General features: G+C 37.7%; 1 protein-coding gene across 8 annotated transcripts; it reads right to left on the bottom strand.

Annotated features, from left to right (window-relative positions):
• Positions 28,318-55,788, bottom strand: SLC5A7 (solute carrier family 5 member 7). 8 transcript variants are annotated; one of them, XM_047445369.1, is made up of 9 exons: positions 55,549-55,788; positions 53,979-54,325; positions 50,093-50,206; positions 49,185-49,340; positions 44,326-44,474; positions 40,272-40,415; positions 36,110-36,263; positions 33,630-33,847; positions 28,318-32,080 (listed from the first exon to the last, which is right to left on the bottom strand). In XM_047445369.1, exons 2-9 carry the CDS (start codon positions 54,154-54,156, stop codon positions 31,451-31,453), a joined length of 1,743 nt encoding a protein of 580 aa, XP_047301325.1. In that variant the 5' UTR covers positions 54,157-54,325; positions 55,549-55,788; the 3' UTR covers positions 28,318-31,450. The 8 variants fall into 8 exon arrangements, with proteins under 8 accessions (XP_047301325.1, NP_068587.1, NP_001291936.1 ...); NM_021815.5 differs by having other exon boundaries at positions 53,979-54,207; NM_001305007.3 differs by having other exon boundaries at positions 40,272-40,378; positions 53,979-54,207.

Below are 72,089 nucleotides of genomic sequence, written 5' to 3'. Positions count from 1 at the left end.
AGAAAGTTCTCTGTGAGGGTCCTGCCCCTGCAGAAAACTTCTGCCTGAACATCCAGGCATTTCCCTACATTCTGGGAAATCTAGGAGGATGTTCCAAAACCCCAATTCTTGACTTCTGTGCATTTGCAGGCTCAACACCAGGTGGAAGCTGCCAAGGATCAGGGCTTGCACCCTCTGAAGACATGGCCTGAGCTCTACATTGGTCCCTTTCTGCCACAGCTGGAGTGTCTGGGGCGCAGGACACCAAGACTCCAGGCTGCACACAGCATGGTGACCCTGGGCCTGGTATATGAAACCACTTTTTTGTCCTAAGCCTCCGACCTTGTGATGAGAGCAGGGGCTGCAGTGAAGACCTCAGACTTGCCCTGGAGACATTTTCCCCATTGTTTTGGGGATTAACATCTGGCTTCTTGTTACTTATGCAAATTTCTGCAGCCGGCTTGAATTTCTCCTTAGAAAATGGGATTTTCTTTTCTATCGCATTGTCAGGCTGCAAATTTTCCAAGCTTTTATGCTCTGCTTCCTTTTTGAAACTGAATGATTTTAACAGCACCTAAGTCACATCTTGAATGCTTTGCTGCTTAGAAATTTCTTCCTCCAGATACCCTAAATCATCTGGTACCATTTTACTGTATTACTCCATTTTCACACTGCTGATAAAGACATACCTGAGACTGGGCAATTTACAAAAGAAAGAGGTTTATTGGACCTACAGTTCCATATGGCTGCGGAGGCCTCACAATCATGATGGATGGCAAAGAGGAGCACTCGGTCACATCTTACGTGGATGGCAGCAGGCAAAGAGAGAGCTTGTGCAGATAAATTCCCATTTTTAAAACCATCAGATCTTGTGAGACCCATTCACTATCATGAGAACAGCATAGGAAAGACCCACCACCATGATTCAATCATCACTCACCAGATACCTTACACAACATGTGGGAATTATGGGAGCTACAAGATGAGATTTGGGTTGGGACACAGAGCCAAACCATATCATATTATTTTCCTATTCCCTGAAGAGTTTCCTTTATCATTTTTCTCTTTTCTAAAGAGATGAGGTCTATGTTGCTCTGGCTGGTCTCAAAGTCTTGAACTCAAGCCATCCTCAGCTTCCCAAGATGTGGAACTACAAGTGCACATCACCATACCTGGCTAGCATTTCTTTTAGTGCAATCACTCACAACACATCTTCTTAATTTGCTTTCATTGAAATTGTCTTTATTTTGCATACATTGTTGAAGAGTATTTTTATTGGACATAGAATTCTAGGTTGACAGGTCTTTTCTTTCAGAGCATTTATTATTTTTTATTTTACTGTTTTCTGACCTCCCTGATATCTTATGAGAAATATATATTCATTCATTTTATTTTTCCCCATATTTAATGTGTCACTTTTAGTGAGCTCTTTTCAAGAATTTTTATTCAACTTTGTTTTTTTTTCAGTAGTTTGATTATGATGTTATAGCGCATGAAACATTTTTAGTGAAAAAAACTTAAATCAGTGGTGAATTCTTTTTCCTTGTCAACCATGTCTTCTTGTAGACTCTTCAGTGTTTCTTCATGGCATCTCAATTTACTACGTAGTAGACTAGATATGTGAGTATCATTTCTGATGCCTTTCTTTTTCTCCCATTCTCATTTAGTTTTTTTCTCAAGCCTGCCTGTATTTTCATCACAATTTCTGTCTATTAAATCCCTTCCACCTATTCATTCTATAGGTACATGAACATTTTTTGAGCTCTCATAATGTGCCTGGCATTGGGTTAGGTATTAGTGCTACAAAGTTGAGTATGGCATTACATAAGTCAAAATTCAAACAGGAAAACAGAGCTACTCTGAGTATTAAAAATTAAGGGACTTTCATGCAGGAGCTGATTAAAGAGATGATGGAAGAACTGAATATTTAAACAGAAGACAGTGAATTGAACAGAGATTAGCAAATGCCAGATGCTACTGCAACCTATAGGTAGGAGATAATGTCATCAGATCTTTGAGGTGGGATCATCAATGGAACCTGACCACCTGTTCAAGAGAAAAGGAGCCATGAAGGAAGAACAGGTGTGACTGAAGATTCTACTAGAGGAAGAAAGTCATGGTAAGTACTCCTCCTACCAGGGAAAGGTGGTAAATGGATCTACAAGAAAGAAGCCTGGAACTTACAAGACATTGACCTTGTTCATGAGAAACTTTCAGAGCAGTATAGGATGTAGACAGCTAAACAGGTAAGGTGTGATTCAGACCCCAAAATACACTGAAAAAAAATTGTACATATAACTGAGGAGCTGATTCTGCAAGGGAGGTTCAGGGTAATGTTTTAGCAATATTTAAAGTATGAATATGTTTGATGTCAAAGAAAGAGACAAGCCATCCCTAGAAATGGGGATAGTGTATGAAATGCACAGAAGCCTAAAACCGCAGGCTGTGTTTGGGGATCTGCCAAGCTTTAGGACTGCTGTCTGGTGAAGTTTGAGGTCATCAGTGATGCGGAGGGGTGTTGGCTGGGGGCAGAAAATGGTGGATTTTCTAAAACGTAAAAAACTACTTGGGTGTTTATAATCAGGAGATTTGGAGCTTTCAGGCAATTTGAAGCAGATGAATGACATCACTGGATCTAAATTTTGGAAAGCTCTTTTTGATAAGAATCTAGTGTATAGATCCGAAAAGTTAAGACTTAAGAAAATGGCCCAGATGTATAATGATGAGACATGGAATTAAGTCAATGGCATTGGGAATGGAGAGAAAGAACAGCTGAGGAGAGAGGACAGAAATAACAGAAGGGCCTGGTGGCCATGCACATGTGAGATAGTTTTGGTGCCTGCAGGGACATTGGTGCCACAAATGAAGAAAGAATATCCAGGAAGAAGTGTATGCTTGAGTAGGAGGAGTAACACATGAGTTCTGTTTCAAATGGGCAGTAATTAAAATATCTGCAAAAAGTTCACTGAAGCTGGAACAATCAATGATAAATCTGGCTTAAAAATAAGGATTTGAACCAACCTTGCATCCTGGGAATGAAGCCTACTTGATCATGGTGGATAAGCTTTTTGATGTGCTGTTGGATTCAGTTTGCCAGTATTTTGTTGAGGATATTTGCATTGATTTACATCAAAGATATTGGCCTGAAGTTTTTTTTTTTGTTTGCTTTTGTTTTGTTTTGTGTGTGTGTGTGTGTGTGTGTGTGTGTGTGTGTGTGTGTGTGTGCGTGTGTATTTCTGCCAGGTTTGGGTATCAGGATCATGCTGGCCTCATAGAATGAGTTAAGGAGGAGTCCTTCTTTTTCACTTTTTTTTTGAAATAGTTTTAGTAGGAATGATACTAGCTATTCTTTGTACACCTGGTAGAATTCAGCTGTGAATCCATCTGATCCTGAGATTTTTTGGTTGGTAGGCTATTTATTACTGCCTCAATTTTAGAACTCATTATTGGTCAGTTCAGGGATTCAATGTCTTCCTGGTTCAGTCTTGGGAGGGTGTGTGTGTCCAGAAATTTATATAATTTCTTCTAGCTTTTCTAGTTTATATGCATAGAGATGTTAATAATATTCTTTGATGGTTGTTTATATTTCTACAGGGTCAGTGTTAATATCCCCATTACCATTTCTGATTGTGTTAATTTGACTCTCTTCTCTTTTCTTCTTTATTAGTCTAGCTAGAGGTAAATCTATATTATTAACTTTTTTTTCAAAAAACCAGCTCCTGGATTCTTTGATCTTTTCAATGTTTTTTTATGTGTCTCTGTCTCCTTCAGTTCAGCTCTGATTCTGGTTCTTTCTTCCGATATCTTTGGGGTTTGGCTGCTCTTGGTTCTTTAGTTTTGATGTTAGGTTGTTGCCTTGAGATCTTTCTAGCTTTTTGATGAGGGCATTTAGTGCTATACATTTCCCTCTTAACAGTACCTGAGATGTGTCCCAGAGATTCTGATACATTGTATGTTTGCTCTCATTAATTTCAAAGAACCTCTTGATTTCTGTCTTGATATCATTATTTACCCAAAAGTCATTCAGGAGCAGGTCATTCAATTTCCATGTAATTGTATGGTTATGAGTGAATTTTGTAGCCATGATTTCTAATTTGATTGCACTGTGGTCCAAGAGACTATTTGCAGATTGGCTTAACATATATAAATCAATAAATGTGATTCATCACATAAACATAACTAAAGACAAAAACTACATGATTATCTCAATAGACATAGAAAAGGCCTTTGACAAAATTCAACATCTTTTCATGTTAAAAACTCTCAATAAACTAGATATTGAAAGAACAAAACTCAAAATAATAAGAGCTATATATGACAAACCTATAGCCAATATTGTTCTGAATGAGCTAAAGCTAGAAGCATTCCCCTTGAAAACCAGCACAAGACAAGGATGCCCACTCTCACCACTTCTATTCAACATAGTATTAGAAGTTCTGGCCAGGGCAATCAGGCAAGAGAAGGAAATAAAGGGTATTCAAATAGGAAAAGAGGGAGTCAAATTATCTTTATTTGCAGAAGACATGATCCTATATCTGGAAAACCCCATTGTCTCAGCCCAAAAGCTTCTTAAGCTGATAAGCAACTTCAGCAAAATATCGGATTATAAAATAAATGTGCAAAAAGTGCTAGCATGCCTGCACACCAAAAGCAGTCAAGCTGAGAGCCATATCACAAATAAACTCATATTCACAATTGTCACAAAAAGAATAAAATACCTAGGAATACAGCTAAAAAGGGAAGTGAAGAAATTCTACAAGGACAACTACAAACCGCTGCTCAAATAAATAAAAGATGACACAGACCAGTGGAAAAACATGCCATGCTCACGAATAGTAAGAATCAATATTGTGAAATGGCCATACTGCCCAAAGGAATTCATAGATTCAATGCTAGTCCCATTAAACTACCATTGACATTCTTCACAGAACTAGACAAAACTATTTTAAAATTTATATGGGACCAAAAAAGAGCCCAATAGCCAAGGAAATCCTAAGCAAAAAGAACAAAGCTAGAGGCATCATGCTACCTGACTTCAAACTGTACTACAAGACTACAGTAACCAAAATAACATGGCACTGGTATAAGAACAGAAACATAAACCAATGGAACAGAATAGAGAACCCGACATAAGGCCACACATCTACAACTATCAGATCTTTTACAAGCCTGACAAAAACAAGCAATAGGGAAAGGATTCTCCGTTTAATAAATAAATGGTACTGGGATAACTGGCTAGCTCTATGAAGAAAATTGAAACTGGACCCCTTCCTTACACCATATACAAAAATCAACTCAAAATGGATTCAAGATCTAAATGTAAAACTCAAAACTATAAAAATCCTGGAAGGCATACTAGGCAATACTATTCAGCATATAGGCATAGGCAAATATTTCATAATGAAGACGCCAGAAGCAATTGCAACAAAAGCAAAAATTGGCAAATGGGATCTAATTAAATTAAAAAGCTTCTGCACAGCAAAAGAAACTATCAACAGAGTAATCAGACAACCTACAGAATAGGAGAAAATTTTTGCAAACTATGCATCTGACAAAGGTCTTATATCCAGCATCTTTAAGAGTCAAACCTATGGAAACAAAAAAACTCAACATCACGGATCATTAGAGAAATGCAGATAAAAACCATATCATATCACACCAGTCAGAATGGCAATTATTAAAATAAAAAAATAACCTGCTGGTGATGCTGTGGAGAAAAAGGAACACATTTGTACTGTTGGTGGGAGGACAAATTATTTCAACCACTGTGGAAGAAAGTGTGGTTGTTTCTCAGAGACCTAAAGACAGAAATACCATTCAACACAGCAATCCCATTATTTGGTATATACCCAAAGGAATATAAATCAGTCTATTATAAAGACACATGCACGTTTACATTCATTGCAGCACTATTCACAATAGCAAAGACATGGAACCAACCTAAATGTCCATCAATGATAGACTGGATAAAGAAAATGTGGTACATAAACAGAACGAAATACTATGCAGTTACAAAAAAGAATGAGATAATGTCCTTTGCAGGTACATGGATGGAGCTCGAGGTCATTATCCTCAGCAGACTAACACAGGAGCAGAAAACTAAATACTGCATGTTCTCACTTATAAATGGGACCTGAATGATGATAACACGTGGACACTTTGGAGGCAAGAACACACACTGGCCCTACCAGAGGGCCAAGAGTGGGAGGAGGGAGAGAATCAGGAATAGTATCTAATGGATACTAGGCTTAACACCTGGGTGATGAAATAATCTGTACAACAAATCCCCATGACACATGTTTACCCATGTAACAAGCCTGCACATCCAGCTCATGCACCCTTGAATTTAGAATAAATGTTAAAAAAAAAAAAAAAGGATTTGAAGAATATGGGGCGTAGGTCATTGTAAACTCCCAAAAGGTGGATGGAATCACACAGTGAGGATATTTATGAGGAAAAGGGCCAATGGCAAAATTTTGTGATCAAGAAGTAGTGAGAGGAAGGGACTCTAGCAAAAAAGGGGCCCACAGCACAGAGTATGGGGTGTTCAGAAAACCTGGAAGATGGAGTTTAAGGTCAGTTTCATTTTAAAAGCTCCTCTAGAGAGTCTAATATGCAGTTACATTTGAGAACAACTGGACTAAAATGGTAGAGCTCAAACTTTGGTGTTTGTGAGGACTATCCAGGGATCTGAATAAAATGCAGGTTGTGTTTCATTAGGTCTAGGAAAGGCTCAAGATTCTTCACTTGGACCAAGTTCTGTAAAGCTCCTGGTTTAAGGATCACATTTTGAAACACAAGAGTTTACTAGACAATCATGTAATGTCTTCCACCATACCCTTAGGTTGTGGTATTTTATCTACCTTAAAGAATGTCTTCCTTGGTACCTGTCCCAGTAGATGGGTGTGACTTGTCACCAGGACCTAACATCTCCTGATGTGGCCTCAAGACAAGGTTATGCTTTGTCCCTAAATGCTGCCCTCATTTGGTCTCTAGCGTAGGCATCATGCTTCTCTGGTTCTCAGAAACACTGCCCATAAAGATGAACTTATTCTTGAGAAGCCAGTGGGAGAAAAAGTTCTGGAATATCCTTTTATTTTTTCTATGATTGAGTTTCTTCCCCATTACTGGTCCTTTTGCCCTAAGTATTATAGGCATGAAGGTCATGATAGAATTTTCTTCTGCAGGTAAAACTACTTTGGTCTTTCCTCTGGTTCTAGACAATAACCAAAAATGAGTTTTGTCTCTGCCTTGGACAAAATGCAGAATTGAGCCCTGCTGCCAGGGGGCATCCTTGTACAGCACATCTAACTGGATCCAAGACCTCTCTTCATCTGACTCTCACCCACCTCTACCTATGGTACTATCAAAAACAAAACAAAACAAAACATAACAAAACAAAAAACAAAAAAAATAAAAACAGAAGAAAAACCAAAAACACCTTTCCCATTAACTGTCCATGGCATAAGTCAGGGTATAGGCACACACTCGCAAGGCCTGCCTCAAGGAGCTAAAGGCAGCAAACTTCATGCTTTCCACTTCGTTGCAGAGTCTGCCCTTGAATTTTGATATACATGATACTCAGGATAGGGAAGCTGCTGTCCTGTGCTTCTGGAGTCCAAAGCAAAGACTCTGGAGGCATGCAAGTTTCAATTTTCCTGTGTTTGTTCCTGGAAAACATGTAGCATCCAGCTCACTGAGACCTTTTAGCCACACAATGCATACATAGCACATGTGCCCCTTGAGGACTGGAATTCCTGAGGGTTGGCTCTGCATGGGCTAGAATTGATGCTGTTTGGCACCTCCAGGCAGGAAGGTGAAGATCCATGTAACCTGCCTCGTAGAACCCCAGGGCCCCAGTTCATGCTATCAATTGTTAACCAAGAGCAGGAGAGACAAACTGTATTATTGATTACCTGTGTACTGGTTGAGATGGGTTTTAGCCAAGTTGGAACGTATCAGGATGGTGAGATTTTGACTCAGAAAGGATTTTCTACAGGCATTGGCTATATGCTAGTAAGGTAGTGAGTAGGCACTTAAAATTTCAGAGAAGACTCTAAGTAATGCCGCCAGGAACTCAGCAGTGTGGCTGTGGATGTTCTTGGAGTCACAGCCATGGGTGAGAACAGTCAGAGGTAGTCCTGGTCTGTGTGCTAAAGAGAAAAAGGGATCCGAAGTCTGTCTGAGACTTGGCCAGCTGCAGCTCTAAAGAGCCCAAGTATGAAAACTCAGGGCGTTTATCCAAGTGCCAGGGTGGACCCAAGAAAAATGAGATGGGGCACGAGACTGCAGAAGAACAGGGAGATTTCTTGGGGTCATGGAAAGAGGTGGGGATGCACCTCCTGAGAGGTCATAGTTTAGAAACTACAGGAATCTTATGGGCTGCTGCCCACGGCCTATTTGTACAGCGACCTCACCATGCACTGGGTGCCTACTTCTGAGGCTCCATCCTGGTGCCCTCATTTCCCAGCTGTGTGGCCTCGGGGTATTCCTTTAAGCTCACTGCCCTCCAGTGTCTCATCTGGAACATGGGATACAGGGGAGTGTTTAAGAAGTTAGGGATATGTGAAGGATGGAGCAGTGTCCCGCATAGTGTGATTGCTTAATAGATACTGCTTGTTTCTATTATCGTGGGTTGTTATTCCTTACAAAAGATAAATAATAGCTATGATTGGCTATAATAGTGAATTTTTATCTTGCTTCTTAAAATAAAATTCCATACCCCTCAGTGTACCAGTGGAAGTGGTACACTTCCTACTGGCAGGAATGGGCAGTTGGATGATAGAACTGTCCCCAACATCTCTTACCCCTGAGCTCACCTCTTCTATCACTCAGACCCCAGGCAGACGTAGTATAGGGACGTTTCCTGTACCATCTGCCTCTGAGCCAAGAGTGGATCCAAAGTTCTCCGATCTTTCAGCAGAAACAGTAGAACCTACGAAACTTCACCTATAGGATAATAAAGGGGAGATAGATCATGAATGTAAAAAAACACAAATACCTTAAAAATATAATTTTCTTTCTGAAACTTACGGGTCTCCATTTCAAGTAAAGTTTCCACCATGTTAAGTGAGATCTCAGAACAAACAGAGATCTTTGTGCCCACTCCTTATGGCTGCCCTGCCTCCAATGTCTTCTTGATTGCTCATCTCTCAAAAGTCCCTTCAAAGATATCTCTAGGAAGTGCTCCACCCACTTCCAGCCTTCTCTCCTGATTTCCCCTTTTTATTCTGAGCTATTTTTCGTGCAAGTGACCTCTACTAAAATATAATGAGGGCATTCTACTGTGCACTCCAAAACAACTGTGTCAGAATGTGTCTGATAGGTGAGTTCTTGGTCTGACTTCAAGAATGAAGCCACAGACCCTCGCGGTGAGTGTTACAGTTCTTAAAGATGGTGTGTCCGGAGTTTGCTCCTTCTGATTTTCAGATGTGTTCGGAGTTTCTTCCTTCTGGTGGGTTCGTGGTCTCACTGGCTTCAGGAGTGAAGTTGCAGACCTTCACAGTGAATGTTACAGCTCTTAAGGAGGCACATCTGGAGTTTTTTGTTTCTCCCATCCACAGTTGTTCATTCCTCCCAGTGGGTTTGTGGTCTCGCTCGCCTCAGGAGTGAAGCTGCAGACCTTCGTGGTGAGTGTTACAGCTCATAAAGGCAGTGCGGACCCAAAGAGTGATCAAGAGCAAAATTTATTGCAAAGAGCAAAAAAACAAAGCTCCCACACCATGGAAGAGAACCCCTGCAGGTTGCTGCTGCTGGCTGGGCAGCCTGCTTTTATTCCCTTATCTGACTCCCACCCACATCCTGCTGATTGGCCCATTTTATAGAGAGCTGATTGGTCCATTTTACAGAGAACTGATTGGTCCGTTTTACAGAGAGCTGATTGGTCTGTCTCGACAGGGTGCTGATTGGTGCATTTACAATGCCTGAGCTAGACACAGAGTGCTGATTGGTGTATTTACAATCCTCTAGCTAGACGTAAAAGTTCTCCAAGTCCCCACTAGATTAGCTAGATGCACAGCACTGATTGGTGTGTTTACAAACCTTGAGCTAGACACAGGGTGCTGATTGGTGCGTTTACAAAACTTGAGCTAGACATAGAGTGCTGATTGGTGTGTTTACAAACCTTGAGCTAGATACAGAGTGCTGATTGTTGTATTTACAATCCTTTAGCTAGACATAAAAGTTCTCCAAGTCCTCACCAGATTAGCTAGATACAGAGTGCTGATTGGTGCATCCACGAACCCCGAACTAGACACAGAGTGCTGATTGGTGCATATACAATCCTCCAGCTGGACATAAAAGTTCACCAAGTCCCCACGGAGTCAGGAGCCCAGCTGGCTTAGCCTAGTGGATCCTGCACCAGGGCCACGGGCGGAGCTGCCCACCAGTCCCGCGCCGTGCACCTGCACTCCTCCTCAGCCCTTGGGCAGTCGATGGGACTGGGCGCCACTGGGGAGGCTTGGGCCATGTGGGAGCCCACCACGGGGGGGCTCAGGCACGGTGGGCTGCAGGTCCCAAGCCCTGCCCCACAGGGAGGCGGCTGAGGCCTGGTGAGAATTCTAGCGTGGCACAGCGTGGGTGGGCCAGCAGTGCTGGGGGCCTGGTGCCCCCTCCACAGCTGCTGGCCCAGCTGCTAAGCCCCTCACTGCCTGGGCCAGCGGCGCCAGCCAGCCACTCCGAGTGCGGGGCCTGCCGAGCCTGCGCCCACCTGGAACTTGCGCTGGCCCACAAGCGCCCGTGAGCAGCCCTGGTTCCCGCCCGTGCCTCTCCCTCTACACCTCCCTGCAAGCAGAGGAAGCCAGCTCTGGCCTCGGCCAGCCCAGAGAGGGGCTCCCACAGTGGGGCGGTGGGCTGAAGGGCTCCTCAAGCATGGCCAAAGTGGACGCCGAGGCTGAGGAGGCGCTGAGAGCGAGCAAGGGTGGCTAGCACGTTGTCACCTCTCAAGAGCACCACAGCAAAGGCATAGTGGCTCCACAGTCAGAATTGTGTATACAGCACAACCAAGTTTTGTCACAGGAGCCAAATGACTTTCTTTAATTTGCTTAAGTATTCACTGAGAAAATATGGTTATAATGTATATTTTCATTGACATTTACAAGTTCAGAGTCTAGTGATGAGAACTAAATTTATTATTCCAAAAATACGTACCATTTTAATCTAGATTTATGCTATTGTCCAGATTCACTTTCTTCCTGGCCCGTTGGCTATGACACACAGGTGTGTGGGTGGTAGCTCAGGTTCCCTGGGTGGCAGACATTGGCATGAAGGGGTTTCTTGTTGACGTTGTGCATGTTAATACTCAATTCAGTAGTTAGAGATCATCTACTTTGTGCCAGGCATTGTGTGAGAAAGTGGGTAATGGAGAGGACATCAGTCAGACCTTTGTGGCTGTCCCACATCTTTTGCAAATTACCTGTCCATTTGACAGTCTCTCCACCTCACCCTATGGAAATCCAACCCATAATACAGAAAATATGTTTTCTAGCCTTCTTGTGAGCACACACCTCCTTTTAGACTTTCCTGGGAGAATCGGGGGCTTGTCCTCTTCACACACATGGAGTATTTCCCATTTCCTTCTTCCAGGGGTGCTGACACAAAGCCTGACAGGCCTCTTGGAACTGGGATCAGGGGACCCTTGAGCCCCTTAGGCTTCTCATACCTAAAATATCATTCCCCTGGGGTTTTGTGCTTCCTCCACCAAATTCCTTCTTCTATTCTATGCAGTTTAAGTATATTTCATTTATCTTGTAATCTGTTGTAATCCTTTACATTTTCAGAAAATTAACCCTGGTTGTTATTTAAAGACCCTATATTCTTTTTGGTTTTCTAGATTGGAAGCTCCCTGTTCACCCACACCTCATGTTGTAAGGCCTAGAGAATCCATTAGGATTATCCCACTCTGCATCTCCATTTTAAAACATTATTCTTCCTCTTCAAAGCATTCTTTCTCTTTGAAGATCAAAGCCTTCCTCTTATCATCATTCTTGTTGCAAAAACTGACAAAAACTTCCTCTGACTCGCCCTCATTCATTAAGGATTTTGGCAATAGGCTTTCAATCTTTCTCCAGTGAACCAATGTGTAACTTCATTTTAACTTTACATAATTTTAGCTTCCTGCTTTCATGGCTACATTCTGGATTTATAATGGCCCAGAACTTTGGCACAACTTTTTAGCCTAGACATTTACACTGAAATGTTGCAGGACCATATTGTTTTTTCTAAATGTCAACCGTTTTGGCCATCTGTCTGGGAACTATTAGTCTACAATCACTGTGCAAACTTACATGAACCAAGATAACATCTCCAAAATATAATTAGCCTCAATGTTTTATTTAAAAATAAAAGTAATATGTTTTTCATAAACAAAGTGGGCTTATTTTTACGGCTAGTTTCCAAAGAAAGTCATACTTTAAGGCTTACTGCCAATATTTATGTATCATAATTTTGCTTTCTATTTTATATACTGATATTATAGCCTGTAGTGTAGAAAATAAAACAACAACACATCTGTTGTTTTCTTTCTTTCTGCCTCTTACCTTTGGGATTAATATACATGCTGAAAGGTAACAGTCAGCACATGCAGAGCGTGAGAGCAATTTGAATGTGTTTGCACAGGCATACATCTTCATGCCTAACAAAAGATTCCCTCTGGAGTGTGTGCGTGTGTGTGTGTGCATGTGTGCATGCATGTGTGTAGACAGTCTTATAAAATATATTCTGCAGAAGAAATTACATTTTGAAGAGAACCATTCTTTTCACTGCCCTGGAGGATCAGGGTTCAAAATGTATCCAGATAAAGAAGGCTGACTTCTTCCCTTGAGCCATTTGCCATCTCTATGCTAAGCAACCTTAGTATTTGAAGATGTTTTGGGCAAATGCAGCCTTAGCCTCACTCAGCGCTGCTCTGTTGCCCCTACCTCCTGGGGAGCAGTCATCCATGATTTTGGCCTTCATCCTGGGAAGTTATACGAGAAAAGAAATGTGTCCATGTGACAGCTCTGCCATTTATTTGTCTGTCCCTAGGCCGGTGTTTAGCCTCTGTAAGAGATGAGCCTATTAAGAATATACTCTTTCAATGTCCCCCAGGAAACATTTTTCTATCTCTTTGCCATTCTCTGCTAAGTATATAAAGGTTAAACAGTTCATATTTAGCCAAGCTTCTAGTTGTGTGTTCAGTGGTGTCCTTTTATTTTTCTTTAAGCCTACACACCAGCTCACTTTGGTGAAGGTGCCCTTTAGTAAGTACAGTCATTAGTGCATTACTGGAGCCTGTTGGTTTAGTGAGTGATTCACACAGGCACTTGGGTCCTTGGGCTGACTTACTTCAGGGTGAACCAAAAAAAAAAATAAATTCAAGAAACTGCAAAGGCCCCTAGTTCAGAAAATACTTGGAGGTGGAAGACATCGACTCCAAAGCCTCAAGTTAGGGCTGGGGCTATTTATGGATTTTAATTTGCTGTTAATATCTCCTGCCTCCTTGCCATTTTGGTGTTTAATGCCGTGGCAGAGTTCCAGGAGTTATAGGAGGTACACTGCTGTTGGAACCCCAGAAAGCCGTATGCTATGAGTTTCAGCAACAGTATTACTTCAGATTTTCTGAAATGTGTCAAGTGTCAAAAAATACATACCATGTTAACATAATGCAAAATTGGCCACAGAAGCAGGTAGATCTTTAATGTTTTCTCCTTTAGGCTAAAGTTTCAGTTTCTCAATAAATTACCCTTGTGGAAGAAAATATATTGCCAGTGTCTCTATGTTGATTCATTGTCAATAAGCTAACAGCCCGAGATGGATAAATAATTACAGGAGTACCTCTGTATCTTTATCTTTTTGCATTACTGAGAAAATATGAAACTATAACAGTTTTCTATACACATATATTGAAATAACCACAATTTTATATTTATATAAATTATATTTCTGTGGCTTTAGGTTGCAATTATACTAGCAGAAGCATATGTGTGCAATTTTTATAACAAGTATTACATAACAAGAGAGTGAGACTTTAATACAGTAGAAAATTAATAGAGGACTAAAAATTAAGATTATTCAGGACCAAAGTGGCTGATAGAATTAAAAAGAAACTTGCAACTTCTATTTGTCAAATGATAATCGGCCTTACAATCTCATCCTCTCTGTAAATTGAACAAAAATGTTCCAGCAAGAAATAACATCTGAATTAAAGGGTGTTTGTAAGCCCAGAGCGCTGGTATCTACTTCAGGGTTCTATTTCAGTAGAGTAGGTTATTAAATTTGAAGAACTAGCCAGCAGGAAGCTACAGTATTTTCTGAAGAGTTAACTGAAGAGTCAAGTTTTTTTTTTAATTTTGCACAAAATTATGACCTATAGGTCTATCTAGCATTAACTGGAGGTGAGCAAGCCTGATTGATAGGCTCGTTTAAAAGGGAGTTTCATAACCTGTTGGTGAATGGAACCAGCAGCAGGAGGCTGGGGGAAGGACTTGGGGCAGGTTTGTCTTCCAGGACTCAAAAATAATTTCCTTCTTGAATCATTTAAAAATATATTTAACTATTAACTGAATTAAATTACCTAGATACAGCCGGCCCTCTGTATCTTTAGTACTGCAACCTCCTGTTTCATATCTGTGGATTCCACATACTAATGAAAACAATAAAAAATAATAATACGAGAAAAAACAATACAGATTAAAAACAATACAGTATTACAACTATTTACATAGTATTTATATTGTATTAGATATTTTGGGCTATTTAGAGATGATTACATAGGTTATATGCAGATACTACATCATTTTAGATCAGGGACTTGGATTTTACTATCGTGGGGGTCCTAGAAGCTGATCCCACATGGATACCAAGGGACAGCTGTATTTAATCTTAAGGTTACTTCTCCAGTGGTATTAAGTCCATTTACTTTCGATAGTGAATTTAGGGAGCTTTATATTAAAAAGGGCTGAGTACCCAGGAGGTGCTTTCAAAGCACCACCTTCCCTGGAGGATGCAACAGCTGTGAGCCACCCCCCAGCACCTCTGCAAAACCATGATATATCTACAGACTTGCCTATCATCACAATATAATTTTAGATCATTTTAATCACTTCAAAAAGACAACTGTGCTCAGCTACAGTAGGCCCTCACTGCCATTCCCAGGCCCAGACAATCACCAGTCTACTTTCTAATGTACATTTGACTTTCTGCATACAATTAATATAAATCGAAGTACACAGTGCTTTATTTTTTAATATGGATGATAGATTATCATTATTGTGGATGTATATTACATGTTTTTATATGTGATACAGCTCTTAGTAAATAAATACAAAAACCATAAAAATAAAACAGTCATGTGTTTATGAGTTGAAATTTTCAATTGTTAATTATTTTTAATAATGTTTTTCAAATTTGCTTCAATAATTCCCACTGGTAATGAATGCACTATGCACAAAGCAACTCACAACCTCTTAGTTTTGTCTGTAAAATGGGATGCTGTGAAGATTAATAAAAACAGTGCTAGGTACAAAGGACATTGCAAACAGTAAAGAATCATTATGACAATGCTGTTGTATTGCTTCTATATTTTTTCATCGACAAGGCCAATTTTCAAACTAGAAGGTTGGAATAACATGATTAAGAGAGATGTGGAAACCAGGAACTAATCATAGAAGAGTATCCATCTCTTTTAAAAGAATTATAACTTAGGAGGCTAAAAAACAACATGTGATCAAAGACTGTGGTCAGGCTCTACCCTACAAAACACTGTTACTCTGCATTTGAATGAAGAGACACAGGAGGTATTTTACCTAATTAAATTGAGCCCTGAAACTGACATTACATTTCAGGGTCATGTTTTTATCTTTCCTTTTATGAATCTAATTAACAGAAAATAATCACTCATTTGCTGACTGTTCAAGCCTTGCTCATGGAGACCTGGGAATATGGGTATGTAACAAATATCTTTGGTGATTCTGGTTATTAGAGACATTTGGGACATGACACCTAAGTCTTATTTGTAAGGTGAATTTGCTGACTGGGGAAAAAAAAAAAAAACAGCACTCTATGAATCATTCCAAGAGTCAAAGCATTATATTGCAGTAAAAAGGAAACACAGGTATTTGGAAAGTGTCTCAAAGAAAATGCTGAGTCTGCTACTTAAAACTTTTGTGTGGTTGGGAATGGTACCTTCACTCCCTCAGCTATTTAACAAAGGTGGATACTATTAACTCTCTCTGCCAGCCTCCTCAAAGTTATGAAGGTAGATACTTGGCAAAGACACAGTGAGATCAGCATTTATTTGATTATTAAAATGACAGTTTGCTTGTGGTATAGACGTGATTGGATTGTATGTACAGCAGAAAGGTCACGGACCAGAGAATGTAACTATGTTAGATTGAGCCAGATTTGGTAGTGCCTTTGGAGCTGACAATTATTACTTGTCAGAAGAACAGAAATATAAGCTTGTTTCTGTTGCAAATGTTCTGTGTTTTTTGAGGCATCTCCAATCCTTTCCTCATTGATGGGGCCCAAGGCTGCTGCTCAGTTGAGTGAGGAGACAGGCTCCACTTGGGAGTCACTGCATAGTCTGAGGCCTGGGCCTCTTGCAAAGGACTGATCATGGTTTTGCAGAGGTGCTGGGGATGGCTCACAGCTGTTGCATCCTCCAGGGAAGGTGGTGCTTTGAAAGCACCTCCTGGATAGTCAGCCCTTTTTAGTATAAAACTCCCTAAATTCACTATAGAAAGTAAATGGACTTAACTAAATACCACTGGAGAAGTAACCCTAACATTCAATACAGCTGTCCCTTGGTATCCATGGGGGATCAGATAGTAAAATCCAAGTCCCTGATCTAAAATGATGTAGTATCTGCATATAACCTATGTAATCATCTCTAAATAGCCCAAAATATATAATTAAAATAAAAATCATTGAATTGTACAATTCAATGTGCAATTCAAAACAACACTCTTGGGAAGCAGAGTGGAAAAATTGGGAAAATTAGTAGTCCAATACCATGTCAGCACTGGAGAGGCTGATGATGGAAATCAACCTCAATTAACGATTAAATGAAGGAAAATTTTGAAATTATTATAGCAAGGAAAATAATTTGAAAATGTTAACAAATTCTCTGAATGAGTAGCAGATTAACAAAAAGTTTTCAAGAAAGGACATTTTTGAAACTTCTAACTCACATCTCCTTGAATGGTATTATATGCTCTATTTATAAACACAATAATTGTTTATAATCCTCTTACTTAGCAATAGGTCAGATTTTTTTTTTTTTTTTTTTGAGACGGAGTCTTGCTCTGTGACCAGGCTGGAGTGCGATGGCGTGATCTTGGCTCACTGCAACCTCCGCCTCTTGGGTTCTAGGACTCTCCTGCCTCAGCATCCTGAGTAGCTGGGATTACAGGCACGTGCCACCATGCCCGGCTAAGTTTTTTTTTGTATTTTTAGTAGAGACGGGGTTTCACTGTGTTAGCCAGGATGGTCTCGATCTCCTGACCTCGTCATCAGCCTGCCTCGGCCTCCCAAAGTGCTGGGATTACAGGCTTGAGCCACCACGCCCAGCCTAGGTCAGAAATTTTAGCAGTCACTGTAATGAACATCCAAGTCACAATAGTTTCTCTACAGCTTTAGCCTTTCTATGCATCACAAAACTATTTAAAGAAAAAAGCCCCCAAGAAGTGTGGCCCACACTTATAATTCCAGAACTTTGGGAGGCCGAGGCCTGCGGATCGCCTGAACACAGGAGTCAAGACCAGCCTGGGCAGCATAGTGGGATCTTGTCTCTAATTTAAAAAAAGAGAGAGAGAAAGAAAAGCTAAATTACATAGTCTTATTTTAAAACTATATTTTAATAAAATTATTTTTCTCAATTAAGCAGCTCTTATTTTTTTCTAATGATGTAAACTAATCTGTTGGTGAAATTGTACCTATCATTGTTTCCGAATGAATACTATTTAAACAAGCATAAATGTATATATTAAAAGTCACTGAAGAAGGTAATACATTATAAAACCTTAATTGATAAAGTGCTTGAGGCAATGCAGGGAGTAAATGGTAAAATTAGTCATTTTGTTCAGAATATTTTTTTTAGTATGTTTTATTAAATAAAATCAGAATGTGTTTCCCAAAAAATAAGAACTCTCTCTTTCACAACAAATACTGTTGGAAATATTACTATCGCTTGATCTTTGATTTCCACCAGTACCTAATAAAGTTGTTTTTCAGATTCATAAAACTTAATAAATGATTCTCTTTCAATCCCAGAAATACTCTTGCCAGCCTTAGGGGCTTTCTTGCTTGGTTAACCAAGTATGGCGTGTGTTTGTTGGAAAGTACCTGGACGCATGCTGCCAGCCTATGAGCTTACTAATATCTCATTGAGGAAAGCTATCTGAGGTCCTTGAATCTCTACACATCTCAACGTTTTCTAATGACTGTGTTAATATGAGCAAAGGTACAGGGGCTGGCTTCTGTTCACATTTGTCTCTGTATGATCAAGAACCAGTGGAGAAAACATGTTCAGTTTCATTTCTTCTTACTTCTAATTGGCTGAAACATCTCTAGTAAGCAACTATATTCATTTCTTCTTAGTTCCAACTGGCTGAAACATCTCTGGTAAACAACTATAAAGACAAAGGCAGGGAATCCTATGCGTTGCCTCCATCTTCTTATTACATTTTTGACGCATTTAAAAGGATCACAAATTAGGACACTTCCCCTGAATTATTTGAAGGTTTCTATACAATCTGTCTGAAATCAACAGCCTTTTACTATGGGCAAGGGGCCAGACAAGGTAAGTAACCTCCAAATAAATGATGGATGAGTTCATGTGCTTATTGAGGCTGTTCCCTTGGTGAGGAGGGAGGATTAATGTACAGAATATGGAATTCTATAACTATATGGGTGAGGACAGTAGTCAGTCTTGGATAAGCAATGCCTTTTACCTGGAAAGTTAAAAGCATTCCTCTAATTTGTTTTCATCATTCTAATTTATTTTGTTAATTGTTTGGATTTTGTAACCATTTCTAAAATATGGTTTTAGAAAATGTGAGAAAGTTGTACTCTAGAACATTAGCAGAATTGACATGCCCAAGTATTGGGAAAGTAGGTTTTGACACAAATGGAAGTGGACTTTTTTGTAGGCTTACCACTTTCATCCTACTGATCCGGGGTACTGGATGAAGATACAGGGTTGAGGCAGACTTGAGATTACAGAATCCTTTCAACCTAAGGAAAAATAGGCAAGACAGGTTTGCAAAGAAATCCTGGTCAGATAATTTGAAAGGAATATGTGGAGTGGAATATAATTGTCTCTTTGGGTAAATAGTAAAAATGCAATTGCTGGAACTTTTTTTTTTTTAACCAGAATTATGGAAAAGGAAGATATAATTTGCACTTTGTATGTAAATAAAATTTTTATTTAAAGTTTATGGGAAATGCAGATTTTATTCAATAAAGTCAATATGCAGGAACTATGTTGAATAGTAGGAACTGTTTAATATTTGAGTAAGCTGACTCAAGGTGGTGTGTATCCTTGACTGGTATGCTCCAATGTGAACTGGAGGACACTTGGAAAGAGGGACTAGGCAAGAATTACTTAGGAGTCTAAATGGTCATAGCTTTAAGTGACCTCCTTCAGGGTCCCAGTGGACCTCTTCCTGGGGGTAGACTTAGAAGAGGAAAGTCCCCATCACTGAACCAAGTATCAGGGTCAAAACTAATACTCATTGTTTTCCTTCTCTGCTGTCCATTATAAATTCGCTTCATCCTCAGCTAGCAACTCTGCTGGCTTTGGTGGAAAACTTTGTGAGGTACCCAGACTCTCATCCCTGAGGGGGTCTAAGGAGACTGCCACATCCTTTTCAGGCTGGTGTGTTGCATCTGCCCATGTGTTTTCACAAGTAAGCAAGCGAGTACCAAAGACATTAAAGGAATCACTTTGGTTCCAAATGTATTTATCTCTGTTCCCACTGAGTAACAGCAAACCCACCTCCTTCTGATGACCAGGGTCAGAAACCCCAGTTAGGATGGTGATTCCTCTTCCTGCCTGGGATGACTTGGATAATGGGAGCTCAAAGTGTCCAAGTGGCAGTGTGGCTATTCGTCTGATGAAACTCTTGGGAAGAAGAGTGGAAAATTTTGAAAAATTAGTAGCCCGACACCATGTCAGCACTGAAGAGGCTGATGATGGACTGGCTGGGATCTTGTCCACTCCATCCTTATGGTGCAGTGTGGCAGCAGCCTCTCCAGTGATGGAAGCACTCTCCTGGGATACAGGGTGTTACACCTTGGCAAAGACTCCTGAAGATGATGTATACTCACTGCTAGGACAGCTCCTAGAAACATGAAAATGTTTTGGCCCAGCTCAATGAAGTTGAAGACACCAGAATTGTCATGTCAGACAATGAAGGAAGGGGCCAAAACACTCAGAGTAGAGGGCTTGCTGGAGTGGACATGCCAAATCGTGCTGGAAGAGCACTATATGGTGTTTCACGGAAGGTTCAGAGGATCACAACTATAAAGAGTGTGCTGGTGAGAGAGTTACCAGCACCATTAAGAAATTTAGTGATGATTTTCTTTGTTTGACAAGGAGGATGGTAGCAAGAGCCCACTAGTAAGCAGTAAGGTTGATAGGACACCAAAACAGTAGAGTCCAGGTGGAGATGCTCAACTATCAGAAGGCAGGAGACACAATTATTGCAATAAGCAGCTGTATCAGTGGCAGTGAATGGCTGTTTCACTTGAAGAAAGGCATGGAGGTGGTTTCTGGAACACAGTGTTCCTGTGTGCTGGATGCTCCATGGATGATGGATGAGAAAAAAAAAAAGATCTTGCTTTGTTTATAGAGGAGAAGGAGGAAGCTGTGCTCCTCAACTCTTGAGTCTCCTTGGAAACGTAATGGGTATAGGTCCTAATTTCAACCCTTTAGTATTTAAATAAAATCTCTCTAAAATTCAGATATACTGGTGTGCCTTGGCTTTTCTGACCTAGAGGTGCCTCAGATTTCTGGAACTTTATATCTCCCAAAATATAAGTGTGTAGGAAGGTAACACTCCAGTCTCCCTGACACGCTTGAGTGTACATTAGAGCCCTTGCTGGGCTGTGGTCATTTGACAGTCTCAGGGGAATGAGATAAGCTTTATTATACTTTCAGATCAGATCAAATAACTGGAAACATGGTTACAGAGCTAATTATCATGCTATGTGGCATCTTAGAACACTAGGTCTCTTATAAGAACTCTCTCCAGGGAAGCTGGTTCCCCAGAGTTCTATGCAATTAGATCACATATATAAATTTCTATAACCACCAGTAACAGTCAAGATACAGAACAGATTCATCACAAGTTTCTCACCAGCATTTCCCTCCAGGGTATTCTTCGTCAAGACTGCTTTAACTATTTCAGTGCCTGTGTTCACTTGTGGGTCACTTGAACATTTTTAGAGTTATTTTTTGACTTGCTTATGGTGTTCTTGAGTACATCAATTTGTACAGTTTTCTAAGTGGTGTTCTAGGTGTTATAATATACATATACCTCATGAGTGTGATTCCAGAGCTTTGGGAGGCCAAGGCAGGAGGATGGCTTGAGCCCAGGAGTTTGAGACCAGACTGGGCAACACAGCGAGATTTGTCTCTACAAAAAAAAAAAAAAAAAGTTATCCAGGCATGGTGGCACAGACCTGTGGTCACAGATACTCAGGAGGCTGAGGTAGGAGAATCGCTTGAGCCCTGGAGGTTGAGGCTACAATGAAGAGTAATGAAACCACTGCACCCCAGCATGGGCAACTTGAGTGAGACCTTGTCTCAAAAAAAAAAAAAAAACCCAAAAAGCAAAACAACAAACAATATACATATGGATTTCATCAGTACGCAGGTGTTGACATTTTATGACATAGAGTGAAATAGGTAGAAAACTTACCTCTATTTAGAACCCCTTACCCTCCACGTATTAAATATGTAGTTTTCTTAAACTATTCCCTCTACACATGGTGGGCACTTTATTGGATGACTTACAATTTTTGCTTTAAACAATCAAATGAAGAACACTTCATTTGAGAATGTTTTTATTTCCTCATCATTAGTAAAGAATATTCTCCAGGTATATGGGTCAAGGTTGACACCTGATTTTTTTTTCTAGCACTTGAAACATGTAGTGTCATTTTCTTCTGGCCTCCATGCCTCCAGGTGAGAAATCAACTGCTATTTGGATTGGAGTTCCCATGTAGGTAGTGAATAGTTTATCCTGTTGGGAATTTGTTCAACTTTTGAAACTTTAGGTTTATATCTTTTGTCACGTTTAGGAAAATTTCAGTTATTATTAGGCTAAAAGTAATGTGAAAAACTGCAATAACTTTTGCACCAACGTAATATTTATGTGAATACATTTGCAACTCACTCTTTTTCTTCTCTCCATCTATGCTCCAGTGATATAAGTGCCAGATCTGTTGTTATCATCAAATGTGTCTCTGATACTCTGTTTAATCCTTTTTCTGTCCATTTTTCTCTGTTATGCAGTTTCAGTAATTTCTATTGTTTTATCTTCAAGTTTGCTGATTCTTTTTTCTGTCATATTCATTCTGCTATTGAGCTCAACCAGTGAGTTTTTGTTTTGATTATTTTAATTTTAGTTCTATGTTGCCCATTTGGTCGTTTTAGTACCTTTTATTTCTTTGCAGGCATTTCATGTTCTCATGCTTTTCATTTGTTTCCAGAACATTTGGGTTTGCTTGTGGGAGCCATTTTAGGATGACTGCTTTAAAACCCTTGTCATATAATTTCTACATCTTACTCGTCAGCCTATTGGCCTTTGTTGATTTACCTTTTCTCGTTCAAGTTGTGATTTTCCTGGCTTTTGGTATGACTGATTTTTTTTAAATGATATTCTGGATAACTTGAATAGTATGTTTGCAGTCTCTGGGTTTTATTTTTATTTTATATTTTAGCAGGTAGTCACCTGGTTTGGGTTTAGAGTTTAGGCCCTGGCCTACTTCTATGAGCTGTGGATCCAATGGCAATTCAGTTTTTAGTTGTTGCAGCACTGTTCTGTCTGGCTATACTTAATTGGTGCAGCTGGGTCTTCTGCTTCATCACTGTAAGTGCCACCTGTGCGTCTCAAGTGTGTGTTCTACACCTGGTGCTGCTAGGTGGGGGAGGAAAGATTTCCCCTGGCTGCCCTGTGAGTGTGGCCCATGGGTAGATACAGTTGCACTTCCCTGGTTGCTTAGGGAAAAGGGCAGGGGTAGGAGGATGAGAGAGACTCTCATAGGGCAAATGGCCCACTCTCTGGCTCAGTTGCCTTTTTACGTGATCTCAGTGATCATTGGTAGTTTCTTTGCTATCTATTATGCAAATATATTCCAGGCTCCTCTTAACATTCCTTGCCACAGACTGGAATCAGCCATTCCCTATAGGGAGTCCTGATATTCTTTAATGGAAAATGGTATTTGGAAACAATCTGAGCAGAGATTTAATGTTTACTTATTAGATGAATGGCACTTCATCATTTCACGTATTAAACAACTGAGGATGTACTTGCCCAAATGCACAGATTAGATTTGTTCCCCTTTTTAGGCACTCATACATGCCCCATACACTCCCTTTCACAACATTTTTAACCCTTAGGCTTCATTGTTCAATGTTTATTCTTCTTGTTAGATGAAATCTGTAATGCTCAGAAGTCATCTCTCAGACAAGTAAAGAAAGGGGAAGCTATGCTTTCATTTCCTGTCTAGGCATCAGATTAGTGATTATGAGTTCTTTATATCCCAGAGATACAGACTCTAAATCAATTTTTCTTAACCTTGGCTACATATTAGAATAATTTGAGAAACTTTTTGAAAAATACCGATGCTAGTCCCTAATTCCAGAGATTCCGAGTCAATTGGTCTAAGAGGGACCCAATACTTTTCAAAAGCTTCTCAGTTGTTTCTAGTGTATATCCAGGACTGAGAACCAATGATCTAGATTAAAGACTCATTCCTGAATAAAAACTTAATCTAGAATAGCTCCAAGCATGTGAAATACATTTTCTAATGCATACTATATTCCCCCTCCTGGAAACTGTGTAAAAAGCTCAATTGAGTATATAAAAAAGCAAATTAATAACTTCTCCCCAAGTCAGCTCCCCCCAGCTCTCTCATGCCTGTGAGTGGGCTCACAATATAATAGGTTTAAATCCCTGAAATCAACCTTCTGAATCTACTGGAGAATCAACTTTCATTAATCTCTCAAGTCCATTTTGTTTTTTGGAGGGTTTTCTTGGGTCTTTGTTGCCCAGGCTAGAGTGCAGTGGCATGATCATAGCTCGCTGGGCTCACACAGTTCTTCTGTCCAAGCCTCCTGAGTAGATGGTGTTCAATAAACATTTGTTGAATAATACACAAATAAGTGGATGAAACTCATATAAAAAATAACCAGTTTTGGGGGGCGGTTTATGGGTCTTAGAAGGCTCAACATAGAGTAGGAGGCAGAATTTCAGAGGCTACTAGAATAGTCCAGTGATTCCAAGGGGCTGCCTGCTGGGTAACTCGGAGTTGTTCAATACCTTAGGCTTTTACCAACTACCTGGACAAAGTGAAGGGTATATTTATAGTGAGACTCGATCGTATGTTGTTAATACCACAAGATGGGCTGAATTCACAAATAGAGCATTTCTGATGGTAAGAAAATAGGACTTGGAGGGGGCAAATGTGTGTTATTTTCCTTGATAAAAATATTGTGTCCCCCCTATTTCCTAGAAAGAGAAAATGGATAATTCACTAGAGAAGTTGATATCACTAACCAGCTGGCAGTGGCAATGAGGGAGAGGATAGGACATGAGATCTTGGGGTAATTCGAATAGCGTTAGTGTAAGTAATAAATTACATCTGATCTGACATGGAGGGGAGGTGTAGACCAACATAGGATTAAATTTCAAGACAGAAAGAGGCCTTAAAGAGCCTTTATAGAAATTTATATCATTTATAGAACATGATTTGAGATGATGAAAGGTCAATTAAGTCATCCAAGACCAAACAGTTAGGAGGAAAGCCAGGACTGAAGGCAACATCTCCTAACACCTAGGGTCAGCAGATGATGAAAATAAGAAAGAAGAATCTCCAAAGTAGACTCTAACAGGCCACCAATATGAATGCTGAAAACTTGCTTCTACTTCAGATTTTGTTTAAAAAGTCTTTTATTAATTAGGATATGGAGTGAACTAAAATTACTTTTAAGGATTTTTTTTTAGCCCCTCTAAATAACTGTGATACAGGAGCCTGCACCAAATGTGTACAAAGTCATAATCAGCTCTTTTTATTTTATATTATGTTTTAAAATCTTCAGTTTTAAAAATTTATTTTTCTGGGACTTTGTAGTTCTCTCTGGAAAATGAAATGTGGGAAATATTTACTATGTATGTTATTATTTAATGGAAATTTTGCTATACAAATGAAAATGTAAAAAGGAAGTTATTATAAAATAGAACACTATGTAGGTTAGTTTTTTTCTTCAGGATAAATTTGGACTTAATGTTGATGAACAGAAACCAGAACATGTGGCGTTCATTGTGTAAGTTCAAACGCTGTGAACACAAACAAATGGGTTTGAGACAGCAATTGCTCTGCATGGGTTCAACCCAAATTGTTCCTTGCACTTAAGTCCTAGCTTACGTTTTGTGCCCATGGCTATCATCTATGCCTGGGACATTTTAACCTACATAGAGTAGTGTGGTTTGCAATACTTTCTCGACCTTGATGTTTTCAAATTTCATGTTAATTTTTATTGGAACCCATTAGCATGTATTTCCCACCCCCAATTCACCCTCAACATACACATTTATGAACTTTGAAGGCCAACTTTGGATGATTTACACATTGAAAAAATAATTTTGAATATCCTATCGTTGTTATTACTTCTTTAAAAATTATTTCAATCATGTGGTATCTTCTAAGGAAATGATCAGAAAAACACATGGCAACTAAGCTAAAGAAATTTTTCAGACTTTCCCAAGCCCGCAAAACTGCCATGGCCTTTCTCTTTCTGTTGTTTACTCTGGGCACAAAGTACTCTTGATAAGTGGTATTGCCCAAAAATTCCAATATAAATGCTGAGGTAAACTGTACCATGGACTTAGCCACGTCTAGTTAAACCAATGGTAATGTATGGAGCACAACTTGGGTGCATGCAGCACAGCATAAAATTTGTGTTGAATGAGGTCATTGAAGAGCCAAATAAACCAAATATGACCTATAGGTCAATATATTTTAAAACATATCCCTTTTTCTTCATCCTTATCATAGAATCCATGCTGATAACTAGTTGAATACAAGATTCAAAGTCAAAATGATTTCCCAAAAGCTAGATAAATTTTGTCACAGTTTTCCCAGTTGGAAAGACAGTTTCAGGAAAGCTTGTATGCATCATATAATGTACTAATAGCAAGTAAATACCATCTACATCTGGGAAACTGAGGCCTACAGAGGTTAAGTGACTTGGCTAAGACCATGCAACTCTTGTGGCCCTCAATCTGATGCTGAGCTGCTTTTCAAAGCCATGTGTGTCTTGTTCTATAGTCCCACTCTCAACTACTGTCCAACAAGTTACGCTACAATTCTCCGAAAAAGTTTCCTAATAAGGGCGTAATGAAAAATCTAGAGATATAAAAGATCTTAAAGGTTATCTAAATAATATACCTAATGCTAGATGACACATTAGTGGGTGCAGCGCACCAGCATGGCACATGTATACATATGTAACTAACCTGCACAATGTGCACATGTACCCTAAAACTTAGAGTATAATAAAAAAAAAAAAAAAAAGAAGACTTACAAAAATAAAAGAGATCCAGAGAGTTTCAATAATTCTCCCAGCTCCGTCCATTTTCAGAACCCAAAAGAGCGTGATTCCTGGCCCCATCCTTCTACTGTATTCTCTTCAGCTCCACGTGTGGCACTGCACTATCAGAAGCTGTTTTCAATTACTTCTTTCAGTAATACCTACTGCTCTAAATTCTATCACTGGACTTTTAGTCTTACCTGGTTTATGCTTTTAACTGCCTCTATATGACAAACTGATAAATCAACACAGCAGTTTGGCTTCAAAATACATAATGCAATATCTCTTTTAAATAGATAACTATAGTTTTCCAACCAAAAATAAAGGCAGAATCACCACATATTCTCTGACTTTAGAGAATTTAAATAAGATACAATGACTGTTTTTACTGTTTTGTAACTTTTCTTGAGGTGACAGTATAAAAATTGGAGAAACCATAATTATCATTATCCCATAGCTTTCTGGATCTCTCTCAAGAATGTCTGTTCTAGGAGAATGTTAATGATCAAATTTAAGCTCTCTAGATACAATGGTTAAAATGAAGATAACGTCCACGGGCCCTAATATTATATTCTGATACAGTCTCTTTTCTGGCTCTTAATAATTCCCCCCACACTATAGATTTGTGATAAAGCAAAAATGTATAATCTCCAGAAGTGTGTCCACAAGACGACAACTCGATGTGATGTTGCCCTGGCATACCTACTTATTCTTTCCTTCATTCGTCCCTACACTCATTATAGGCCCTTCTGCCCTATATACATCCAAAGGCACTAATGCTTATTATAATTAAGGTATGAAAGGCCAAAGTTCTTCTGAGAATGTATATAACTACATGTCTAAAGACATCTTGAGAGAGTAAGATGAGAGATACAGAGCACATAGTTGGAGCACAATGACAGCCACTTGTCACTTAGAGATTGACTTCATACAACAACTGTTGGTCAGCTGTTTGGTTTGAAAAATGCAGATCTTCTTTATGTGATTGGAACGAATATAATTGGAATCACCTGGCTGACTCAGTCAGTAAGCATGAGACTCTTAATGGATATTATTCTATTGATTTCTTTGATTTACAAAAGACCTGTGTACAATGGTAGAATGTCTTTTCCAAGAAAAACAATTTACATTTGTTTTTGAGCTATGATATATATTGCCCCAAGACTTACGTGAGGTGCAGCATTTCCACTTGGCATTTGCCTATCCTCCAGTAATGAGATGGTTTATTTTGATTTCATTGCATAATTGTCTTGAAGCACCATATATACTTAGTTTAAGAGAGGGCCCCCAAAAGCCAAATTTAGACAATGATACCCTAAATTGACCAGCACAATTTAATACATTGCCATTACACTTAAAGCATTTACACAGTTGCAAATATACTTATTTTAAGCATAATTTTATATAATAATTTGACAGACAAAAATATATGTTCTAGAACCATTATATGCATCTGTCTATGAAGTAGCAAACGTACAATAAATTACACATCATACCAGTGTAAATTTACATGAAGGCTAAAACAGAAAAAGAAATCATAATTTATGTTTAAAATATAATGTTAATTTATTATTTCCAAGTAAAAAGAGGAATAGCCATTTTATTAGATTCACTTATTTTAAGCTTATATTCGTTTCATAGTCACATAAAATTCATTACTTGTAAGTGTAGCAATGAAGTTGTATTTTGATGCTGTTTGAAACAACTTGTTGTTGATATTGCAGTCCAGCTACAAGCTTGCTGATTTGAATATGTGTGGGAAAACAAAGCATTTAAATTACTCAAGAAATATGTTACAATCATATCAAAAGTATGAAAATAAAATATATGTTTTCTTCTAATGTTTTATCCACAGGTGTTGCCTTCCCAGATTAATATAGCCATTGTCTAAATGTTTCGTTTATTTTATTTTCATCTGAGGGCAGATTTTGAAAATCAGGTCTACTGATTGAAGCTGGAAGAACATGTAAATGTCTGCATTACTCATTATGTCAAAACAGAGCACATGATGGGTACAAAGTATACTCTTGCACATTTCACAGCTTTGTGATACAACTGTCTTGGAAATTGGGTGGAAATTTATGCACAAATGTGCATAAGTAAAGACCTTGTGACCATTGTTTCCTTCCTTGCAATCTTAAACTTTTTTGTACTTAAAAATCATCTTGCTAACATTTAGCATATTTGTGGATTAATAACAAACTAGTCTTTTGTATACCTACTTTGAGGGTAGGTGAGGAATAATGGGTTAAATACAATATAATATTATTTATTGGCTTAAATTATTTAAGTTATCTAGTTTTAGTACTTTGAACAGGGCAAACATTTTCCCCCTGTTTCTGTCTATTGTGAGAAATTGAATTACGTGGAAGAAATTTTTACTGTTAACCTTTTTTTCCCCACTGGATTTAAGTGTGGTTGTTGGGACAATTGTTGCCCAACAGAATGGTACAACGTAAAGAGAGAGACCTGTAGAGAGACTATGCCTCCCTGTTGCATTATATGACAGTATGAGTGAGGTGTTTCCTGATGCACATGGTGGAAGTCTGTGCCTCAGCAGGTTGAGACAGATGCTCAGGGTGACAGGATGGATAAAAACCGCCATTCAGGTAGCATGCTGGGTAGCATGGTGCATCTGGAATAATGGTGTTTGCCAGGAATTGTAGTCTCCAGCAATTAATTACTTTTATGTGTCAAATGTTTCAGTATCTGTGGTTTTTCTTTAATGAATTTCTTGCCCCTTTCTCTTTTTTCAATCAATACCTGAGAATCGTGGACTCCCATACTTACTGGTTCCAAAAATATACTTCTTCCATGTACTCCATAGGGTACTGAATAGATTCTGAGAAAATAGATGAATATAAGTAATTCTCTTTTCATTTAGATACATATGATATTCAGTGAAGATTTTGAATGCAATGTAATATTCACCATCAAATTTTGAGAAAGCACTGAAAATATGAGACATGTAAAATTATTTAATTTCCTCTTTTAAAAATTATCCTAGACATTAAATTCATGTTTAATGATAAAGATGTATTATTTGATGCTTTGAGACAATTACAATTAAATCTTATAAAAGGAATTCTAGGGTCAAGGTACAACTTTTATTTTTAATGCTAAACACTAAGTTAACTTCATTTTGTTCATGAGTTGCAGAAGTATTTTTGGAAAAGAAGTGCTTTAGTTTCAACAATTCAGACTCACTTTCTTTATGGGATCAGATTCCCTGATCACTTTTCAGCTCATCACTTCACTTTGCTTTTGTAGACATGGCTCCAGTAATTTCTATAATGTGTGACTGGTGTGAAAACACTTGAAATGGACACAAATCATTACACATACACACACACACATACACACACACACACGTATGAGTGTGTATGTGTAACACCAGAAAAGGAGCAAAATAGTATTTAATGACCAATCTCATGAATGTTATCTAGACATCAAATGTTAAAATTGATGGCTTCTTCACTTTAGGACTTATTTTATTTTTTGCTTTCTTCTACATTTTAAAATTCACTATGTACTTTTTGCAGTAGTTATTTGTCTAGTCTCTAAGGCTGGCTTATGTGAAAAAGTGCCAAAGAGTAGATGCTGTAACATTAAATCTTTCCTATTAATGAATATCTAAAAATTAGTAGAGTTTGTTTTTTTCTAATTTTACTACTATCAGGAGGTGTTGTGGAGGCTTCCCATAAAGTATTCAATGAAATATACGTAAATTTAGCAGTGTGCCTCTCATTAACCGTAACAGATGCTGTGTAGCTACCTCTCCTTACATAAGGCCTAATTTCACTTCCAATATTAACTTATGTATTAATTTATATGTTACTTATTTTATCATGGGGCAAAACTTTATATACTTGAGATAAAGACAAAAATGTACTGTTCTTCCTATTACCTTCTGTTTAATGAACTTATTGCTTTAAGGTTGCTTAATAATCCTTCAGGTACTGTTGTTTATGCATATAGTAGCTATGGAAACATACAAATTAGCCCAGTGCTCTTCTACAAAGATGGATTCAGTTTTCCTATCACCTTGCACATAAATAAATGCCAATACATAATCTTTTGTGTGTTTTCTTTGCCCGTGCTCAGAATATTACATGCCATTAATAAAAGAATAACAAATTGCATATTCAGCAAATGTTATAGCTCAGAACATGAAAGAAGGGGTTAATCATCACACTAAGAAAAATCAGCTGGTTAATTCATTGCACCATTCAAGGGAGTGACTGAAGTTATTCTCATAGCTTCGTGCTATAATGAAACTAGACTCATCAGTGCATTAGCAAACAAAGTTTGTATCAAAACTGTCCAATTTCCTTTTTCTTAGGCTTTTTCACATCTACTTCCTTTTATCATAACAAATATAAAAACTCTATTTGGCCCTTTGTTCTCTAAGTGGAACTTTACTTATTTTTTATACCTAGCAAAACTATCTAGCATCAAAATCAATACTACTATGGATGAGAAACAAAGTTGTTGCTTTCATAGGTGCTTCCTTCTAGCTTGGCTTGTATTTGTGCAATTGCACTTTATATGAATTTTTACTCTCCTGAACATTGTTTATATTTTTAATATATTTTTGTATGCTGCATACCATCTCTCCAGAACTACCCTATTACAGTGTTCTGTTTGCAAAAGCAGTATTTTATTTAGATGGGGTCACTGTAAATTATCTTCAGTCCCAGACCCTTCTGGACTGGAATCAACATCAAGGAAGGCCTCTTTATTGGTGAAAGTTGAGCTGAGGGTCATGCTCTGTCGTGGCTTCACAAGTGCAAGTTCATCTAATTTAATATTTTCATTTTTGACAAGAATTGTCTTATCCATGTTTTCTTCACTGTGTCTTGCAACAACAGCATCAAATACATCTAATTTAGGTGGCAAGGTTCCACTTTCAAATAGATACTTGGCTAGATAGGAGATGCAAATGTTGGTTAAGAATGATGTAACCATGGCAAGTGTTTTAAATGGAAATTTCTGATTATATATACCATTATCATCAGGGTAATAGCCAGGGTAGAAGATCAAGGGCTGAAGATACAGATATGGCTCCCCTCCAGTTATTCTCAGGAAGAGGCCAGAAACATAACCTGCCACGGCCCCATAGGTGTTGGTTCCCTTAACAAAGAGTACACAAAGCAGCTGGGGGAAGATAACGATGTAAACAAGGTCAGAACTGAGGTACCAGAGCCCATACACAGTTTTCGTCAGCAAGGCCATGGCTGTTGCAGATGCTCCAAACACAAACACTGTGATTCGCATAACCCAAACGATTTCTTTGTCCGAAGCCTGTAAGAAATTGCCACAGTGTCAGCTTTTTGCACAGTGTCTTGGCTCATTTAGGCAAAGAATGAGACATATTTTTTGCTTCAAAACTGGTCTAAAGAATTCTCCTGGTTCAAATGGCTCAATCTATGGGAAAAACCAACTACAGCTACAGCACCCAAAGCAAACAATCAAGGTGACTTCCTGGGTGGACCTTTGGGAGGGGTTTCTGTGTACCAGATGCATGACACACAGGCCACCTGAGCCTTTTCCTGAATGCACAGGGGCAAAGGCAGGATGAGCTAACATGGTGTCAGGGAGGTATAATAAAGCAAGGGAAGATTTCCTCACTTTACATATTAGGGAACAGTTCTTATGTGGCATTGACAGAGCATAGGCCATCCCTAGTTTATCTCTTTGTAGAAGTGCTACCATCCTTAAACTAACCACCTTCTGGTGCTCTTGAAAAGACACATGCACACATACGTTTATTGCAGCACTATTTACAATAACAAAGTCATGGAACCAACCCAAATGCCCATCAGTGATAGACTGGATAAAGAAAATGTGGCACATGTATACCATGGAATACTATGTGGCCATAAAAAGGAATAAGATCATTCCTTTGCAGAGACATGGATGAAGGTGGAAGCCATCATCCTCAGCAAACTAGCACAGGAACAGAAAACCAAACACCACATGGTCTCACTCATAAGTGGGAGTTGAACAATGAGAACACATGGATACAGGGAGGGAGCAACACACACTGGGACCTGTTGGGGGGCGTGGGGGGTGGTGCAAGGAAGGAACTTAGAGGACGGGTCAATAGGTGCAGCAAACCACCATGGCACACATACACTTATGTAACAAACCTGCACGTTCTGCACAAGTATCCCAGAACTTAAAGTAAAATTAAAAACAAAAAGAAAATGCCTTGTTCAAGGAGTTCCTTTGGTTAATTAAAAAAAATCAAATAAAATCAAAACAAAACAAAGCAAAAGCAAAAACACTGGGATTGTTTTGTTAACTAAAACCTAGAGAGAGGAAAAGCTTTAATCAACCAAGAAGCATGCTGTTTTGCAGCCACTTTGATTCAATAAAGAAAATCAAATTGAGAGGATATCTTCCTGCAAAGGTGGACTTTGGAGTGCAAGTATAAAACAGTTCAGAAGTTACAAAAATACGTGTCGAACAACTTACCATGCCCTGCTTCCACCAAGATTTTCCAGTGTCATAGAGAATTTAATTATACTAAAAGTTTTGCTGAATAGTTTAGGTTTCATTACTCTTTCATCAGAAAGACAAAAAGGTTAAATGATAGCCCTGTGACTGTACCTCTTGGGAAATAATTATATTGATTTGTTCCCTTTAGTATTGACATGAATAAGAACAGGTACTGATAGCATCCATTCAGCATAGGTATAATTTGTTATTTAATCTCGTATGCTTAAAGTACAGTCAGATTTAACATAGAATATTAATAAATATATAATACTGTATATACAACAAATACAACATCAGAAGCAGCAAGAGCAATGCTAGTAAATGTCAGGTTGAAAGAAACTGTTCTTACATTTTGTCTGAAGGAAAGCTGGTAGATGTTCCGTGCAAACATGGAACTTGCTGACAAGATGGAAGAATCTGCTGATGACATAACAGCAGCAGAAACTGCACCAAGACCAAAGAAAGAAATATACACAGGGCAGAGATACTGCAGAACAATTGGTAAAATCATGTCTGCCTCTTCTGTAGTCTTGGGATCTGGAAGCCCATATGCAGTCTGGTTCCAGTCTGTTGAACAGAATCAACAACCATTATAACCACCAAGGAACCAAATGTTCTTTATCCATCTGGGGTCATCCTATTTACTAGGTTGTTTTGAAATAAACTCAGAATCATATACATTAGTCTGGTGTGAAGTCCATGTGCTGGTCAAGTGGAAATGTCTTATATCTCTTGGCTTCTAAAAGGTATTGGTTATAGTTAGTGTTATTCACAATGCCTGCACAGACACTGGTGGTAAGATATATATTTCCTTTCTGCAATGATGGTGTTACATTGCCTAGAATCATAGAAAACAAACTCTCATAAACAGAATTCTAGAGTATTCCTTCAACCACTTGGAAATGTGGTGGGACACTCACTGTTTCTTCTTTAAGGCTCAGTTATTCATGTGTAAATGAAGAAAGACAATAGTAGGGCTATTCTCAGCCATCATCTCTCTGTACATAAACTTGGTTTTGAAGCTGCCTCAGCATTACTTTTCTCCTATTTCCACATTGCATAGAATTTCACTAGGTTAAGAACAGTCCCTTTTTATTGAATAAAAATTACAGTCATGTGGCTGAAATTTTCAGGAAGTTTTGGTTGTGGGTAGGGTAAGAAGACTTGAAACACAGATTTATCTTTGAATACATAGCTTCTTTACTGGTTAGTTGTAGCATGTGTTGAAGAACTATGGAATCCTTAAATGTTCATTAGCATAGTCGGCTTTTTATTTGCTGAACTTTTTTAATATCATGATCATTGGACCAAATAGGAATTGTTCTCTTTGGATCCTACCATTTTTTCTTCCCTCATTTTCTATTACAATTGTCACCAAAGCCTGCTTACATGCAGGCAACTTTGTGGCCTTAACTGAGATTTTATGATAACAGAAATAACAAACAAGAATGTGTATCTAATCCAAGAAAAAATAGGCTTAATGCTGTTTCTGTTAGCCTGTGTTCCTACAATAAACACACACACACAGACACACACACACACACACACACAGACACACACACGTCCATATATGTTTTCTGCTTGTGAGAGAAATACTATCTTTTTTTTTTTCAGAGACAAACACTACATACCACCTTCGTCAGTCATCTTTACATTTTTGAAGTGTCTGTCTCCTGGATGAACAACTGGAATGGAGAGTGTACACTATGAACCAGGACTGCTCTCCTAAAAGTTAAACAATCCAATAAAAGACTCTACTAATCGAAAGTCAAAGTTGCTGTAGGAACATCACCCTGGATCACCTTTACAGAATACCACAGGACAAAAGGTGAACTTTAATCTATTTTATTACCTCTACGTAGAAGATGCCTTTGAATTTGGATTAACATGATGTATTTTCATTAAGTGCTCTTAAAAGTTACAGCACCGGAACATAAAGGTCAGGAGTAATTAATACATTTAATTAAATTAAAGGTGAGCTTTTGAACATGTTCTACATAGAGGCTAACAGGGAGATAAACATTTCATAATGCTCTTTTTTCAAAACCATTTTTTAATAAGTTATTCTCTAAGTGACTTTGTTTGTTTGTCTTGACCTAAATGCTTATCCATCACTTTCTTCAAGAAAGAAAACCCCTAATTAAAAACTACTAAAGGTGTAAAGCAGAAATCTCAAGTTCAAAGTGATCTTTAGGGAGGTCATGAGGATGACAGGTAAACGTCTCTAAGCCTGTGACTCTCAACTCTGGCTCTCAACTCACCTAGGGGTTTTAAAAGAACACTAGTGCCCATCTCTATCTTCAGTTATTAAAATAAAATTCCTGTGAAGTAGGCCACATATCCGTATTTTTAAAAGATCTCCCCACCATTCCCCAGATGATGTCAGCATGCACCTTGGTTGAGATCCACTGCTGACAGGAGTGCATATAAACAATGGATAAATATACCAAAACTGGGAGGAGGGTGTGCTCACCAATGTTTCATAGTGGAGTGAGCAATCAAAAAAATTGGAGGCTGGGCGCAGTAGCTCACACCTATAATCCCAGCACTTTGGGAGACCGAGGCAGATGGATCACCTGAGGTCAGGAGTTTGAGACCAGCCTGACCAACATGATGAAACCCCGTCTCTACTAAAAAAAAAAAAAAAAAAAAAATGGAGGCCGCTGAACTATATAATACGATTTACTGAATGCTATAACAAATCTATAGATATGAATGTGGTGAGAAAGAATTCACTATGTGGAGGAAAGAGGGGAGTGGGACAGAAGGGTGTCTGGGTGGGGATTGGTAAACTAACTGGCACATGTGGTGAAGCTGCAAGAGATTTACCTGTTGATGCTCCAATGGCCCCAATGAGTATGGCTGGGATGGCCATCACCAGGCACCCGAAAGCTGCCAGGAAGGACAGCACTTGAGCATAGGTGGCTGAGGAAGAAGAGAGAACCCTCTGAAAGTATGCTTGCCATGGGATTCCACCCAGCATCTGTGCGGGAAACACAAGGATGGAGAGGCAAACATCTATTCATTTTTTTAAAGAGTTTTATTGCAATCACATTTAGAATAGGCCTAAGTACAACTTAGAAGTAGTAAAAAAAATGTGGCATGTAGCCACAAATATCAATTAGTATCATTATGTTTGCTATGATCTGATGTTTATGTTCCCCCTAAATTCATACATTGAAATTTTGATCCCCAAGGTGATGGTATTAGGTATCAAGTTGGCAACTTTGGGAGATGATTAGCCCATGAGGGTGGAGTCCTTATAAAAGGGAGTCAAAGGAGTTTTTTTCCTTCCACCATGTGAGGAGGCAGCAAGAAGGTGCCTTCTATGAGGATGCGAATCCTCACCAGGCAGTGAATCTGCCGGCACCTTGATCTTGGACTTCCCAGCGATGTGAAAAACTGTGAAAAATAAATCTGTGTTGTTTATAAGCCACTCCGTTTATGATGCTTTGTTACCCAACTGAACTAAGACAATGTATCATCAACTTTCAATTATGCAGAATTTCCTGAAGTTTTCTCTATAATTACATACAGCAATTATTTCTTTTCATTAATTTACCTATTTTGAACTGTATTTAAACTACCCCAGAGGCCTTCAATTTGTTATCATCTGGTGGTTCTAACCATCATAAAATATTCTCAGAAAATAATTAAGATTTTGAAAGTATGACATTTAACCTGAATCAATGCAACCCAAAAATATTTATACACTCCAATCATGTGCCAGGCAATGTAATGGCTGTAAGAGCAAAAACATGAATAAGGCATGGTCTTTCCCTGGAACTTACTTTCTACTATGAGAGTCAATGTATGTGGTGTTTTCCGCAGTGAGCATTGCAGAGTGCTCAAGGCAATACAGCCGGCATCAAATAATAAATACTAGAACTTCTATGTATATTAATTTTACGTTGTACCTAAATATTGTATGGTTGCTTTTATTAAATGATTTACATCATACGTTAGTACAGAATATATAAGCAACTGATAGATATACATACCTATATTGGAATGTGCTTAAATTTCTTATTGAGCATATACAATAAAAAACGTTTAAACTATAATGCAATTTGTTGCATGATATAAAGAGGTCTGTATGGGAATTAAAATGATAAACCATTAATTATTTGTGATGAGAAAAAGGTGGTAAGAAGAGAGAAAGGGTAGCTGCATGTTAACAGGAAAACCTGCAGAAATGAAGTGCAGATTGTCCATAGGCTTTGAGAGCATTTCCACAGGTGGAGATGGAGGGAGAAGAGAGTACCTGAGAGAGAAACTAATAGGAAAAAAGAAAATAATGACAGCGACCAGGCAGTTGAGACCACTGGGTATTTGGTATGATGAGAGGTGAGTGAGGGAGTGGTTGGAGGAGAAGCTGGAAGCATACTTTTGGCTAGATTACTGCTACTTCTCTTTCTGGCATAAAGTCAATATTCAATAAATATTGGTCACATGAATGAATGAATGAATTGATAAATGAGTTGCCATAGCACAATGTATTAAGGTTTCATTAACTGCCTGTCTCTCTCACTGGGCTCTGGGTTCTGGGGACGTCTGTCTTATCATGGTCTCACCTGGGCTAAGCAGAATGTCTGTAACATAGATACCATAACAATCTCCTTCTTATAAAAGCCATATATGTTCAAAAGTAATTAAAGGAAAAAATTCTAAAATTCATAACCCCATTCCTGAAGTCTATATTCTTCCAAAACCTTTTCCTTTCATTCTGTGACCTGTTTTATCAATATATCATTAACATCTTGCATGTCAATGACTTGAATGGATTGATACATCATAAATTACATATTCATCACCCTGGACATTTAGGTCATCAGAAGTTTTTAAGTAGGGTAAAGTCTGACTTCATCTACAAACAGAAGCTCTCATGATACAATGGACTGAATATTTGTCCTCCTAAAATTCATATGTTGAAACTCTAATCCCAACATGATACTATTCAGAGGTGGGGTCTTTGGGAAATAATCAGGTCATGAGGGTGGAGCCCTCATTATGGGATTAGGGCCCTTTTAAGAAGAGGTCAGAGACCTCTCTCACCCTCTTTCCACCATGTGAGGGCACAACGAGAAGTGTACAGTCTGCAACCTGGAATACTGCCATCTTTAGAACCTAATCATGCTGGTACCCTGGTCTGAGATTTCCAGCCTCCAGAATTATAAAAATTATATTCTGCTGTTTGTACATCACCCAGTCTATGGTAAATTGTAACAACAGCCCAAACTGACTAAAGTAGGTAGTAATATGGAAAGTGGGCATGGGAGAGTAAGAGGTGGGCAGGCTGCCATCAGAGAGATGAGTGGGGGTTATCAGAGTAGACCAGGTAAGGAATGCAGTCTACCTAATAGAGAGCAAACATGGGTACAGTGGGAAGGTTCCAAGTGTGACCAGGAGATACACTGACAGTATCACTAGCAGGACTTGACAAGTCATCTTCACATAGGGGATGTAGGAGAGACCACTGGAAGATCAAGACCATTGATGCAACATTTCAAGGCCAATTTCTATAGTTCATTCATTTATTCAACATGTACTACTTCATTTTAACTTGTCTTATAATTTGAATCATGAATATGACTAAGTCATATAATTTTTTAGAGCTGGAAGAAATTTAGCCATCACTTTACAAAATGTCTTATTTTAAAGATGAATAGTCTGAAGACTAAAGTGTGCTGTAGGGGAAAGGACTTTGAGGTCTTAATATTCTATATCAATCTCTAACTCAGACAATGATGTGATTATTGACAAATTGCTTAATTGTTCTAAGTCTCATCCTCTCTATGATGTAACCATAAGCACATCTACTATGCAGGTATAGTTACATATACATATTTACTCTTACTCCTTCAGTTCATGATTTTAAGCCATACCAGAAAAAAGAGAGCCAACAGATTTCTCAACAATCCTTAGGCAAAGAAGCCCTCCAGTCCACTACTGGAAACATATTTTTGCCATATTTTCCTGCCCTTTACTTGAAAAATTTTAACTGGAAAAGACACAGTCACTTTGAGTGTTGAGGTAATGCTAGAATTCAGCCATGTGCCACGATCACAAAGTCATACAATATTGCCAACCTTCTACAGAGAAAACAAAAATAACCAATTTCCCTTTAAGCTTAATAGAAAAAGTAATCTATTTCTTTTTTTAAGAAGATTTTTTTTTATAGAGATGGGGTCCTGCTATGTTGTCCAGGCTGTTCTCAAACTCCTGGCCTCAAAGTGAGGCTTCCACCTCAGACTGGCAAAGGGCTGAGATTACCAGGGTGAGCCACCACACTCTGCCATAATTGATTTCTTACGTTGAAATCAAATACAGTGTGTTATTTTCAGGCCTAACTCCTCTAATTAGCACAGTCGTAAAATCTGGTCAGTTCTTCTGGTTGTTCCCTCTTGCCTCAATGGGATCGGCCATTATCTCTTCCATGTCCTCCTCAAAGTGCCTGCACCTTTGCCCCAAAGTTCTGCCTGTTTTCAAGCTTCCTCTGGCTCCTGAGGGCCTCTCTCTTGGCATCTTTCCTGAGTGACATGTCCCTTTCCAACCTGCCTCACTTAGGGCCTCTAGCACTACTAATTCACTTACTCTGTAATTCAAGAGTGAATGAGAGACTTATTTCATAAGTTGGGTTTCATGCCTTAATTCAAAACACAAAATAAAGCCTTTACAAGGTTTTGCCTTCAGGTTGGGGAAAGTCCTGGGGGTAGGGCATGTTATTCCTTGACTTACATCACAACGGAAATGAGGACCCACCACCCAGAACACCTTATGCTGTCCCCTCAGGGCCTCATTTGTTCTCCACCCTGACACTGCCAGCCACGATAGTCCGGCCCTGGCTCCACCCTCCCGATAGAGAGTCCTCAATTCAGAAATGGCCATGAGCCCACAAGCACATTTTTTTACTATGAATATGAAAATCGTGAAAACAAATTTGATTTCAGGAACAATTAAATCACATTCTTCAGGTAAGAGCATTACTTACCAACAACAGAAAACTATCAAGCCAAGAGTAGACTTCAGATGAGTCAACAGTTCCCAGCCACGGCTTTTGGTATTTGGCATGCACAGCAGTGAACCCGATGTCTGCGACTGCAGGATGTGACAATGCAAAGGGGACGCTGATCCACTGCAACAGAAAGTGACACTGGAGCCCTAGGCGATGGTTTTCAACTGTCTGATATATGCAAGATTTGTACACCTCACACACTGCACAGCTCAGTAGTTCCTCTAGTTCAGACAGAGAAGGATCGGAAATCATGTTCTCTGTTTTTTGTTGGGCACCATAAAATACTGATTTAGATGAATTAAAATAACACATTGACTATTTCTTTTCTTTTTTTTTTTTTTTTTGAGACGGAGTCTCGCTCTGTCGCCCAGGCTGGAGTGCAGTGGCGGGATCTCGGCTCACTGCAAGCTCCGCCTCCCGGGTTCACGCCATTCTCCTGCCTCAGCCTCCCAAGTAGCTGGGACTACAGGCGCCCGCCACTACGCCCGGCTAATTTTTTGTATTTTTAGTAGAGACGGGGTTTCACCGTTATAGCCGGGATGGTCTCGATCTCCTGACCTCGTGATCCGCCCGCCTCGGCCTCCCAAAGTGCTGGGATTACAGGCGTGAGCCACCGCGCCCGGCCACATTGACTATTTCTATGCTTGATTATACCATGTCATACAAACTATAGCAGCAGCAACATAAAACCTCTAGGAAGAAAATATTATATTTGAAATATCTGTCAATCTATCTATGTATCTATCTGCCTACCTATCTATCATCTATCTATCTCTGACTGTCTATCTACACACACACACACACACATACATAAATAGATACGTAGCTATTGAGATATATATCCCCTTGTGTGTGGGTGGGGGGAGGAGGGGAGGGATGTGGATTGTTTTTGTTTTCCTCTTCTGTTAAATGTTGGATAACACAAACTTGAGTTCTAATAAAGAATTGTATTTCTCAGCTGCTTGGGAGGCTGAGGCAGGAGAATTGCTTGAACCTTGGAGGCAGAGGTTGCAGTGAGCCGAGACTGGACATTGCATACCAACCTGGGCAACAGAGCAAGACTCCATCTCAAAAAAAAAAAAAAAAAAAAAGAATTGTATTAAAAAATAAATAAATAAATGGTGCCGAGCACTGTGGCTCAGGCCTGTAATCCCAGGACTTTGGGAGGCCTAACTGGGTGGATTGCTTGTGCTCGGGAGTTCTAGACCAGACTGGGCAACTTGGTGAAACCCCATCTCTACCAAAAATACAAAAATCAGCCAGATGTGGTGGTGCACACCCGTAGTCCCAGCTACTCAGGAGGCTGAGGTGGGAGGATTGCTTAAACCTGAGAGGCAGAGGCAGCAGTAAGTGGTAATTGAGCCACTGCACTCCAGCCTGGCTGACAGAGCCAGATCCTGTCGCAAAAGAAAAAGAAACTGCCAGGCACAGTGGCTCATGCCTATAATCGTAGCACTTTGGGTAGCCACTGTTAGAGGATTGCTTGAGTCCAGGAGTTCAATATCAGCCTGGGAAATACAGTGAGACCTGGTCTCTACAAATAATAATAATAAACAAAATAAAATAAAAATTTTTTAAAAATTATATTTGAAATATATATCCATATAAAAGTGTGTGTAGGCACACACACTTTTATGTTTTCTGTGAATTAGGGAAAGATATCCATTCCTTAAGGGAAAGATATCCATTCATTAAAGTAATAAGAAAATATGTGATTGAGAAATACATGGGTGACATATAAGCCTTCAAAGATGGGCCCAATACTAACAGGTAGAAGAATAAAGAATTGAAGGAAGAGATGTTTAGATGGAGCAAGTCAAAGAGGAGAAGAATAAATGGGGTGTGTGTGTGTGCGTGTACACTCGCACCCACATCTGTTGGTGACAGGCTTTGCTGGCAAGGGAGTAGCTTGGGGAAATGGGAGAGATAAAGATGGATGTGTGGAGAAAACTCAAATTGCAAGCTAAAGGATTTGTATTTTGTTTTTGCAGGCAACTGGAAGCTAGAAAAAATTCTTTTAAGTCTTAAAAAGTTTTCAGTGGAATTTATTCTGAAATTTAATAACATAGACATGAATGGTGAGTTTAGTGAAAAGGAAGAGTCAGGGAAAGTGGTAGGTGATTTCAATTCCACCTAGATGAAGGCTGAAGTAAAGCAGTGACACTGGGAATGAAAAAATATCGGTACTAAAAAGGATTATGAAGAGTGAGCCAACAACCCTTACAAGAAGGAGAGAGAGGTCAGAGAGAGGGAAAATGAAAAGAAAAACCTCAAGTTTACAGTTTTGGAGCTCCAGGGGTGATGATAAAATCAATGACATTAGAGAATTTGAGAAAAGAAGGTGGTCTAAGGGGTAAGTTGATTAATTATGTATGCTCACACAGCAATTAAAGTTTGGAAAACAACATTATTTAGTCTTTTATTCAACCAATTCAATAGGGCCTTCTCTAGTAACCAACAGAACTCCATTCCTTATCAATTTGGCTACATTTTGTGGCAGGAAAAATATTCTAACATATTTGCACTGTCATCTTTACACTTGCATACTTGATTTATGCACCCGTGGGTTTTAAGTTCTAGTCTCATACAAAGCAATGAGAAATCACATATATCATCAATAACAGGTTCATTCCCTGGGGTTGTGTTTCTTGGAATACCTAGTGCATCAGTTATGAGAGCTGTCATTGCCAAACCAACCTGGCTCCTGACATTCTGAAGAGGGATTTATTTCTATGTTCCCTATTTTATTTCTGGAAGTTTATGTTGATGCTAAGGAAAAATCAGAATTTCAGCACGGTCCACTTAATTTTGGTAATTTAAATACAAAATAGTGGGAGTCCTTGAGCAAATTAAATATTCTCATATTCAGTTACAATATGAATGGACGAAATTCCATGAAATGCAAATAAAATGTCTAAGGAGAAAAGAGAAAATACTATAATCTTTGCTAGCGTATGTAAATTTATAGTTAAACTGCACATCTAATTGTAGTCTGTTTTTTACAATTTTTCCTCTAGGATATTATTAGAGATGATGGAAAGTTTATAAAAAGGAGAGAAGGGCATGAGATTACTTCTTCATTTTTAATTTCTAAGTGTCTAGTGTCAAAAGTAAAATATAATGAAATGCTTTAAATTGTAAGATAAATAAATAAAGATGAGGAGAATCAAGAGTACTTAACCATCCTTGGGAAAATGAATCATGATCTCTAGTGTTAGGTTGCTCAGTCTGTGGCCTTTGCAGGAGGGCATTGCCCCTAAAGAATCTACAACTGGGATAATATATGTGTATGGTGAGATAATGTACATGAACCTATGATGACCCTAGCCCAGCATGGACACACCAGTTTTTATTCTTCTTTTGATACATCTTAGGTATTGAATATTATATGCATAACTGTACTCTTCACATTTCTTCAACATTGACTAAAATATGTTCAGACACACAAAAGTGCTTTTAATATAGTGCTAATAATACTAATAATACTCATGTCTCATAATTATAATAAAAACAATAGATAATAAATCTTTCTGGTGCCTTATATAATTAAGAATTTTCTTTGTTTTTAGACCACAAATAGTGATGATTAATATTTGAAATCCACAGTTTTCCAATGGGATCATTTCTATGTCTTATGAGCATTCTTAGGATTCACCAACTAACGTAAAGGGAGACTTGTACAAGTTACCACTAAGGTTTGAATTTTGTTATCTCTGCCGAGGGAAATGGATTGCCTTAAATACTAAAAGGAGATCATGCATAAGTTTCCATCAAATCTAGGCATTAAGGAAAGCAAGACCTAGACCTTTCTAACAGTCCAATGGAGAGCACACTTTTCTGTCAAATTTTATCAAAATGACGAGTTTTTCATCTAATTAATTTATGGAGAAATTTGAAATTTCATGTATGTGACTTAGTATGTATTACTCATGAGGGAAAATAATATTTCTACTCATTTTTAATGAGTTAGTATAAAATACATTACCTTTTACAGAAAAAAAGGAGGAGAATCTTGGGTGCTCCCACTTACCAGCCCTACAAAAATGCAAAAGAGCTGAACGACATCAGTGTAGGCCACAGAATAGAGCCCTCCCACCAGTGTGTACAGAGTGGCAATGAGTGCAGAGATGATGACAGAAATGTGCATATCCACATCGATGATCACGCTGATGGTGGCTCCTGAAACAAACAAGAGAGTTCTGTGGTCAAGGTGCCCAGACAGATTCTGCTCTTTGTATAAGGACATAATGAAAGTTCAGTGATAAACAACATTTTTCTCTCTGTCATATGAAATGCAGTGGATGAAAACACCTAAAGTTAATTTTTATATTGAAATTTGTATATCTTAATAAATTCAGTGAGATACATACTTTTTCTTTCTGAAATTACTGGTTTGCTAACTTATTTATTTGGAGGACACACAGATCCATGGTATGGTTATAGAAGACCCTGAATTACTGAGAAATTTAATTACATTACAAGAACTCAAAATAATTTCACTATCTGGAACTCTGACTCAATCAAATACAGCCATGTGTTGCTTACCAATAGGGATGTGCTCTGAGAAATGTGTTGTTAGGTGATTTCACTGTTGTGCAACTTCACAGTATGTACTCACTCACAAATCTTGATGGTGTAACCTACTACACACCTAGGCTACATGGTATGGCCTATTGCTCCTGGGCTACAAATTCGTGCAGATTGTTACCGTACTAAACACTGTAGGCAAGTGTAACATGATGGTAACTATTTGAATATCTACACATCATATCTAAACAGAGAAAGTAACAGTAAAAATATGCTATTATAATCTTATGGGACCACTGTCATATATGCAGTCCATCATTGACCAAAACGTCATTACATTACCAAACGTCATTAGTCACATCTATGAAAAACACAAGGCTTTCTGAGAAACATGATCACCCATTTCCACATTTTACAATTGACATTCATTTGCCATTTTGCATTTACTCTGCCCCCTACTAGGCTTTGATAGCTAACAAATGGTTAAGGCAGCAAAGAATTGAGAAAAATTTGTAGGAACAAATTATCAAATTGGTAAATGTTATTAATCAATTTCTCCCTCTTTAATTTGCGACAGATCACTCTTCTTTTATTTAATTGGTAGAACATACCAGTCCTGCTCCTAGGATACCAGTATACTGAAGAGCCTAAGATTTGAATATCATATTTTTAAGTAATTTTCATCATCAACATTTTAAACTTCTCTTAGAAATCAAATTTATGTTTCTCTTTATAACATTGTTTATTGTGTTTGTTGGTCCCTATATTTCCACTGAACATATTGAGGTATGACCAGTTTGGGCCGCTGTGGTTCTTGGACTGACAGTTCATAATTCACTTGTTGCTTTAGTAGCCTTTTCCCTATTGTTCTCAAAACTATACAGTTTACATGTCACATTATTAAATGCATACATGTAATGGATCTGTGATTTTATGTATCATCAGTTGCAGCCAGCTGAGTTGTCTTACACCCTACCCCCATTCCTCAATTGGCATGCTAGTAGTATATGCAACCCACTGGAGATGAAACTACATTATCTCAATATAAGATGTGTTGATCCAAAATATCAGTAAGAAATATTTTTCAGTGTTTTGCTATGGTGATAAAATAGAATTATTTTCCAGAGTAAAGATCCCTTGAAAAGAAAAATCTAGTAAGAAGTTGGAGAATGAAGACAAGGATGAGAGATAATTATAGATGAGTGACTTCAGATAACTGACTGAGTTATTGTTTTATAGATATTTGAAAAGTTATTTTTTCCTGAGATCATTTACTTCGAATCGAAACTTTACTTCCAACACTTTGTCGTTCTTTTTTTTTGTGTGTAGTTCTCCACTTTAATAACGCTTCTAAGCTATATACCATGAATTATGAAAAGTTCAATTATAAAATAAAGATTAGCTGACTAAAATCTCAAAGATTTGGGGTCCTAGTAGATGCTGTCACTTAACTGTAACTCAGAGATATTAGAGACGTCAATCACTTCTCCATTATCACTATTAAAATTGAGATAAAATTTTCTCTAAAATATTTTCTGAAAAATTAAATCAATTGTAAGTAAAACAAAGTGATACTTTGAGGTATACCAGGAAATATTAGTCTACTCATGAAGCTATAAAATAAGTATCCTGCAAAGTTATGAAAATCCACTGAACTTGAGCTGTTAGAAGTGTAAATACACATTTCTTCAAAATGTTGTAGGATGTCAATTTCTACCAAGAAGATAGTTTAAGATTCTCCTATGTTTCAATGGTGAACTATACACATTCACAGAAAGGTGGTAATAGATCTTATATATTCTTGAATATATCAAATTATTTGTAATAAACACTAAATTTTAATTAAATCCAACTATTACTTTTTATTTGTGTAAATTTAAAGATTACAGGTGCAATGATGTTACCTGGGTATACTGCATAGTGGTGAAGTTTAGACTTTCAGTGCTTTCATTACCCAAATAATGTACATAGTACCCAGTAAGTAACTTCACACACACACACACACACACACACACACACTCTCTCTCTCTCTCTCTCTCTCTCTCCCAAAGAGTTCAAGCAATAGCAGCAATGTTTTTATATATGTTGTTTGATATATGTGAGTGTTTAGAAAGATACAGACAATAACATATTTTACATATGTAGTCATGGATTAGGTAATAATGTTACCATCAATGATGAACCACAAATACATAAATTCTCATAAAATCATAATGAAGCTGAAAAAGTCCTATTGCTTAGTGACATTATAGCTATTGTATTACAATTGCCTATAGTATTCAGTGCAGTAACATGTTGCACAGGTTTGTAGCCTAAGAGCAATAGACTATACTGTATAGCCTGTGTGTGTAGTAGGCGCTACCAACTCGGTTTGTGTAAGTACACTCTATGTTCACACAACATCAAAATTGCCTGCTGATGCATCTCTCAGAATGCATCTACATCCTTAAGCTGACTGTATATTGTAATACAGGCACAAACACAGACACACATATATACAAAACTAATTATAACAAAGTTCACAGTTTCGTTACTATATTTTATATTTCCAAAATACTTTAGAAGCATTTGCTTATTAATTCTATTCTTTCTTCAGGGCTCTGTTATATAAGTTGATCTTTACTCAATGAGTGAACATTTTGTATTTTGTTATATACTCAGCCCACTCCTTTTTTGATACCTCAGCAGGTAATTTGTTCTTAAAATTAACATTTTTTGGTGTTCAAAGCAATGGCAAACAAGCGCCCAATGCAACTCAGCTAATGAGAGTCAGGTGGAAAGGGAGGTGTAGTTTTACACATAATATCATTAGAACATAAGAGCAGCAGTGGATGTGGAGTATTATTATCCAGCACCAGAGAAGTGCAGCATTTTCCACCTAGTTGTTTCTTTTTTTTTCTTTTTGAGACAGAGTCTCACTCTGTCGCCCAGGCTGGAGTGCAGTGGCGTGATCTCAGCTCACTGTAAGCTCTGCCTCCCGGGTTCACGCCATTCTCCTGCCTCAGCTTCCTGAGTAGCTGCTGGGACTACAGGCGCCCGCCACCACGCCTGGCTAATTTTTTGTATTTTTAGTAGAGATGGGGTTTCACTATGTTGGCCAGGATGGTCTCGATCTCATGACCTCGTGATCCGCCCTCCTTGGCCTCCCAAAGTGCTGGGATTACAGGCGTGAGCCACCGCGCCCGGCCCCCCACCTAGTTCTTGCTGTATTTTATAACGATCAAATACTCTTGTTTCGGCAACAGTCACTCTTTTTTATAGTTGGCAATCAAAAAAATCCTGACTAACCTGCGGGATGAAATTGGATGTGCTGAAGGCGGGGCAGTGCACACCTTTATGGGGAGCTTCCATCTCCCAGCTGCCTCAACAGCCTCAGTCAGGTCCAACAGTCTCAACTGGTCCCATGTGGTACACATCTAAGCCTGTGTCTCTAAGGGTAGATTGGAGTCGAGGAGACGCTAAGGCATGGGCAAGCTTTCTCATGTAAGTTATTGAGAAGACATTTAAACTGAAGGGGAAATTCTTGTTATATTCTACCATACTTAAATTTTTCCACTACTAAACCGTAACATTGAACTTTATAATATCAATTTATGGAAATATTTCAAGTTTGTAGTTTTGCTGTGTGACTTACATTACTTACCTATTCTGTCAGCAGAGGGTTGGTGATATCTCACTTCTTTAGGAATGTTATTTACTGCTGGAACTGACTCTGTTTTATATATGTTTTTAATTAAACATTTTATTTAAAAAGTCAACATCTCTGAAAATATCAGTGCTTTTAGAATAACATGCAACACTGTTGTCTCAGGAGTTTAGGTAGTTTTATATCTGTGTTTATGCCAATTAACATGGCAGTTATTAGAGGGAAAACAATGGGAGGTAAAAAGTTCTCAGTTTGCAGGAAGAACACTTATTGGAAGAAATTAAGATATAAATCATTTATTTAAATTTATTCAACACCAAAAATATGTATTAGTATTCTCACTAACCCCTGGTTCATGAATCCTTGTTTTAAACATTTATGTTAAGTAAACTGCACTTTTTAGCTATGCTTAATTCATTATTCTTTGTTCAAAATCATATATGACTCATAAAAGCAAATTGATCATTATAATTCATAGTTATTGGTCTAATGAGGCAATTCAAGTATGGAAAGTGTAGCTGAGGTTTTATTTAACCTCTGCCACCATATTGCAAGTAAACGTAGAATTTCCATTAAGCTTTTATGCATATAAATATGGTTCAGCATATGGTTTTAATAAAAATGTCCTCAGAAGCCAAGGCTGAGGAAAGTAAGGTTGTGTATCTGATGTTTAGTTAACTACAAAGATGCAGCTAGACAACTTAGCTGGTCCTTACCCAAAGCAGAGAAAATTGCTGCAGCCCAGAACATTTCTCCCATCAGTGCAGGAATAAACAGGAGTCCGCCCATGCGTTTTCCATAGATTTGCTGAAACGGGTCTAACATGGTCACATACCCCTTTGAACGCATAGGTTTTGCAAAGAACAGGCCACCTAAAAATTAAGCAACTGTTTAGGAGAAAATAAAAAGAATGTAATATAATAGTCTTTTACTATGCTGCCATTTATCAAGGAAAATGCATTTTCCAGAACACCTGTATGGATTGAGGAACAAGTCTGCACACAGTACCAACCTACTATAAATATTAGGTTTAGCAATCTAATATAATTTATTTAGTACACTTACCATTGTATGTGTCCAAAGGATAAGTGGATCATGTTGAGGTATGTGAATTGAAAAACATGAACCAGCACATTGCTCACTTAAATGCCTCAATGCATTTCTATCTCTCAACATAGCATTTAGAGGTTTTGAATAAGCACAGATTCAATAAAAGCCTTTTGAGTGCCCCAAAAATGAGGTACCTTCTGTTATATAATACTTTTGACCTCTTATTCATTTGACTTGCTAAAAGAAACACAGGTACATTTCAAGTTGATTCATTTTTAATGATATATCCATACTTGTTTTGAAAGAAATAAAACATGATTATGTTAAGAAATTCACTGTGCTGACAGCCACAGGTCCAGAGGATTTTAAATATATTCCTAACCAAGAGATCAAATAATTTAAGCATTAGTGTTCTGCTACTTACCAGTTTCTGGTAATGACTCCTTAAAGATCTCTGGGGACATTTTTTTACAATGGTTATTCAGAGTGTTTGACTTGTTATTCCACTTGTTATTTATACTCTTGTTCTGTATACTTTACTGAGTGAGTCACTGAGATTTGCACTTTCACTTACCTAAAATCAGACTAAGAGAATATCCAATTGGTGCCTGAGCCCAAGCTAGGCCATAACCTGGTACATAAACTGCTTCAGCTGTGCCATTGATATACCCTCCTCCGACCCAGGTAGCTGAAACAGAATGAAAAGTGAGGGAGTGATACTGTCTTACCTGTTATACCTACATCTGCCTGCCAAACCAGTGGCTACTAGAAGTTACTGAGCACCTGAAATGTGACGAGCCTAGATTGAGTTGTTTTAGGAATATAAAATAAACACCAGATTTCAAATGTTTTTTCTTTCATTAATCACATGTTGAAATGAAAACATGTTGAATGAATTGAGTTACATAAGTTATACTATTAACATTAATTTACCTATTTCTTTTTGTTTTTAGAGGTTTGTAGAAAATGTAACATTATGTTTGTGGCTCATATTATATTTCTATTGGATAGTGCTGCCCTAGATGTTTTCTAAATGCATTGAGTCAGCAGCATTTTCATGATATTATATGTAATATAGTCTGAGGTCAAGGGGTAAATTTTCTTTATTTCAAGGCCCTTCCATTTTACTTGTATTGATGTTTTTATACTGTCCTCACGGAGTGGTGTGCATGTGTACGTACATGTGTGTACACATGCATCTATGTAGGTGAGTGTATGTTTGTAGAAATGTACTTTTCACTAATAGAGTCTTTTCTTGAACACTCTGGGGATATCAGAGCTTGCAAATCTTATCTCCATCACCACTAAGTTGTACTTACTACCTTAAGTTATTAGGAGTGAAGAGAGGATCGAGATGACACTTCTACTACAAGGTGTCCAAAGTGAGTTTAAATGTTACCTTAAGGCCTAGACTACCTAGCACTCAGAAGAAGGTAAAATGTGAACTGCATACATACTTGCAATTCTATATTTTAATATGGATCTTTTAGTAAGATATTTACTATTTGACAAGAAGTAATGAAAAATGTCTTATTCAGATAAATAAAATTTATGTAGCACAATAGCTGAGGCAAGGAGGTCAAAGAACCAAAGAAAATGAGTTTTGACTTAACAGGTTTGAGCCAAGAATGATCTACAGATTAATATTTTTCTCTGAATAGACAATGTAATGCTAGCACCATTTTCTCTGAGGAAACAGTATAATATTGAATCCTTGCTGAAAAACTAATGTTGAAGAGGACACTAAATCTTTGCAGTTTACACCTTGTTGAGGTTACAGTACAGTCAAAATATTCTAAGCAATCCTTATACAGAATTTGTGTAAAGTTATGATGGTCACAGGTTGGTAATAAAAATTTATCAGATATGAGGCTGAATTCTGGATTGCATCATCCCATTAGGAATAAAATTTAACTCTGATGAATTTTCCAAAATCTCACAGTTAGAATGTAAGTAAATGAAATAATATCTATACAAAACTACCTAGGATGTGTTTCTATTGTGTTTATGGCAAAATTTATCTGGCTTTTAATCTAATACAAAGCAAAGAAGAGGGAGTCTTAGGGTTGACATAAAAAGATTTTCCTACATAGGAATTTTGAGTACATTTAAATGAAAAGTTTATATACAAAATCCTGGAGACAAATACGTATTTAGCAATCACTCCCACCTTTGCTGTAGCTTTTACCCTCAGTGTTAACAAATAACAAAAATAACAAATGGCATTATTTGTTTTCTTATTCTAAGCCCTGCTGAAATTTTTAAAATGGCTTTTTTTTTTCACTGTGTGTGTAACCATGAGCTGAAGAAATGAATTCTTACAGGCAGAAAACTTGAGACTTTATCTTTCTACCAGGCAACTGGAATTGCTAACACGTCAATGTTTTACTGCATAAAGTAAATGGTCTGATGGTCTTACAAGCACAAAGCTCATTAGTGATCATTCGTCATTGTGTAAGTCTACTGTCCCTTGTCCAAAAAGAAAATTGGTGACTGAATCATTGCAACTATTGTGATATAGAAGTGAGGGCTTGGCTACTTACTAAGATTTAAAAGTCCCCTTTATAATTGAATTTAGTCTCTTCTATAACAGTATTTGCTCTCCTTGTTTGTATATTTTGTGTCAGATCCATGAGTGAGAACACAACCTCTTAAAATATATTCATTTTTAAAAGAATCAACATTTTTTATCTCTATTCTTTATAAAATATATCCAAGTCAATCAATCTGACAAGGTTAGGTAGTATGGTTCAGATTTTAAATGAATTATGATATTGACCAAGGTTATTTTGAGTTCTGAGAAAGAAAAAAAAGTTTTACGAACTGAGGAAGATCATGGCCCTTTATAAAAAATAGCATGATTCAAATATTTTCCGTACCTTTTAATAGCTTGTTAGGTTGAAAAAAACCATTCTAAATGGTAAAAACAAAATATAAAATATTATTTTTATGACCATATTAAACAGAATATTAAATGAGAATAGTAGAGGGCTATAATTATTTTCAATAAACAACATATTTTGATATGCAGCAGCTTTCTTATTCTTTCTGCAGTGTTTACAAACTGTGCACCTTTTGAAAGAAATAAAGTGAAACTAGTTACAGGGCTGCATGTGGCACAGCATGGGGCGGTCACCAGCATGACGCAGTACTTGCATTTTGGAACTAAGTTACCGGAGACCTGTGTTTGGTTCTGGCTCCAGCCCTGGTCCTTGTTAACCTTGTAACCCGGGATCTCCACTTAACCCCAGATGCTCATCATAATGCCGTTATAAAGACCAAATGAGTCCACGTACAGTAGATGAAGAGTTAAACAAAGATAAAATGTCAATGTCTGAAAGATAAAACTGATGGCTCACATAGAACACTGTAAGTTTCAGATTGCCAAAGTCAAGGGGTTCAGAACATGAATGGCCTCTCCCCAGACTGGTTTGGTAAACTATCTGATATACACGGTGAATCATTTTAAAATTGCCCTTCGGGACTGAAATTGGGCATCACTTGATATCATTTCCCATGGGATATTTTTCCAATGAACGCTCACAGTTCTTGCTATGTTGCAAATGTTTAAAAACTCTACTAAGACTGTATAATGAAATATGTGTTGTTAGTGCAACTGTATTAAATATTAAACATATAATTCTAAGTTGATGTTTTTCAGAATTATTTTCAACGACCAAGAAGAATATAAAAAAGAAACAAATCACCCTTTAAACAGAACCACTTTAGTGCAAAGTAAGAAAGAATATCAGCTCCTGCTAACACAAAGAAGGTTTGAATGAGAGATGACTGCAGATGGTGGCCTGGGGATTCCTATGAGGACACACCCTAGCTTTTCCCTTTTATAACAAGGTTCATGAAATCTCTTTATTAGTGCTGTGGACTCATAACATGTGATTGTCTTCCTGTGAGGAATTAGTTATTAAATGAAAGAATTAGGTTTCAAAACAGGGAATCACTCAATTGGGAATATCATCACCCCCAAATTTATTTATGCAGATTAAAAACCATCACTAGATGGTATTCATTGGCACTTATTTAAATCTCAAAGTCACAACTTTATGCATGTATTACCGGACACGTTGAGATGCTGCCTATCACATTAATTAGCAGATACATAGCTTGTAATACTAGGACAGCTTCCCATTCCCCCACCTCTTTGTTTTTACTCTGTTTCCACCCACTCAATAGCCCAGGGAGCCAAGATTTGTTTCATGACTGTTCAGTCCAGTGATTTATTATAAAATCATTTTTGTTCAAGTACTACTGAGTTGAAACCAATTTATTTTTAGGTTTTAAATCAATAGAAAATTATTTTAAAATATATATAACTAGTGAACATAAAGAATCCCCAAAGGACAAAGACCAACATTTGCTTTGTCACTCTGAAGCCACACGCTGCACACTCACAGATGCCAAGGAAGGGAGGACTGCATGGAGCCGGCGGCGTCTGAACGTACCTGTCATGGTAAATCCACCAACCAATAAACCAATATCTCGGCCACCAACTATGATGGCTTCGCTGCGCTCTTCTGCGCTGCCACTGTTTTTGGTTCTCCAGGCAGCCCATATTCCAACCAGCAAAATTAGAAGGTAGAACACGATGATAGCTATCAGTCCTTCCACATGGAAAGCCATTTTTATCTAATGATCCAGATTCTTCTGCAGCTGGCTACTTCATTAAGTCTTCTGAAGAAAATACAGGGATGCATTATAAACCAGTCAAGCACTATGCACATGTAGGCAGCCAGGAATAAACCAGCTGGCTCATGCGAGATCCTGTGCCACTCACAGAAAGAGTACAACCCTGAAACCACACGTGAAACGGGCAGTTAACAATAAGTGTCCACTACATTATCCTACTTCTATTTAACAATTTAACATTATTTTGAGTTTGCAAGAAACAGAAAAAAAAACGGAAATGTAGTTTAACAAATGGAATCATAATCCTTGTGTGTTTCATACATGCTTTAAATTTAAAATTAACCTTGTCGTGTATATCTTAACTCAGTAACTGTCAAATCATTTACAAAGAGTAGCGCTGTATCTGCGTTTTGGAACTAAGTTACTCTTCTAGAATTATTTATTCTAGAAGTGTTAAGTGTTTCATAAATGACCATTCTGAAAATTTTAAAATATTCATTAATTTATTCATTCTTTTATCTGTCCTTTCAAACAACTTCAGAGAATGGCTTCAGTAGTAATCTGATATAAAAATATCTGAAAAAAATCTTTAGAAAAATCCATTTCAAAAACACATCAAACTCCACATTTTCAACAAGCTTCTGTAGTTCAAGTTACTATAGCAACTAAGTATGTTTTTTGTTGTTGAAAGGATCCATTCTCTTGATCTTCTTCGCCCAATATCCTTCATTCAATTCATCACCCCCCATTAATGGTACATACAGGAAAAGGTTTTGTTGTTGTTGTTGCTGTTGTTTTAAACACAATTGCCTAAAAGCACATCAGAAGCCTCAAAGATATTAAAATCAAGACTCTTAGAAGACAGATGTCAAGTTCGAAAGCATTCACCTTCTGAAATTCTTGTCCCCTTTTATTTTTATTTTTATTTATTTTTTACCTTTGTGACCACAGCTGTTCCATGAACCCAAACTCTCACATACAAGTTTCTGGGGGAAACTCTGACATTTGTGCGTGCAGGTGGGTGAAGAGACGTTGGGGGAAAGAATCAGCCTCTCTGGAATTTAAAGGAGGCAAAAGAAGCGCCCGCGGGCTGTGTCTTCTCTGCCTTTGTGAGCAACCAAGCAGGCAAGTTCCTCTCCGCAGCAGCCCGATGCTCTCCCGGCCCCCTGCGGCCTTTCCTCGGCCCCCTCTACCCATTTCCTGCGCCCAGACTTTGTAGCCTCTTGCACCCTGACAGCAACGGTGCCAGACAGCAAACCCGCCCTCGCATCCCACCGAGAGGGAAAAACGCCGCGTCCCTCCCCTCTAAAACCGCCCGGGCTCGGTGCCCAAGGCGTTTCCGAGGGTGCGGGCCCGTAGGCGCAGGAATGCCCGCTCCGCTCCTACCTGGAGTGGTGGCTGCACGCGAAAGCGCTCCGCCCGGGGCCGCCGCCCCCTGGAACCGCGAGGGGTGTGGGTGCGAGGGTGCAGAAAGGGAGGGTGCGGGGTGGGTCGGGGTGCAGTGCGGAGCGGGGCCGGGCGGTCAGGGCGGCTCCTCACTCGGCGTCTCCAAGAACCTGGGAGCGCGCAGAGTTGACAGGTGTTGGCGCCGGCGGAGGGCGCGCGGCGCAGGGCGAGGTGGGAATCGATCGAGTATTGGGAAAAGTCCCCTTTATAAGGGCGGCAGGCGGGGGCGATCGTCAGACATCCGGAGGCGGACGTCAGAGGAGAGTGGTGCTAGGGCGTGTGCTAGGGACGCTGCCCTCGCGAGGAGGGTGGGTGTGCGGGATGCGAAGGAAACGGGGCCCAAGGAGCTGGGGGGCAGGCTGGGCTCTGGTCCGCGCTGCCAGCCATGGTATCCCCATCCTGAGACAAGTACCTGCTACTCCCATCTCCTCCTCCAGAAAACTGGGCGGAGATTCCTTAGGGTGATTCCCAGTCGAACTTCTCATCCCTCTGGTTGGAAGCTGGGAATGGGGAGGGTCTCAGAGGATTATATTTTCAGAAGCAGCAGCTGGAAGCCTAGAGGAGAGAAGTGTCCTGTTCTTTTCTTCCCAGGTCAGAGTCTGGAATTGTTTCCTGACGAGTCTCTCTGAGAGGGAAGGGGTCCTCTCCCGCGGCCTCCCCTGGGCCCTGTTGGAAGCTGTTCCTGGCGTCCCTGGTGATGGGCTCCCTGAAGGAGACATTTCAGGAAGGTTTAGAAAGTCCTTTTTACATTCATACCCCTGCCACTTAAAAGTAGGGCTACCATGAAGGACACTAGGCGTGGTCCAGATTAACAATGAGGTTATCACAGAAGTCAGACAAGATGGCTTTCCTGGTAGAGCCCTTTGGGCAGCTGGCCTGCTGAATATCCTATTCCAGCTTACAAAAATTTGCTGTGTTAGTTTACAATATATCCATATACCTACCTATTTTTATAGATTATTTATATATTACACATATAAATATGTATCTATAGATGTATTTCTACATCTAGGTGTACATGGATAGATGCAGATACCTGTGTGAATGTGAATGGAGGAAGAGAGAAGGGTGGGAGAGAATAAGATAGAAGAGTCACAAGCCACAAAGCTACAAGCACTCTGGCCACTTTCTCACTTCTTTCCGCATTCCACCATGAGAGTGTATTTAACAGTGAAATACACAAGTCTAATAAGGGATAGAATAAATAAGAGTGCCTCTGAACTACTGTTCACCTCTCTAGGCCAATCAGACCATCTCCCCTTTTCTTACACTGGATTTTGAAATTAACTTCCAAATTTATGTTACTACCCCTTTTCTTTCTTCTCTGTATAAACAATAACTGCATCCAACTACCTCTTTTGAGGTGAGAAAGCCTAGGGAGTTCAAACAGAAATTAAGACGGGCCAAAAGGCCTGCAAAGATAGTTATTTCCCCTGGGTAATATGACTAGTTCATTGATTTTCTGGAAAAGACTTAGGTTGCCTTTTAATATAACCCCATTTTTACATACACATTTTATTAATTTAAGCAATTTTAAGGAACTGACAGAGCGAAACAGAGATGGGATTTCATATAATTACCCATGTGTTTTAAAAGAGGTTCATTCATTCATTCATCCATCCATTCATTCATTGTTTTTGTCTTCTATAACTCATTTTCTGATTCTGGGCCTTAGCCTCAGGTTAACTGATGTATTTCCTGCCAGAATATACTAATGATGATGATGACACACAGCTTATTGCTGTAGCAGGGCAGGCATGGGCAATTGCAGTGTCTGAAATAGTGCACAGGCCTAAGGTCAGGGAGCTTGACTCAGATCCAAAGAGAGACTGAAGAGGCAGCCGTCCTCAGAGAACATCACCAGCCTTTCGGTATGAGAATTGGGAGTGCAGCCAAAGCACACCTCCCAGAGCCCACCTAATCCACTTTGACAAGCCAGGCTTGCCAGACTATGGACTCAGTGCCAGATCTGAGAATGGACAATGACCTTGACAGTGGCCAAATTCTTGCCTGGCAGAGCGGCTGTCCTCCATGACAAGAAACACCAGTTGAAAATGACAACTGCTGATGAATTGAGTCTAGTTCTGGGGAGACATTTCCTCATTTGCTGAGTCCTTTGCGCTCCGTGTCTGATCTAAGGATGAAGCTGCATGTGAATTTCTGTGCCAAGGTGTAATTTCCCAGACACCCATTTCTCTTTTGTCTTTAATATTGGTACTTTAATGTGTACCTCTTCCTCCACTCTCCTGAGAATATGTTATCATGCACGGACTTAGGGAACTACATGTCAGTGGGAGATCAATTCCCGCTTTTGGGGAGAAAAAGCAGGTTTTGCATTTATAAATCATTTATTTTTTAAAAACACATTTTCTAAGTGCCTTTTACATTCTGAACACTGTTCTCAGTACTGAGAATACATGTAGAAAATTATACAAACCTTGCCCTCAAGTAACTTATCCATGAAAAGAAAGAAGGAACAAACAAGCAAAAGCTGCACTTCTATATACTATTGTAAGTGCTGAGAAGGATGTAGCATATCTGTACACACAGATTCTAGGGAAAGTTCAAACAAAAGGTCTTAATCAGATGGAGGAATTCTTCTCGGAGGAGCGGGGAGAGTCATTTATTCAATAAATATATAAAAACACCTGGCCGGGCACGGTGGCTCACGCCTGTAATCCCAGCAATTTGGGAGGCCGAGGTGGGCGGTTTATTTGAGGTCAAGAGTTCGAGACCAGGTTGGCTAACATGGTGAAACCCCGTCTCTACTGAAAATACAAAAATTAGCCGGGCATGGTGGCACATGTCTGTAATCCCAGCTACTCGGGAGGCTGAGGCAGGAGAATTCCTTGAGCCCTGGAGGTGGAGGTTGCAGTGAGCCGAGATTGTGCCACTGCACTCCAGTCTGGCTGACAGAGAGAGACTCTGTCTCAACGAACAACAACAACAACAACAAAACACCTGCTGCTTTGTGCTAGGTATATACTCAATTGATTGAAATGAAAAGATCCCTGTCTTTAATAGGTTAACACCCTCTGACCTTGCCATTCAAAGTACACTTCATGGAACAGCAGCGTCAGCATTACATTTTTCTTTTTTAATAACAGCTTTGGTAATTTGAGAATGTCATCACTTGGTCTATACATTTTGAACATGCTTCAAATATGATCCAAATGCATATTGAGACTGTGGGGGCCCATTTTGCTGAAGTTATTATCCTTCCTAATGCTCCAGTTTCCCCATACAATGTCAACTCAAATCTTTCATACTTTTTAATGGATTACATTTAGCTTAAATTAAAATTGGCCAGTCATTTCCAAACCAGGGTGACTATCGGAATTGTAGAGTTCTTGAAAAATTGCAGATACTAAGGCCCCACAGCATGAATTCTGACTTTGTATATCTTGGGCAAGGGTTTGAGAACCTAGTTTTCTTTCAATCCCTCCCCAATGATCTTGATGACAAGCTGGGATTGGAAGACTATGTTGAGTTTCAGAGTGGAAATAACTTTGAAAGTCAAAACAGACAACTTTAGCTCAGGTTTACTAATTATGGGATCTTTGTCAAATTAAGTTATCTTCACTGTGTTTTAAAGTGGAAATAAAAAAAAGGTCATTTCAATCTCTTAGGAGTGTGAGGATTCATTGAAATGGCATACAGTGAGCCCTTTGCACCCATGGGTTCTGCATCCATGGATTCAACCAATTGGGGATTGAAAATATTTGGAACAAAAACATGTGTGTACTAAACTCATACAGACTTTTTTTTCCTCATCAGTTTCCAAACAATATAGTGTAAGAACTATTTATATAGCATTTACATTGTATTAAGAATTATAAGTATTCTAGAGGTGATTTAAAGTATACGTAAGGATGTACATAGGTTATATGCAAATACTATGCCATTTTGTAACAGAAAATGACCATCTGCAGACTTTGGAATTGGAGGGTGATCCTAGGTATGGAGGAATGACTGTGTTTTGAAACATTGAGTGCAATGCATATTTTCCCTTTGGTACTCAATATATGGTAAGCAATTGCTGCTGCTGCAGTTTCTGTTACTGTTGCTTTGATTCATTATCGAAGCCTGCTGATGTTCTGGCCTCTGGTGGCAGTCAGTTATTAATACATTGCTGGTGCTGTGGATAAATGCATCTGACCTTTCTTTACCTAATGGTAAAGAAATATTTTGCTAATAACCTCAGGGGTGCATCAGAGGTTCATATATTTGGCAAACCACACCGTAGACTAAAGTCTAGATTCTATTTCTTAACCAAATTTTAACATAATCCAATTTATGCCTTTGTAGATCAGGCCAGGAGTAGTGTCAGTCATCCACTTTCAGAGAGATACATGTAGAAGAGTCCTCTCACTGCTTCTTTCTCAGTCTTTTCTCCCTCAGCTTCACACTCAGTCCTTAGCAACGGTTCCCAGCTTTCTTTTTAAATGCACTTTTTTTTCCCCAACTAGTATGAAGCTAACCCTTTCTCATTCTTTTAGACTCAACTCAGATATGGAGCAAAGAGAAACTTCCCTGATTTCTGTCTATAACCAGACTGGGTCATGTGTTCCTTTTCTAGGCTGTTCGCCCATGGTACCTACTTGTATATAACAATGGTCTACAGATCACGTGCCTGTTTCTCGATTAATCTGTGAACTCTGTAAAGGGGACTACCCCATTCCATTTACCTTTACCTACAGAGCACTTAGCACTGTGCCTGGAATACTACTAGACAAAAACTTAGTTATACTGTATTTGTTTACAGAAGGAAAATAAGAGACTCAAAATGAGTAAATATCTGAGAAATCATTTACTCGAAATCTAAAGTAGAAAACTGAGATTTGGAAAAGGCAACATGACCATTCTAGTTATTAAATACATGTATGTCATCATGGGTTTAAATTGCATTGATTTGTATACGGTCACACAACCAGTTAGTGGCAGATATAAGACGGAGTTCTCATGCCTTCCAAATGAATGATTTTTAACTTTGGGTAAACAGTGCTTTTACACTCAATTTGATATTACACTATCCCAAAATTGTACATAGTCTTTATTTAAAAATTTACATTTATATTTATTTTTGCAATTACTATAATTTAAAAATGCAGTCATAAGAATGATGGAGAAAAAAATAGCATAGGGATTAGAGCTGGTAGGGGGAAGACTGACATTTTTGGTAAAAATTCTGTTACACCAATCTGAGCATGTTAGAACAGACCTCTATGTCATCGCTACAACAATAACACTAGAATTAATCACTTGAGTACACATCAATTTAATTGAAATGCAATTGCCCAACAAATGCCAAGTTATTTTCTTGTGTCCTTATGATAAATGACATATGGTGACTAAAGCCTCATACTTCTAAAACAAGCAGTTATATAGGAATTATACAGTTGTATACCTTCATCGTTATAAAAATGTATGACAGTGATAAAGTGTATCTCAGAGTCAATGATCTCTCTCCATTGGTAGTATTAGAGTCATTCTGTGCAACACTTCTATAGTTCTTCATATCAGGATAACATATTTTTCCTTCTGGTTATTATTCCAGTATTTTATTATGAAAATATTCAAACAAATATCAAGGTTAAAACATATATCAAAGTTAACATCCATATATTCACCACCTAAATTCTACCATTAACATTTCTTTATCAGTCTGTCTATCTTTTTAACTATTCATCAATTCATCTCATTTATTTGATGCATTCAAAGTAAATGGCACAAGTACAATTCCCCTAAATACTTCAGCAAGTGTATTATTAACTAGACATTAATAATTTTATATATATATATATATATATATATATAGTTGTTGTTGAGGTGAAATTTATATAGAATGAAGTACAGGACTCTTGAGAGTATGAAATGAGTTTTGATATATTAAATAAGTTTTGATAAATGCAAGTGTCATTTTAAATCAAATCCTGATCAAGATATAAAGCATTATTTTTGCCCCAGAAATTCTTTTATATATTTTCTGCCATTGCACCTAAGAGACAAAGAATGTTGTGATTTTTCTTCCACTATAGATTAATTTTGTCTATTTTAGAACTTTATATAAAGTGAAGCATACAATGCATATTTGTACTTCACATATTTTTGAGACTCATTTATAGTGTCGAGTGGAAAATTATTTCTTTATTTTTTCCTGTCATATTCCATTGTGGGATTACACCACAGTTAATTGTCTATGTTCTAATTGATAGGCACCTGGGGAGTGTCCAATTTTTCGTGATTATATATAAAGCTGCTCCGAACAAGTATTTCTGTGAACACAGGTTTTTATATCTTCATATCCTTGACAGCATTTCGTGTTATCAGTCTTGTTTGAAAACATTTTTATGTATTTTCTTTTAATTTTCATTATTCTGGTGGTTATGTAGAGATATGTCATTGTGAACTTAATTTGCATTTTCCTTATGCCTAATAATGTTAAGCACATTTTATGTGTTTAATGATTAATTCTAGGCCTTCTTTTGTGAGGAATATATTCAAAAATTTTCCCCATGTGTGATGAGTTGCTTGTCTCTATTGCTGAATTGCAAATATCATTTATACATCAGGGATATCTGCATCCTACATATGTTTTGTGAATATTTTCTCCTACTCTGTGGCTTGCCTGTCCATTTTCTTAATGAGACTCAGAAGTTTTCAATTTTGAATAATTCTAATTATTTTCTTAGTTTCAGTGTCCTCTCTGTAAACCTTTGCTTATCTCAAGTCAAAAAATGTTTTTTTTTTAAAAAACATATAATTTTAGGGTTAACATTTTGTTCTATGATCGATCTCAAATTAACATTTTTGTATGGTAGAAGGAAATGTTACATCATTCTTTTTCCAAATATTTTCTGTCTCATTCTCTTTCTCCTCCTCTTCTACGTCTTTGAGCATATACATATAAGACTCTTTGAATTTGTCTACAGAATCTTAAGGTTATTTTATTTAATCTTTTAAAAATGTTTTTCTGATTGGATAATTTTTATTGATATATCTTTAAATTCCTTGACACTTTTTTGTGATCTCCATTATGCTGTAAACTCATCCAATTCTTTTTAAAATTTATGGTTTTTTTTTAATTATTACACTTTGAGTTCTGGGTTACATGTGCAGAACGTGCAGTTTTGTCACATATGTATATATGTGCCATGGTGGTTTGCTGCATCTATCAACCCGTCACCTACATTAGGTATTTCTCCCAATGCTATCCCTCCCCCAGCCCCCCAGCCACCACAGGCCCTGGTGTGTGATGTTCCCCTCCCTGCATCCATGTGTTCCCAACATTCATCTCCCATTTATGAGTGAGGATATGCGGCGCTTGGTTCTCTGATCTTGTGATAGTTTGCTGAGAATGATGGTTTCCAGCTTCATTCATGTCCCTACAAAGGACATGAACTCATCCTTTTTTATGGTTGCATAGTATTCCGTGGTGTATATGTGCCACATTTTCTTAATCCAGTCTATCATTGATGGACATTTGGGTTGGCTCCAAGTCTTTGCTATTGTGACTAGTGTCACAATAAACATACGTGTGCATGTGTCCTTATTGTTCAATGATTTATAATCTTTTGGGTATATGCCTAGTAATGGGATTGCTGGGCCAAATGGTATTTCTAGTTCTAGATCCTTAAGGAATCGTCACACTGTCTTCTACAATGGTTGAACTAATTTGCACTCCCACCAACAGTGTAAAAGCATTCTGATTTTTTCACAACCTCTCCAGCATCTGTTGTTTCCTGACTTTTTAATGATTGCCATTCTAACTGGTGTGAGATGGTATCTCATTGTGGTTTTGATTTGCATTTCTCTAATGACCAGTGATGATGAGGTTTTTTTCATATGTTTGTTGGCTGCATAAACATCTTCTTTTGAGAAGTGTCTGTTCACATCCTTTGCCCATTATTTGATGGGGTTGTTTGTTTTTTTCTTGTAAATTTGTTTAAGTTCACTGTAGATTCTGGATATTAGCCCTTTGTCAGATGGATAGATTGCAAAAATTTTCTCCCACTCTGTAGGTTGCCTGTTCACTCTGATGATAGTTTCTTTTGCTGTGCAGAAGATCTTTCGTTTAATTAGATCCCATTTGTCAATTTTGGCTTTTTTTTGCCATTGCTTTTGATGTTTTAGACATGAAGTCTTTGCCCATGCCTATGTACTGAATGGTATTGCCCAGGTTTTTTTCCAGGATTTTTATGGTGCTAGGTCTTACGTTTAAGTCTTTGATCCATCTTGAGCTAATTTTTGTATAAGGTGTAAGGAAGGGGTCCAGTTTCAGTTTTATTCATATGGCTAGCCAGTTTTCCCAACATCATTTATTAAATAGTGAATCTTTTCCCCATTGCTTGTGTGTGTCAGATTTGTCAAGGATCAGATGGTGGTAGATGAGTGGTGTTATTTCTGAGGCCTCCATTCTGTTCCATTGGCCTGTATATCTGCGTTGGTACCAGTACCATGCTGTTTTGGTTACTGTAGCCTTGTAGTATAGTTTGAAGTCAGGTATATTTTTTGTTCTGAAATTTCTACTTGTTCCTTTGGAATTGTTATTTGTGCTGAATTTCCTATCACTTCTTTCAGTATGACATATTTTCCTTATGTAGTCAAGCATAGTTAAAATAAATGCCTTGTCTGCTTATGGCAACATCTGTGCCATCTAGGGTTTGTCCCTGTTATTATCTTTTCTAATGGGAATTGGTCACATTTTTTCTGTTGCTTCCATGTAGAGTGATTTAGCTCGTATCCTGGATAATATGAATCATAAATTTTGGATCCCAACATATTCTTCTCACCACTTTTGCTTTATTTACCATTTTATTTTCATCTAAATACTGGTTTTGTCTCATTTTTAAAAGTAATTTATTGAGGTAAAGTTTACATAACGTAATTTCAACATTTTAAAGTGAACAATTCAGGGGTATTTAATGCATTCACAGTGTTGTGCAACCATCACCTGTATCTGCTTCAAAAGCACTCCAAAGTAAAAACTCTTACTCATTGAGCAGTTTCTCATCACTTCCTCACTCCTTTCAGCCCCTGGCAAAACCAATCTGCACTCTGTCTCTATAGATTTATTTACTTTGACTATTTCATATAAGTGGACTCAAACAAACTGTGATACTTTGTGCCTGGCGTCTTTCACATGGCACAATGTTTTGGAAGTTCATCTATAGTGTAGCATGTGTCAGTGGTTCATTTTACTGCAAAATAACAGTTCATCGTATGCGTATATTACAAGTTGTTTATCCACTCATCGTCTCATTTTCTTGTTGTACTCTTTGCATGAAATATCTGCTTTATTCATTTCCCTTGGGTCTAAAGGGAGTCTCTTGTACAGAGAAGACAGAGAAAAAAATTAAAAAAAATTTTATTCTGGCAATCTCTGCCATTTTTTTGGATAGTCTAATCCAATTACCTTTAAAGTAATCATTAATAAGAAAAGATTTATTTTGGGCATTTTGCTATTTGATTCCTGTAGATTTTATAACTTTTTTACACCTTATTTCCTCCATTACTTTCTTCTTTTCTTTAATATTTGTGTGTGTGTGTGTGTGTGTGTGGCTTTATCTCCTTCTATTATGGTCTGAAATTTGTCTCCCCCAAATTCATATATTAAAGATCCAAGGTTTGATGTGGCTCTATTTGGATAGAGAGCCTTTAATGGGCTAATTAAAATTAAATGAAGGCATAAAGGTCAGGACTTATTCTGATAAGATTATCCTTACTGCTTATAGTATAATGCAAGAGAAGAAAAATAAATTGAAGGAAATATTAAGCAAAACAAAATTCAAACGTGAATTTTATGCACTTGTTTATAGTGTGAAAATAAGAGAGTATGTTCTGGAGAGAACACCAAGGGTGTAGCTGAAATACCATTCTATAGAGTGATTATCCATGTATTTAATCAGCTGTCTTAGCTGAATCTAGAAATAGAGATCAGATTGTAGCAGCAGAAATATTGTCTGCTGGCATTAAAGAGTTGATAGAGACACAGGACATAATAAAAGAAGGCTACCCGATTTCTGAAATTCTACAGGATGGGACAATAGGGCTAGTGGCATTCATCCATTCATTTCTAAATTTTGTAATTTAAACTTTCTCTTTTTTTTTAATTTAGGCATATACACCTATAAATTTATCTTTAAGAATTGATTGTGCAGTTATCCTACAGCTTATGGCATTTTAAAAATTTTCATTAATCTTAAAGTATCGTTTATTCTGTAGCCCTTTGGATTTTTATTAGTGTGATGTTGAGTTTTCACATATTTATGAATTTTGCAGTTTTTCTTCTAATATTGATTATTAGTTTCATTCCATTGTGATTGCAAATGATACTATATATGATTTAAATTTTTTAAATCTATTAATAGTTGTTTTGTGCTTAACATATGACCTATGCCATAAAATGTTGCATGTACACTTGAGAAAAATGTGTATTCTGCTGTTGTTGAATGCAGTGTTCTGTACGTATCTGTAAGGTACGATTGGTTTATAGTGTTGTTCAAGTCCTCTCTTTGTTGTTTTTTTTTTCCTGGTTATTCTATCCGTTAATGAAAGTGACGTATTGTTTTATTATAACTGTTCATATAACTATTATTTTAGTACTAATTTCCCCTTAATTATGCACATGTTTGCTTCATGTACTTTGGGGCCTCCTGTTTGGTGCATATATATTTATAGTTGTTATATTTTCTTGGTAAATTAACCCTTAAAGTTATGTAAGGTCCTTCTTTGACTCTTCTAACAGCTTATTATAAGTCTATTTTGTCTGATATTAGTATATATACATGTTGGTTCAAATGTTTGATGGTGTATCCCATGTCCCTTAGGCTCTATTTAATTTTCTTAATTTTTTTTCTATATTTATTCCTTAGACTTAATAGGTTCAGTTTCTCATCTTCAAGTTTACTGATTTGTCTTCTGCTTGTTTTAAACTGCTATTGAACTCCTGTAGTAAATTTTTTGTTGCACTTATTACAGTTTATAGATTTATAATTCTTTTTAGTTTCTTTTTATAATTTTGGTATCTATTGATATTTTCATTTTGTCATATATACAGAAATATGACTATATATGGTCATATATATATATATATATAAAGCTGCTTTTACTTTATTGTCCATGTTGCCCTTAAACCCTTTGTGTATATTTAAAACAATTGTTCTAAAGCCTTTATCTAGTAAGTCCAATGTTTCCACTTCTTCAAGGACAATTTCTATTTATTTTGCTCCTTTGAATGAGCCATGATATCTTGTTTCTTTGCATGCCTTGTGACTTTTGGTTGGAAATTAGGCATTTTATGATTAGAATGCGATAACTCCAGAAATTAAATTTTCCCCCTCCACCCAAGGTTTGCTGTTTATTTTGATTATTAAAATTTGTAGTAGCCAAATTTCTAAGGCTTTTCCAAATTATTTTGCAAAGATTATTTCTTATTACATGTAACCAGCAAAGTCTCCATGCCTTTAGCTCATCAGCTAGTACTTTGACAGAGGTTTATTTGAGTGACAAAATAGCAGGGAGGTAGGGAATATTCACCAGATTGTCTCTGTGCTGGTGTACTTCTTCACCACTTAGCTTTATCTACTCTGAGTCTGGCGATTATCCCTAAGTGAAAGTGTAAGGCCTTTGCAGAACCTTTATAAAAACGTGTCTGTTTTTATCTTTGATGTTTCTGTGGGGAAATATGAACTTAGTGATTCCTAGTTCACAATTTCACTAATGTCATTCCTCAGTGTCTCATCAGTTATGGGATTCTGTGATTTTAGTTTTATTAGTCTCTAAATATTTTATAATTTACCTTGTGATTTCTTCTTTGACACATGTTTACTTATAAATGTGTTTAATTTTCACATATTTGGGTTTTTAAAAAGTTTTGTTCTGTTATTGATTTCTTGTTTTATTTCATTGTGATTAAAAATATATTTTGTGTGATTTCAATATTTAAAAGTTTAAGACTTATTTTGTGGCATGAAATATGTTCTATTCTGGGTAATGTTCCATGTGCACTTGAGAACTATGTGTATTCTGCTTTTGTTGGGTGAAAGTTCTGTATATGTCCATTTGGTTTAATTGTTGTATAGTGGTGTTGGAGTTCTGTTTCCTTGTTAATCTGGCTATTATATTTATTACTAAAGTGAGTTATTGAAGTCTGCAATTATTATTTAGAACTGTCTATTTCTCCTTTTAATATTTTCAGTGTTTGCTTCCTTTATATATTTTGGGGCTTTGTTGTTTGGCACATGTAGGCTTACAACTGTTGTATATCCTTGGATAATTGAGTCTTTAAGTATATAATAATCTTTTTTGACTCTTATAGCAGTTACTGACTTGAAGTCTATTTTGTCTGATACTATATACTCTCCATCTCTCTTTTGGTTACAATTTGTATGAAATGTCTTCCATCATTTTTGATTTATTGGTGTCTTTGTATCTAAATTGAATCTGTTGTAAATAGCATACTGTCAGCTCATGTTTAAATTTACCAATCTCTTTATTTTATATGGTTTAATCTATTTATATTTAAACTAACCAGTAATATAGAATACTTACCTTTGCCATTTTGCTATTTGTTTCCCATTTGTTTAAGTCTTGTCTATTCCTCATTTTTTCCATTCTTCCCTTCATTTTGTTTATTTTTTTCTTATTTCCCTTTATGTACCTATTTTTAGTTTTCTTCTTAGTAGCTACACTGGGAATTACAATTAACATTCTAAATTTCTAATTATCTAGCTCAGGGGTGTCCGAGGGAGAGAACAGTCGTGGGATCTTAGTTTCTATTTCTGGTTGGGCCAGTAAAGCCCCTTCCTCATTTCTCTTATCTGCTTATCACTAGAGACAGAAAGTAAAAATCACGGCTTTAGGCTGTTAAAAGGCTAAAACAAAACAACAACAAAATAAGACAGATCGAACAAGTTTGATCTAGTTCAAATTGATAAAGCTTAGCTTTAATAACATGCAAAGACTCTGTTCCAATATAGTGTTTTCCCTGCCCCATATATTGTCATTGTCACAAATTTCATCTTCACACATTGTAACATGGATGTGTAATCATTTTCATGAATTTGTGTTTTAAATCCTATAGAAAATAAAAAATGGAGTTACAAACAAATCAAAGTTACTTTATCTTGGTACAACATCCACCTGTTTGCTATAAAAACCTTTGTTTTATAGAGTTCTGGCAGTTTTTTCTGTTTCTGCTTGTTTTTGAAAAGTTTTTTGGAGTGACAGGATTTTGGAGATGTCTACTATACCATTTTGCTGATGTCCTTTATTTCTCTCCACTCCACTCTGTCACAAGCAGACAGTTAATATGGATGAATTCATACTGCAATCTCTGTCTTCCCTGTGGAGGGAGGCAACTCTAATCTTAGCTTAGTTCTTTTGGCTTTTGATGGTCTTTTTGGAGTCTGCCTTACGCATGTGTGTTTCAGAAGTAATCATCTACAGATATTGATAGAGTTTGTACACAATATGTAAGGCTCCCCATTTCCTCTTTTCCAGGATTTTCTGTCTCACTTTCCAGCAGGTGTGGTTGTCTGAACTTTGTGTTCTGATTTCTTAAAAGCAGAAATAAAGATGGTAGGTTTTTCTACTGTAGTATTTACTGCCTTGAATAGTATAAAATGGAACCTACCTTCAATCTTAAAGCCATAATAAATGAAACACTTGTCCTGTGCCATTTTTTCCTTTTAATTATTAACTTTTCTTCATACCTGCCTAGGTTTGATTTTTCTTCAGTACCTTCATTTACTTTTATTTTTTTGCCCAGAATTTATAGTTATCTGTGGGAGGATGTGTCTGATCCGAGTTTACTTGGCTAAAACAGAGGAAGAACCTGAGAAGTGTTTTGAACACCATCGTGATACCTTCTGCCATACACATGATCTTTCCACCACTTGCATGTTCTTATTTTCACTTTTCCACAGTGGGTCAAGAAGAGGACGCCAAGTTCTGGCTCTTTCTTCCCCCAGAATATAACACAGTCACCTTGCAAATGGTGAAATATAAGTGAGGCTTCTTTCTACAAGAAACCTTTCCCATTATGGCGTGACTGTCCAATATGTTTGTGGGAGCTCTGAGCAGAAGAAAAACCTACCATATTTCCTGAGTTATATTCCAACTCCCTAGACTTTGACACATACCAAGGAGACATGATGCGTTTTGAATTGTCTGATCTGAAATCGCATTTGAGTTATATTAACATGAGCCACCATGGGAGGAATTACTCAGTAATAAATGTCTGGCCAAAGTTCTTAGAAAAGTCAAGAGTGATCCAAAAAAATAAAATATAAATGCCAAATCTAAGGGAAGGACTGAAAAACAGGATAAAGTTTATCTCTCATGTGAGGAACAAGGTGAAATAAAACTGAAATGTGTTTTGGTCAGATCAGAAATGTTAAAAAGGCATGATCTGGGTAGCTAAAGAATAGGTGACCCTGACTTAAAGATGCAGGAAGTGCACTAAAATGTGTAATTTCAATGTCCTAGAAGTTTCTTTGTATTTTTTTGTTGAGAATAGATGAGATATTAGGCATGGGTAACCTGATCAACACAGAAATGTATGCTTCATAGGAAAATAGAAGCCAAATCACACATTTCCCCTCTCTTTGCTCCATTATTAACATCAATACTATATACTCAATTGCTTTTTGTATAAAGGATGACTGTTAGTAAACTATATTTAAAAAGAAATAATACATTAATTACATAGGATTATGCATCATACAGACCTTTTGTTTTCAAATCATTTTAACACTATTTGAGGTTTAGTTTGAGTCATGAAAATAGCTATTATATTTTGTTTTGACATTTTGCATTTCTATCAAATTTCTTACAGAATTTTATGTGGTAAGGAGACTTTTCTGTGAGCTTATTTTCAAGCAACAAATTAAAATTTACTCCCAGTTTCATGTTTGTTTTCCTTTAGGAAATAGTGACTACAATATTTTCCAAGAGAAAGCTGCCAAATGAAAGTGTATACAAGAGAGTGGGTTTTTAATAGAAGCAGAAGTTTAGGTTACTGTTAATCCCAGAAATCAATGTTGTCAATCTTTTATGTCTCTTTCATTTTGATGACTACTTATTGAGCTTCCAATTATAATAATGCCAAAATGTAATTTTAGACCTTTTTTGATCTCTCCCCCTATATATCCATGAGAAGTATATTATAATTAATGTATGCCTTTCATTTTCTGGTCAATAGATGCATTGTAAAAGCTCATCACATTTTTGTATACATTTTGCCATTGGAAATGAATGTTAAATTACTTATGGATATAGATAAACCTAAGTAAACAAAATTCAAAAAGGATACAATTGTCTCATATGCAATTCATCATAAAATTGGAAATTTTATCTGCCATTAGTTATTCTTGAAAGCTTCTGGATTTAATACTGTATAAACTGGGCAGCAATATAGATAAGGCTCATTTAGTGGGCATACTAAACGTCCAGTTGACACCCTTAGAATTATATAAGAAAATCTATTGAGAATGTTTAATAATCCCAGACAGATTGTTGTGATTAAATAGATTGCAAGAAAATCTGTTTTAATTCCATTAGAGAATCATTTTCTTTTTTTTTCTTTTATTATTATACTTTAAGTTTTAGGGTACATGTGCACATTGTGCAGGTTAGTTACATATGTATACATGTGCCACGCTAGTGCGCTGCACCCACTAACTCGTCAACTAGCATTAGGTATATCTCCCAATGCTATCCCTCCCCCCTCCCCCCACCCCACAACAGTCCCCAGAGTGTGATGTACCCCTTCCTGTGTCCATGTGATCTCATTGTTCAATTCCCACCTATAAGTGAGAATATGCGGTGTTTGGTTTTTTGTTCTTGGGATAGTTTACTGAGAATGATGATTTCCAATTTCATCCATGTCCCTACAAAGGACATGAACTCATCATTTTTTATGGGTGCATAGTATTCCATGGTGTATATGTGCCACATTTTCTTAATCCAGTCTACCATTGTTGGACATTTGGGTTGGTTCCAAGTCTTTGCTATTGTGAATAATGCTGCAATAAACATACGTGTGCATGTGTCTTTACAGCAGCATGATCTATAGTCCTTTGGGTATATACCCAGTAATGGGATGGCTGGGTCAAATGGTATTTCTAGTTCTAGATCCCTGAGGAATTGCCACACTGACTTCCACAATGGTTGAACTAGTGTACAGTCCCACCAACAGTGTAAAAGTGTTCCTATTTCTCCACATCCTCTCCAGCACCTGTTGTTCCCTGACTTTTTAATGAGAGCCATTCTAACTGGTGTGAGATGGTATCTCATTGTGGTTTTGATTTGCATTTCTCTGATGGCCAGTGATGATGAGCATTTTTTCATGTGTTGTTTGGCTGCATAAATGTCTTCTTTTGAGAAGTGTCTGTTCATGTCCTTTGCCCACTTTTTGATGGGGTTGTTTGTTTTTTTCTTGTAAATTTGTTTGTGTTCATTGTAGATTCTGGATATTA

The sequence above is a fragment of the Homo sapiens genome, chromosome 2 (genome assembly GCF_000001405.40).
Source record: "Homo sapiens chromosome 2, GRCh38.p14 Primary Assembly".
Lineage (NCBI taxonomy): Eukaryota > Metazoa > Chordata > Mammalia > Primates > Hominidae > Homo > Homo sapiens.
Note: the sequence above shows the minus strand (reverse complement) of the source record. Positions and strands in the feature narration are given on the sequence as shown.

Coding starts and splice junctions, on each gene's coding strand:
- SLC5A7 (XM_047445369.1), bottom strand. CDS start 54,156: ATGGCTTTCCATGTGGAAGGACTGATAGCTATCATCGTGTTCTACCTT. Junction 49,341..50,092: donor TTCTCTTAGTCTGATTTTAG/GTAAGTGAAAGT, acceptor CTTAATTTTTAG/GTGGCCTGTTCTTTGCAAAA. Junction 44,475..49,184: donor AGCAATTTTCTCTGCTTTGG/GTAAGGACCAGC, acceptor TGTTTGTTTCAG/GAGCCACCATCAGCGTGATC.